Raw genomic sequence first — 52,929 nt, 5'->3', positions numbered from 1 at the left:
AATCACAAAGCAGATTCCCTTGCCGCCCCACGCCTTCCAGACATCTTCCAACAGGCAAAGCTGTCATCAGCAATACCTTCAGAATGTGCCAGGCCTGCTCCGTCAGTTCCAGCTCACACGGAGTCAGGCTCGAGCCATTGTGGCCACCAGTCCCACTTGCCAGCTCCAGGCAGTGCCACCACTGGGTGTTGGGGTTAACACCCGAGGCCTCGGGAGCTGCGAAGTGGGGCAGACATCACACATATTCCCAGTTTTGGTCACCTGAAATACGTGCACGTAAGCACAGACACATATTTGGGTGCAGTTTATGCCTCTGCCCACACAGGGGAAAGGGCTGTGCACGCCAAACAACACCTGGTGCAAGCCTTTTCAGTATTGGGGATCCCTGGGGAGATTGAGACTGACAGTGGCCCAGTTTACACCTCCAAGGGGTTCCTGGAGTTTGTCCAGCAGTGGGGGGTGGAGAACAAGACAGGCATTCCCCACTCCCCCACAGGTCAAGCTGTGATTGAGCGTGCCCACCATACCCTCAAGCAAGTCCTGGCTAGGCAGAGCAGCTCAACAGCGTGGACGTCACCACAGCAAAAGCTCTGCAAAGCCCTGTTCACAATTAATTTGCTGTATTGTTCATTTGAGAAATGAGTCCTCCAGTGGTACGTCATTTTAACAGCATTAATCAGTTCAAATTGTTGCAGTGTCCACCAATCCTCATTAGGGACCCAGAACTTGGGAAACCAAGGGTCCTTATGAGATCATTACCTGGGAGCGTGGTTACATATGTGTGTTCACCCCCACAGGCCCGTGATGGATACCCCAAAAGTGGTTGAAACCTTTCATCCCCAAAAATCTAGCACCAGCAGAAGGGGATGAGAGGCAAGCAGCTGTCGCCTCAAAGAGAAGATGATGCCGGGAAGAGGAGGAAGAATCTTCCTAAGACATTTGGTTACATTCTGGCACACCCCTGACTTTTAATGTGATTTTTAAATGTTTGTTTTTTCCTTTTAGAAAAGAAAATCTATCTCCCACTCAGTCTCAGCCCTGTCCAAGTGGTGATCCTGTTCACGCTGAGCAATCTGACAGCTGTGTGGGTCATCCCTCAACCACACCAAAACATCTGGGTGACCTTGGCATGGATGCTCCAACAAGAAAATACATGCCTGTCCACTGCAGCAGCGAGAGACCCTCTGTCTACCTGCCTGGTGCGGATTCTGTTGCAAGCTGGAGAGTTTCCAACCAGGTTTGACACACCTATGCCTGACCCAAGTCCCAAACTCCACCATATCCAACCACACAAAACCCATCAGCAGCAAGCTGTAATGGTTAGGAACCCCAGAGAGGAGCGGCTGCCAAAATTGCCCACAACAGATAATCCATACCATTCACATCCCAAAAACCTCCCTGTGGGTTTGTTTTTAATCTGTGGGGATCGGGCGTGGGCAGGAATCCCTTCTCAGCTTTTAGGAGGGCCATGCACCATCGGGCCGTTGTCCCTGTTGACATCCAACCAAACCATGACTGGCGAATGGACTCGAAAACACAATTCGGTCAGCAAAATTCAAAAGAGAAGCATTGACAATTTGGACCCAAATTGCGATTTGGAAATTTTTCATTGGGCCAAGTCAAAGAAAATCGCTGCATCCCTGTTCCTTCCATGGGTCACGGCAGCCAAAGCTCTAGGTCAATTGGACCACCTAGAGTGCTGGGTGGTCAACAGGCAAATTTGACATCCATGGCCATCAGCTCCCTCCTAGAGGACGAGGAGATTACCAGGCAGGCTACACTCCAAAATTGTGTGGACACAGACTTTCTCCTGCTGCTGCATGGACACAAGTGCCAGGAGTTTGAAGGACTTTGCTGCTTGAACTTGCCATCGGAAGCACCCAACATCCACGCAGCTCTCCGAGAAGTGAAAAGCCTGATCGGACAAGTCCAGCAGGAATCTGAGGACTGGTTGAGTGGACTGTTCAAGGACTTGGGACTCTTGGTGTGGTGGGCTTCAATAGTCAAAACAGTTCTGGTTTTTCTTGTTCTTTTTCTAATCATGTTAGCATTCGGAATTCTATGTCCCATACTTTTAAAAGCCATCAACAGTTGAATCTCCACTACCTCAGAAGTCAGCCACACAGAACTTGTGGACCTAAAGCAAACTAACAGGCCCACAACTCATAAGTGGTGGATGAATCCACATGCTGGATCAGGACAGGCCAATGCTTTTCCTTTAATTTTTTTTTTAACAGAAAAGGGGGAGGTGCTGTATTGCTCTAAATAGTTTATTTAATTGTTGCTTTGCACTGGGTTTTGTATTTTGCACTGAATAGTATGTTTGTATTCCCCTCTCTTATCACATGGTCTTCCCCCCTCCCTAAGCCCAGGTTTCTCCCTGGTCTACTCCTCCCCTTGCCCCTTCCTCACTTGTATCCCATTGGCTGTGATCCTTTTCCTCTGCCCCCCATTTCCCCACGTTTAAAATCCCTCTCTCTCTCCCTAGGGACGCTGCCTTGATCCCCAGGTGGCTCCTATCAAGGAATAAAGTGGGACTCTGGTCCCGAGAGGAAAGAGTGCCTCCTGTCTCTTACTTTTGTCCTTGTGAGATTGAGAGGGGCTGGGGGCCCAGAGGAAGCCGGATCAGACCACAGAGGCCCCAGGATCAATCTTACAATCAATAAATGGTCCTTTTTTGACAAGTCCCATTGAAATATGAGACCATATAGTTGTACTTTTTCCCCCAACACTTCAAGGAAAAGTGGTTGCATCATCACAAAGCAGTGTGCTTGTCTCCATTGAAGAGCCTCAGCAATTTTCTCAAGGGCTTCTTGAGCCTCAGATCTGAGGGTTCTGGGGGGTTTGACGTTACAGTCTCCTCTCAACAGGTTGAGAAATGATGAAAGGTTGACATTCATGATGCCCAAAATCGGCCTGATCCAGTTATCTCTCCCAAAATTTGCTGCAGATGCTGTAAACAGTTGACTTGAGACCTGAGCTGTATCTTCTGTGGTCTTATCACTTTTCTGTGATTTTCCATCCCAAGTATTTCCACAGTGACATTTCCTGAATTTTTGAAGTGGAGACTTCCAATCCTGCATTCTGAACTTCTGCAATCATGCTGTCACAAATCTCTTGCAACTCTTGATGTGTCGGAGCTGCAGAGACCAGACCATCCATATAATGAATGATTATTGCCTCTGGATGTTTTTTCTGTGCTGGAAACAAGGCTCATGGCTTCTGTATAAATGCCTTCTGGAGTTCCAGCTGGTGGGATTTGCAAAATTACCTCTTGTGCTGCCTCTGTGATGTCTGCAATCGCGTCTTGAGGCAGCTCTGCTGACTGAAATCAGGTTTGTCATGGGGTTCATGTCCTGCTAATTGGGCCAGTGTGAGTGCTGCATGTGGCCCTCCTGCATAATCATTTCTCAGTTGAGGGAGAGCTCTCTGCCATCTTGTGTCCCACAGCAGGAGCTGTGAATCTGTAAAAATTGCCGAGGCAATGTACCTACAGCCAAAAGGCACCGAGTCATAATTGTTGAATGTTTGAAGTATGGGGATCCCAAACCATTGTTTTTCACCATTATCATCAAATCTTCCACAACCTTAGCTGTGGGTCCTGGCAGTCTGCACAGTGCGGCTGCTGCTTGGATTTGGGGGGCCCTGGGTGGACTCAGAGGCTGCGTGGTCTGGTGGCAAGGGGGGCTGTGGGCAGACACGGAGGATGTGCAGTTTGGAGGGGATGTGCAGTTTGGAGGGGACCAGTTTGGAGGGGACCAGGGCTGTGGGCAGACTCAGGGGATGTGCAGTTTGGAGGGGATGTGCAGTTTGGAGGGGACCAGTTTGGAGGGGACCAGGGCTGTGGGCAGACTCAGGGGATGTGCAGTTTGGAGGGGAGCGGGGCTGTGGGCAGACTCGGGGGATGTGCAGTTTGGAGGGGATGTGCAGTTTGGAGGGGATGTGCAGTTTGGAGGGGGTGTGCAGTTTGGAGGGGATGTGCAGTTTGGAGGGGATGTGCAGTTTGGAGGGGATGTGCAGTTTGGAGGGGACCAGTTTGGAGGGGACCAGGGCTGTGGGCAGACTCAGGGGATGTGCAGTTTGGAGGGGAGCGGGGCTGTGGGCAGACACGGAGGATGTGCAGTTTGGAGGGGATGTGCAGTTTGGAGGGGATGTGCAGTTTGGAGGGGATGTGCAGTTTGGAGGGGACCAGTTTGGAGGGGATGTGCAGTTTGGAGGGGATGTGCAGTTTGGAGGGGACCAGGGCTGTGGGCAGACACGGAGGATGTGCAGTTTGGAGGGGATGTGCAGTTTGGAGGGGACCAGTTTGGAGGGGACCAGGGCTGTGGGCAGACACGGGGGATGTGCAGTTTGGAGGGGATGTGCAGTTTGGAGGGGACCAGGGCTGTGGGCAGACACGGAGGATGTGCAGTTTGGAGAGGATGTGCAGTTTGGAGGGGATGTGCAGTTTGGAGGGGACCAGTTTGGAGGGGACCAGGGCTGTGGGCAGACTCGGGGGATGTGCAGTTTGGAGGGGATGTGCAGTTTGGAGGGGACCAGTTTGGAGGGGACCAGTTTGGAGGGGATGTGCAGTTTGGAGGGGATGTGCAGTTTGGACGGGACCAGTTTGGAGGGGATGTGCAGTTTGGAGGGGACCAGGGCTGTGGGCAGACACGGAGGATGTGCAGTTTGGAGGGGATGTGCAGTTTGGAGGGGATGTGCAGTTTGGAGGGGACCAGTTTGGAGGGGATGTGCAGTTTGGAGGGGATGTGCAGTTTGGAGGGGATGTGCAGTTTGGAGGGGATGTGCAGTTTGGAGGGGACCAGTTTGGAGGGGATGTGCAGTTTGGAGGGGAGCGGGGCGAGCGGGTGAACCAGGTTGGATCCACTCCATCTGAGTCCCTCCCACTGTACCGAGGGCTGGGTCCCAGAAGCGAGAGGGGATGGAACAAAGCTGACATCAGCCTCACCCGAGACTGCCCCTGCCCACCGAAGGGGCTGGAAAGACACTTCCGACGTCATTTTCAGGCCATTGGCAGGGGGCAGGAGCTGTGGAGGGACCGCCAAGTGGCAGAGGAGTTGCCACCGAAGCTCCAGAGTGTGAAAAAATGCATTGACTTGTTTGTTCATCAAGAGTGTGAAATTAAAATAGAAATAAAAGTGTAAAAGTTAAGGCATAAAACTTACAATTTTAGGCTAATAACTGCAAGCAAATATTGTAAAAATGTATAATAATTATATATGTAAGAAAGGTCTTGCAAAACTAGCTAAAACTGATAACTGCAGTGGAAGAGACCCATTACCCCGCTTATAAAATCAGCTGTTGCCAGCCTAATACAACACAGAGGAGATAAAAATACAAAGCTCTCAATAAAAATATAAAAAGTGACTAAAGAGAAAGAAGAGTGTCAGCCCTTGGCAGAGCACAGACTCCCCAGCTGCACACAGTGCTGTTTGCTTGTTATCGCTTGCTGTAATTAATAAAATTATTAATTAATCTTAAAAGACTAAATCAAATTATTCACCTCAATTTATAACACAGAGGCAGGCTTTGCTGCTTGGAACGTCCCCAAGATGAGGAAAGGGGTGGGGAGGACCTCGGCTGCTTTCCAGTCCCTACCACTGCCTGGGACCCCCTCGCTCCTGCAGACCCCCCAATCCCATCTCAGAAACATGAGCAGTTGTAAAGAATTGGAAAAATGCCATGTCCTCCTGTGAGAAATGGCTACTCAATTGTCATAATCTTGGAAAGGTTTATTAAACCGGACCAAAAACACAACTGAAGACTGAATAGAGCAAATGTTATGATTTTCCCCACCACGTGCTCGCCCACACAACAGAGGTTTCGCCTTTTAACCCTTTAACCCCTTCCAAGGTTCTCTCCATCGACCCCTTCCTTGCTGTCCAGTGGTGGAAATCACTTCCTCAAATCCTGACTGGAGGTCAGATGTCGCCTTAGTGACCAAGCCGACCCTCCCAGATGTCCCAACCCCGGCTGTCCCTTGATAACAACGCGAGGGGGTAAAACAGAACTATAAATCTGTAAAACTTTTCTAAACCTATATACATGATATTTGTCTGTTAACTGTGAGAGTCAGTCATTGCATTTCTCATCTATCACACCCCTCCTCTGCTTGGGTTTTGGAAGTGCCCCGAGATCCCTCTCGGGCTCTGCCTGGGCTGCACCACCCCGACCGCCCACCTCCCCCGGCCCCGGGGATGACCCCGCGCCTGCACTCACAGCGATAAGACCTTCCTCCTGTGATTTGGGGGGCAGGTTCTCCCGAGAAGCTGTGGGGGGTTGTGGAGGCTCAGAAGTGGGGCTGCAGGTCCCTGCTCTCCTGCCTGCAAGGAAAGGCCCTGCAGCCGCGGGGATGCTCGCAGAACAGCTTTTACAGGGCGCTTTTGCCATTTTGCTGCGTGAATTACTTCATAAACAACTCTGCAGACCGAGAGCAGGCTCGCAGCCTTCTGATCTTTGCGGGCCTCGGCATGGTGAGTTCTGTATTAACATCTTCCCACACATCTAGGTCAGATAAATCATTAACGGAGATATTTGGGAACACCTCCCTCACCCAGGATGACAAAACTTCCAGTTCCTGTCTAGGGACCCGAATTGATGCTGCCTCATCAATATCTCTAGATTATTAGCCACATCCGACTCAGTTTTCGGTAGGGAACTCCCCATTCTGATTCCTTGACAGTTTTCCTGACCCTGATGGCTCTGCTGCTCTCGGGTGTAGCCCCTGCTCCGACCAGCAGGTCACGGGAATCGGCCCCTTCCAGCGGCTCCTCCGAGTGTCCAACCCGCCAAGATGTTTACCTCCGGAGGAATTTTTCCGGCTTTTGTCAAGGACTCCTGGCACAGTTTCTTCTTGTTGAGCCCAAACTTTTACACGGAGGCACCAGTCTGTTGAAACCTCCCTCATGGGTCCCCCTGATGGGGAGACCCCTAAAAATTTCTGTGCCAGGAATGAGAGACGGACGGGACTCTTGGTTTTTAATTCTGCAGGTCATTGTTTATTTTTCTCTTACCAGAAATTCTGCACTCTGTCTACATCTCAGACTTAGCGTACAAAGAGAAGGCACCAAAAGTCACAAAGATTCAAGGTCTTTTAAAGCTATTCCATCCAATTAATTCTTAGAACATACTTTATTTCTACCTTTCTACGAATAACTAATTATTTTTCTGTCCACACAATACCTACATTGTGGTTCTTTCTAATAAATCACCCTGTGCTCCCAACACTGCAGAAAATGGAGTAGATGAAGATCAAGAAGATCAGACAATGCCCAAAATACTCCATCTTGTCTCCTATTGCGAAAAATGCCCATCGCTTGTTTTAAAATTTTGAATTTTAATAGTCATAAAATGGCTATAAAAATAGACGAATAAGAATTTAGACAATCAGAGTTAGGGCAATAAAGGACAAGAAACAAAGAAATACAGACAAGTCCGGGTGCCTTCCTAGGACAATTAAGCTAACAAGGATTAACAATTAAGTTAAGGACTAGCAATTAAACTAACAAAGGATCAACCCTTAAAAGCAGCAGCCTGTTGCATATTCATATATCTCATACATGATGCATAAATCCTCAAACAAAGGGTGTTCTCTGGTTATTGTCACCTTCTTCCCCTTAATCCTGGTGGCTGTTTAAAGAAGGAGAGGAGGTGGAAAGATGCTTGTCTTTTCTGATAAGGAGGCAGTAACATTTTAGGTGACTTGTTGCTGTTACCTCTGTGTGAAGAATTTCTTGATTATCTCAACCCTTTCTTGAGCTAGTTAAAAGATTATCTTAAACCGCATAGTTTCTATTTTAACATTATGTTATAACCTAAAACTATATTTTAACACGCTACTTAAAAGGGATTAATACAGTACTACAAAATAACTTTCCAACATGACACATATAGCATTCAGTTTAATATTTGTGCAAAACCAATCATTTAATCTGCATCTTTCACACCTCTCCACCTCCATACTAAAAACCCCAAAATTTAAGTTTTTCAGCCTGTGATAAGCTATACTACTATCTATTTTGCACACTCGTAGATTCCAATTAATCTCAAAATCTTGGAAGCTTTCTCCATGGACGAAGGCGAAAAGCAGTGCTCTCCTGGGGATCAGGACATCTCAGGACAGGCAGGAAAATATTCCCTCCATTCCGACAGAGAAGAGTGCCTCTGGCATATGGGAAGGAGATTCTTGGATAATTTAGGACAAACCCCCTGTAAAAGATAAAAAGTCTATAATGAACTTCTACGTGGTGCATTCCTAGAAAACTGACACACTATTGAGCCCAAGAGAGGAAAAAGAATTCTAAATATGAAAATGAAATTAAGTTTTCCTGTGTAATAATCCTGGGAAAATCCCCTATTATGGGATTCCCGAAATATGTACATTTTGGGAAAACATGAATAACCAAGGAGAGGAGTACTGAAAAGCACCAGACAGCTTATTCTGGACATGTGGGAAAAAGCTTATCCAAAACTCCCTCCCCCGTGGAAAGGAAGTTGTACTCTAGGAATTATACAACCAAGATTCTTTCTGCTGCCAAAACAAGACAGAGATAATTTAGGAATACCAGTCTACAATGCCTTAAACAGAGACAAAAGAGAATTAATCAGAGAAACTGGGGGACATCAAAAGTGGGGTAACGAGGAGTGGCCTCCTGAAGGAATAAAACAAACACAGGGTCCGGCCACCTGGGCACGGGGTGGGAGTTGAGGATATCACACCCCAATAGATATGTGAAACCGAATCAAAGGACTCCAAGCGTTTGTAGAAATCATAATTAATGAAACAGCCAGGGCCATGGAATTAACAGTCAGCCAGCAAAGGCAAACCAGAGCTGCAGTGCACCAAAATCAGTCGGCGCTGGAGTATTTATTGGCAGAAGAAGGAGGAGTTTGTGGAAAGTTGAACATATCTGATTGGTCTGCAAATTGATGATAATGGGGATGCAGTTCTGGATATAGCCAAAAACGTCCAGAAAACAGCCCATGTACCAGTCCAAAAGTGGGAATCTATAATGAATAAATGATGATGGAAAGACTTTTTTAGGATATCCTGGTGGGAAAAGTTGGGGTTTATAATGCTGTGTGGAATAACAAGTTAATTTTTCTTCCATGTTAAATTTCGTGTCTTATCTGATTAATTAAATATGCAATTCATAACAATGCCCACCAATCCCAAGTCAGGAACCTCAAGAGGAATGCAGAAAATTATGATCTTAAAGAAGATAAAGGATGATAAAGATCTAAAGAAGGCACTCAGGATCTACAAAAGGCATCAGTGTGCCAAGAGCACACAGGTTCAATAGCTGTAGCTCAAACCAAATAGAGTAAAAAAGAAAAAAAAATAGGAGGAAATTGTTATAAATTACAAGGTAATATTGGCTTTCGCATTCATGTATTTAGCTATTGTGTATTATTATCAATCACAAGTATTTTTGATGTGGTACAATTTATACTTTTAAACTGCTTTTGGTATAGTATAATCAGTCAGTTTATGCATGCACCGTATAGTTTATATAAAATAGTGGTGTGATACAACTATTGTATCAAAGACTTTAACAAAATGCTAAAATAGAGACCATGTAATGTTAAAATGCTTTAAGCAGCTAACTCGGAGAATGGAGCAAAACAAAAATGTTGCTTCTCACATCTGCGGACTGGCCTCTCTAAGTGATGACAGAAATCAATGACAGAACAATGACAGAATGAACAATGACAGAAATTAGAGTGCCAGATGGGAATTTATTGACTCCTCGTTATCAGGGAGTGTGAAACAACAGGATGGAACCACAAGAAGAAATAAAATATATTGACCTAATCTACAGAATGCCATGTAGACAAGTCAGGGGTTGAAAGCAAACAAAAGAGTTCCTTGAACATCAAGAAATTTAAAAACTGTTTGAATAATATATACTCATAATTATCTATTTATCATAATATAGTATAACTATGCTCATAGTATGAGTATAATATACTCATAATAATATAGTATAAACTCATGAATATTCATGTCCTCCCAGCAATGTAATACGATATAGAGAACATTGTTTTAAGCTACCCATGTGTTCTTTGGCCAAGCACCAAACATATGCCAGTGCTGGAGATTTGTCCTTTGTTTGTTCTTTATTAAACTTAATACTTCCAAAGGGTAAACTGCTTTTTTCACATGAACTTCTAAAATCTCTCTGGGAAGAAGAGAAAAGCAGGCAATAAATGGATTTTCCAAGGCTTGCCAGGTCCCCATGTGCTCAGACACAGCCCAAGGCACTGCCCAAAATGCGGATGCGCTCCTGGAGTGAAATGCTGCTTCTCAAAGTGGGGGAGCACCAGGAGCCCTGGGCCATCCTCCAAGGGGAGCAAACACGAGGCGCGGGGACGTGTGGTGGTTGAACAGCAAGATCTCCAACCAGACTGAAATCTAGGTAGAAATTCCTGAAGAGAGGGAAAGATGAGGATGGCAGAGCAGAAGCGATAGGGGACAAGGGCATTGGAGGTTAGGATTTTTTTTTCCTTCCTCTCAGGGAATTTTCACCCATCTGTTGCCCAAGAGATGATAATGACTGGTACTTAAGAGCCACAAAAGGGGCCAAGGTGGGGAGAAGGGGTCCAGCTGGGTGCAGCTCTTAGCTGGGGGCTTTTCTCTTGGGAAGGGCAGAGTGAGATTTTTGGTTGGGGGGTGAGGGGCTGGGAGGGGCTTCTCGCTCTCAGGATTGGAGGGGAGACAGCAAAAATTCATTGCCATTGCAGAGCTCAATCTTTCACTTCTGCCACGAGTGAGGCTTTGCTTGTAAGAGCAGCTGGTGAACTGGAACCTTACTGAACACCCAATCTCATTGGAAAAGACCCTCACCATCTACTCGGGTGTCTCAGGGGAAACCTGGGACCCCGAGCCCCTCTGACGGAGCATCTCCGGGTTGTCTGCAGGAACCCAGCTGCTGTGACCCTGCTGTTTTCTGCCGCCGCCTTGAGCTTTTTCCCTACACTAACCCAGCACGCCGTGCCTGCCGGGACATCCTCCCCTTCGCGGCTCCTGATGCATGGCTTCTGCTACATTTTGCTGGCTATTCCAGGGGTGCCTGCCTGTGCTGTTTCAGCTGCTGCTCCCAGGTTCCTGCTCCAGTCCATTTCACCCTCGGAGTGGCACCGGGACTGGCAGGTCCCCGGGAGTTTGCAGAGCGAGCCTCTTGCCTCTCTCTCAGAGTCGCCATGGCCAGGGAGAGGCAGCTGGCCTCCCACCACAGCGCCCCCTGCAGCTGTGGGGGAATCATTGCACTGCCCGCCCGGCCAGGAGCCAGCAGCGCCCCCGCTGGCTGCGGCCAGAACTGCACCAAAGGGGAAAGTGCCCGAGAGACGGGAGAAGGCTGGGACTGGGTCTGTGGTTCTGCCTGGGACTGGGTTTGGGTTCTGACTGGCACTGGGTTTGGGTTCCAACTGGGACTGGGTTTGGGTTCCGACTGGGACTGGGTTTGGGTTCTGCCTGGGACTGGGTTTGGGTTCTGATTGGGACTGGGTTTGGGTTCTGCCTGGGACTGGGGTTGGGTTCTGATTGGGACTGGGTTTGGGTTCCAACTGGGACTGGGTCTGGGTTCTGATTGGGACTGGGTTTGGGTTCCGAATGGGATTGGGTCTTGGTTCTGGCTGGCACTGGGTCTGTGGTTTTGACTGGGACTGGGTCTGGGTTCTGACTGGGACTGGGTTTGGGTTCTGACTGGGACTGAGTCTGGGTTCTGATTGGGACTGGGTTTGGGTTCCGAATGGGATTGGGTCTTGGTTCTGGCTGGCACTGGGTCTGTGGTTTTGACTGGGACTGGGTCTGGGTTCTGACTGGGACTGGGTTTGGGTTCCGACTGGGATTGGGTCTTGGTTCTGGCTGGCACTGGGTCTGTGGTTTTGACTGGGACTGGGTCTGGGTTCTGACTGGGACTGGGTTTGGGTTCTGACTGGGACTGGGTTTGGGTTCTGACTGGGACTGGGTCTGGGTTCTGACTGGCACTGGGTTTCGGTTCTGACTGGATTGGGTCTTGGTTCTGGCTGGCACTGGGTCTGTGGTTCTGCCTGGGACTGGGTTTGGGTTCTGACTGGGACTGGGTTTGGGTTCTGACTGGGACTGGGTCTGGGTTCTGGCTGGCACGGGGTCTGGGTTCTGGCTGGCACTGGGTCTGTGTTTCTGCCTGGAACTGGGTTTGGGTTCTGCCTGGGACTGGGTTTGGGTTCTGCCTGGGACTGGGTTTGGGTTCCAACTGGGACTGGGTCTGTGGTTCTGCCTGGGACTGGGTCTGTGGTTCTTGGTCTGTGGTTCTGGCTGGCACTGGATCTGTGGTTCTGGCTGGGACTGGGTTTGGGTTCTGACTGGGACTGTCTCCGGGTTCTGGCTGGAACTGGGTCTCTGGTTCTGGATGGGACTGGGTCTTGGTTCTGGCTGGCACTGGGTCTGGGTTCTGGCTGGGACTGAGTCTGGGATCTGACTAGGACTGGTTCTGGGTTCTGGCTGGCACTGGGTCTGTGCTTCAGGCTGGGATTGGGTCTGTGGTTCTTGGTCCGTGGTTCTGGCTGGCACTGGGTCTGGGTTCTGGCTGGCACTGAGTCTGTGGTTCTGGCTGGCACTGGGTCCGTGGTTCTGGCTGGCACTGGGTCCGTGGTTCTTGGTCCGTGGTTCTGGCTGGCACTGGGTCTGGGTTCTGGCTGGCACTGGGTCCGTGGTTCTTGGTCCGGGGTTCTGGCTGGCACTGGGTCTGTGCTTCAGGCTGGGATTGGGTCTGTGGTTCTTGGTCCGTGGTTCTGGCTGGCACTGGGTCTGGGTTCTGGCTGGCACTGGGTCTGGGTTCTGGCTGGCACTGAGTCTGTGGTTCTGGCTGGCACTGGGTCCGTGGTTCTGTTTGTTGTTGCTGCCACCGTTGTAATTTTTTGCCTTCTTTTACATACATATCTTAGTAAAGAACTGTTATTCCTTTCCCGTATCTTTGCCTGAAAGCCCAATAATTTTGCAGTTCTAATACTTTGGGAGGAAGGTGGTCACATTTTGGATTCCACGGCAGGTTGCCGCTTTCCTTGGCAGACATCTGTCTTTCAAAGCAAGACAAAGGGAGGTGGATTTCCCTGCAGGAGACCTCTCTGGTTTGCCATACAATGGGAGGGGCTGTAGCTGCAGGGCTACACTGGTCCCATCTGCTGTGGGGATGCACCTTCCCCACCACAGCCCAGCTGCTCCTTGACTATTTCCTGGTGCCAACTGCAACTTCCCCATTGCAATATTTCCAGAGTGCCTTCAAAGCTGCTCATTGTCCACAGTAATTTCCAGGTTTTGATTCTTCTCGGGATGTGTCCCCTAACACACACTGGAGGGGGATCCAAACAGAGCTACCAACGATCTGCTCTGAGGCCACTCCCTCACTCCCCTCCTCTCCACTCTGTTTTCTTAACTAGTTCTGCTCTCATGTCTCCAAAAGGAATCAGTAAATCAGGGTGTGTGATAATTCTCTTTCCCAGACATAGGGCTCCTGGCTCTAACTTCTCTGAGGTCCAAGGAGTGCTAAAAGCTGCTGGGAGATGAGCTCAGCCTCTCCTTCACTTTCAGATGGGAAGGAGAGGCCAGGGGAATGGCCAGACCATGGACTGAAAAGGAGATGGGATTTCACAGAGAAGGAGCTCCCAGGGAACAAAGGAGCCACTTTTGTGCTCCAGCTGCCCATGGGGACACTTGGCAGGCTCCACTGTCCTTCCTGAGAGGAAGGACCAGCATCCCTGGGACACTGATCGTCCTGCCCTAAGGGGACAGGTGTCCCCTTGTCTTTGCACTTGAAATTCCCCTCTCATTCTCTCCTGTGAAGAAAGAACAATGGCACTGGGTCACTAATGATTCCTCCTTGAGGGGGAGACCAGCTCTCTGACACGAGGATACCCAAAAGCTCTGGTTTCGTGTCCCTGACAGAGGTCTCTGCTCTCACAGGCACATCCAGGCCCTGCTCAGGGAAGCTCCTCTCCCTGCAGATCATCACCAGGGAAACAAGGCTGAGCTCACATGTGCCCCAGCATGGGACCAGCACTGGGGGAGCAGGAGAAGGGCGGTGGGGAAAGGGAGAGGGACGGGGACAGCACTTCAAGGAGGGACCCTTGGCAAGTATCAGGCAATGAGAGAACTCCCAGCACAAAAAGGTCTGCTTGGCAATGGCCCTGCTCACCTTGGTTCTCCTCCGGCTGTGCTCTGCGGCACTGACACTCACACTGTCTGGACTCCTGTAATTCTTTGAGATATTCCTGCAAGGCTTCCACAAGCTCCTGAGAGGATTCATCTGTACTAGATTCCAGGGCTTTTGTGGTCTTCTCCTCATTTCTCTTTCCTGTAGAAAAGGATTGGTGTCAGTGGGAAGCTGACATTGCTCGCTTGATGGGGAGACCTGAGGACCCCATCCTGCCTAAGGACAAACAAATCCTCTGTTTTATAGTCTCTTTTTGAGGGTTTCTTCTTGAGTCTTCTTCTGGTTGGTTTTTGGTTTCCTCTACTCCAGACTGTTCTCCAGGCTGGAAAAAGCCCACAGCTGGGACATCTCTGCACCCTGGGATCCTGGGCATCTGGATAGGGATGGGCAAAGGACTGACTGGAGGCTTTGGAAATGGGAATTTATGGACAGGTGGGATTGCTCCATCTGACAGCACCGGGCCCTCCTGCATGACAGACCTCTGGATCTCCTTCCTGCTTGCCAGGGTTTAGTTTCCAGCTAGTGTGGGCAAGGACTGGCACTCACCTGCAGAAAGGTTTTTTGCCTTTTGTCCCTGTAGCTAAGCCCAGGGTGAGATTCCTCCTTTAGTGTTCAAAGAAAGGAAAGGAAATCCCAGAAGGGATGTGCTATGTCTTTGAAATCATTACCAATAGCGAGGAACATCCCCTGCTAGAGCAGGATGTGTCCCTGGCCAAAGGAGGTCACCCCTCTGACCAGACTGATCCCAGCCCAAAGGCCAGGCCTCCTGCTGTGCTCTGGAAGGGGTTCTGCAGGGAATGTGCCCAGGAGAGAGACCTCCACTGGCCTCACTTCTCTGAGGGATAACACATCCCATCCCATCCCATCCCATCCCATCCCATCCCATCCCATCCCATCCCATCCCATCCCATCCCAAGTGTTCCCACGTGTGGCCACAGACAAGAGCAATGGGACCCAGCACACTTACTTGATTCGTCAGTTATAATTTTAAAGATTTTCTCAACCAGTGTCCTAGCAACTGCACTTGCTGCACATCAGGTACACATGAAAATAAAATCAAACAGAAAAGCAGGACATTTAACAAGAGTCTTTGTTCAAACAATGCCAGGACTGCCCTGAGCAGGTTCAGGGGCAGAAAAAATCCCACTCCTGGCCCAGGAGCCAAGAGGTCCTGTGCACCAGGAGCCCCACAGCAGTGCTGGGGGTTCCTGACCCTCGGGGCCCACTGAGGCTCTCCTGGGCCAGGAAGCTGCCTCAGCTGCCACAGCACTCGGGCACCACACAGGTGCCTCAGTCCCACCAGAGCCACCCACGAGAGGGTGAGACTCTGCTGCCTCACACTCTGGGAGGGGAGAGGGATGTCCCAGGTCCCTTCTCTGTCCCTTGGCACATTCACAGCCTGACCCTCAAAGCCCTGCTCAGCAACACCCCCTGCTAGAGCAGGATGTGTCCCTGGCCAAAGGAGGTCACCCCTCTGGCCAGACTGATCCCAGCCCAAAGGCCAGGCCTCCTGCTGTGCTCTGGAAGGGGTTCTGCAGGGAATGTGCCCAGGAGAGAGACCTCCACTGGCCTCACTTCTCTGAGGGATAATACATCCCATCCCATCCCATCCCATCCCATCCCATCCCATCCCATCCCATCCCATCCCATCCCATCCCATCCCATCCCATCCCATCCCAAGGGTTCCCAAGTATGGCCACAGACAATAGCAATGGGATCCAGCACACTTACTCAATACGTTCATTAAAAAGTTTCCTATGCGTTTGGATTTCGTTTCTTTGACTTTCTTAGCCCGACTGCCACCAGCTGCAGTTGATGTAGATCAGATACACATGCAAATAAAATAAAATTAAAAGACTGAGGACATTTAACAAGGATCTTTATCCAAGCAATGCCAAGACTGCCCTGAGCAGGTTCTGGGGCAGAACACATCCCACTCCTGGCCCAGGAGCCAAGAGGTCCTGTGCACCAGGAGCCCACAGCAGTGCTGGGGGTTCCTGACCCTCGGGGCCCACTGAGGCTCACTTCTCTGAGGGATAACACATCCCATCCCATCCCATCCCATCCCATCCCATCCCATCCCATCCCATCCCATCGGTTCCCAAGTGTCGCCACAGTCAAAATCAACGGGATCCAGCATACTTACTTATTTTGTCTAATATCTTTTCTATGACTTTATCAACCACACCATTAACAGACAGACATGCTGGACATCAGGTAACGTGCAAATAAAATAAAAAAGGAAAAAAGAATATTTAACAAGGATTATTCCACAAGGAACTCCAGGACTGCCCTGAGCAGGTTCGGGGGTACAGCACATCCCACATCTGGCCCAGGAGTGGGGAGGTCCTGTGCACCAGGAGCCCCACAGCAGTGCTGGGGGTTCCTGACCCTCGGGGCCCACTGAGGCTCACTTCTCTCAGGGATAACACATTCCATCCCATCCCATCCCATCCCATCCCATCCCATCCCATCCCATCCCATCCCAAGGGTTCCCAGGTGTGGCCACAGACAAGAGCAATGGGATCCAGCACACTTACCTGATGTGTCCAACATAATTTCTACAGCTTTCAGTATCTCTGCTCTGTTCTTAGCCAGACTGCCATCAGCCACATTTCCTGTGCATCAGGTACACATGAAAATAAAATCAAACAGAAAAACAGGACATTTAACAAGGATCTTTCCCCAAAAAACTCCAATACTGCCCTGAGCATGTTCTGGGGCAGAACACATCCCACACCAGGCCCAGGAGCCAAGAGGTCCTGTGCACCAGGAGCCCCACAGCAGTGCTGGGGGTTCCTGACCCTCGGGGCCCACTGAGGCTCACTTCTCTCAGGGATAACACATTCCATCCCATCCCATCCCATCCCATCCCATCCCATCCCATCCCATCCCATCCCATCTCTATGATGATGTCCTGGGGTGATTTTATGATGCTCGTTTCCCCTCTTGTGTGCTCTGTTTATGCTGGATATTATATTCTGTGCCTTCAAACGGTCTCTGAGACCGAAGGCGGGGCGAAGAAGAAGCAGAGTTTTGTTTTCAGCCTGCACTCACTCCTGCACAATCTGCTGGAACACAGAACTGCTCTGTGTTTTCTGGGCACGGACGGGGCTGAACACTGCACTCCTTTGCTTTTGAGTTAGTTTAGCCAACTGAGGCAGTCCAAGTTTTCCCTGGACCGGTTTTCTTTCCCTTTTCTTGGATCCATTTGAACCTGCTCCGGACCGGGAGCTGGGGAAACACCAAGAGCTCACACTTTGCAGCCCAGCGCAGCCTGCTCTGGGCAGCAGCACCTTTCCCAGGGCTGGAGGGACCGATAACAGAGCGGCCACTCCCAGGAGAGACCTTCTGAATTTGTCATCTCTTCCGAGCGCCAAATGAGTTTTGTCATCTGCTATTGTTCATTTTGTGTGCTGGGTGCTTTGCTTGTTTAAATAAACAGGTTTTTCCCACTTCTCTCTGAGGCAATTCTTCCCAAACTGATTGTGGGGAAGGGCTGTGTGGGTTGGCTTTCTGGGGGGGGCCTTTTTGGAGGTTTTCTCCCAAATTTGCCCTAAACCAGGACAAATAATTGGCACCCAACATGCAGCTTGAGAGAGTGGAAAAAACCCTGTTCTAATTGTATATTGGTTCCAATTACTCTGTGTTGCTGTAGAGCAGTTAGTAGCCATATTCTTTGAATTGATAATGTCTCTTGGGGTGGAGGCCTGCAGGTTTCTGGTCCCTGGGGTTTTTTGAGATCTTAATCCCTCTATGGTCCCTAGGTTTCTTTTCTTGTCCAGGAATATCTCTGGTGTTGTCCGTAATACGTAGGTTTTGCAGTAGAAGGGCACTGACCAGAATATCCATCGGGCTGGGCTTGGGTGTCATGGCTTGCAGGGGGTTTATAAAGGTGCTGAGTTCTGTTCCAGGAATGTATGGTTCATGGTCATGGTTGTGCAGCCAGTTTGTTAGAGGGGAAGCAGGGGATGAGGCTTTTCAGCCTTTGCTTTCCTTCTACTCCTCTGAATCTCTTATCTCCCTATTAGAGAATGTTCAGTTTTCCCTGACTGTTAAAGAGACCATCTTCCTGGTGTTTAATCTGGAAAGCTTTCTCTCTACAGTCTGCAGTCCCTCTAGAATGAGGGCTGAGATTTCTAGAGGGGCTGAAGAGACCCCTGACCCAGGAGTAGCCCCAGGTGTGAGAAATCCTGAGTGGTGTGGGAAATGGGAGGATATGGGCCAAATCCTGAATAAATTTTCTGACCCTATAGCCTGGGAATTCCCATGTGAACAAATTCAGAATCCAGATGAGGTGGCAAAGTAAAGAGAAGTGTGATGAAAAGTCTAAGGAGAAAAAGATCACTGCAGTGAGCTGGGCCGTGGCATGTGCTTATGACACCCTGCTAGATACTGCAGGGCAGCAGACAGAGGAAGGGGGGCAGGGAGATAAATCAGCAGCGATCCCAGTCACTCAGGCTGCAGCCAACAGCCCCGGCTCGAGGCCAGCAGCTAAACCAGACTGTGAGCCTAAGCCAGCAGCTAAACCAGACCGTGAGCCTAAGCCAGCAGCTAAACCAGACCGTGAGCCTAAACCAGCAGCTAAACCGGACTGTGAGCCTAAGACAGCAGCTGAACCAGACACTGAGCCTAAGCTAGCAGCTAAACCAGACACTGAGCCTAAGCCAGCAGCTAAACCAGACACTGAGCCTAAGCCAGCAGCTAAACCAGACTCAGCAGCCAAGCCTCAACCAATGGCTGCTGCTACAGCACGAGAATTGGAAAGTGCACACACAAGACCAATGGACCAGTGGATTATGATGATGATGATGATGATGACGATGATGCAGGAGAAGGAGCCTCAACATTTCCTGACATAAAACCAGGAGTCAAAGCAACAGGCACAAGATCAGAAGCCAGTACTGTCTCCTTTTCCCTAATGGACCTTTGTGGCCTAAGAAAGGATTACAGTTGACGACCTGATGAGTCTGTAATTAGTTGGTTGGTCCGTCTTTGGGATGCTGCAGGTGAGGCTACAATTCTGGATGGCACTGAAACGAGACATTTGGGATCCTTCACATGATCCTCTCATGGACCAAGGAATGATGAGGGGGCTAACCCTCGCGGCCTCTGGGCTGTGGACAGTGTGGCACAAAGACACCTGTGTGCAGATGATCTCTATATGCAGCAGACCAGGTGGAAGACTGTAGAACAAGGGATCCAACGTCTGAGAGAAATGGCAGTGGCAGAGATTGTCTTCTCAGATGAAATAACAACTAGGAATCCAGACTTGGTACCATGTACATCTGTGATGTGGTGAAAACTTGTACGGCTTGGGCCGCATGAACACGCTTCTGCTTTAGCAATAATGAAGCGGGAGGAGAGGGATGAGACCGTGCTCAACATGGCAAGGAAACTCCGAGCATATGCAGATGCTGTACATGGCCCAACCCATGCCAGAATTGCAGCAGTGCAACCACGTCTGCAGAAAATAGAAGATCAGATAGAGGAGAATCATAAGAGACTCAGGGAGGAGATTAAAGAGGACCTTCTCCAAATCTCATCAGTACAGATCCGAGGTCCTGGTATCCAACACAGACGTTCCTCAGATGGGGGGAGAAGGTACACCCCACGAGCTGAGCTGTGGTTCTTCCTGCGCGACTGCAGAGAAAACATGAGGAGATGGGAGAGAAAATCTACTGCTGCTCTGGCACAACGGGTGCATGAATTGAAGGAAGGCAAGACTCAGAGAGGACGTTCCACCAAAAGGAGAGCAGCTCCAGTTGCCCGTAGCCAAACTGCCAGGCATGATGATGATGATGACATGTCCGATCCCCTTGAAGGAACCTCTAAGACATGTGCCCAAGGCAAGAAGGATAACCAGGCTTAGAGGGGCCCTGCCTCTAGCCAGGTAGAGGGGAGGGAAAACTGTGTTTTTGGCCTGTGTGGATTCGCTGGCCTGGCACACCGGAACCACAAAGATAAAAGGCTTTGGTCGATACTGGTGCACAATGCACGTTAATTCCATGGAGACACGTAGGGGCAGGATCTGTCTCTATCGCCGGTGTGACAGGGGGATCACAGGACTTTACCTTGCTGGAAGCTGATGTAAGTCTGACAGGAAATGAGTGGAAGAAACACCCTATTGTGACTGGCCCAGAGGCCCCATGTATTTTGGGCATAGATTGCCTTCAAAGGGGGTATTTTAAAGACCCAAAGGGACTCAGGTGGGCATTTGGGATAGCAGCTGTAGCGACAGAGGGCATCCAGCAATTGAACACCTTGCCTGGACTGTCTGAGAATCCAACTACAGTAGGACTTTTGAAGGGAGAAGAGCAACAGATACGAAGTGCCACCTCAACAGTGCATCACCGACAGTACAGAACAACTGGAGATGCTGTGGTTCCCATCCATAGGATGATCTGAGAGCTGGAGAGCCAAGGGGTGGTCAGCAAAACCCACTCACCCTTCAACAGCCCCATCTGGCCTGTGCGCAAATCTGACAAAGAATGGAGATTGACTGTGGACTATCGTGGCTTAAATGAAGTGACTCCACCGCTGAGCGCTGCTGTGCTGGACATGCTGGAACTCCAGTACGAGCTGGAGTCCAAGGCAGCAAAGTGGTATGCCACCATTGATATTGCTAATGCGTTTTTCTCCATTCCTCTGGCAGCAGAATGCAGGCCTCAGTTTGCCTTCACATGGAGGGGCGTGCAGTACACCTGGAACCGACTGCCCCAGGGGTAGAAGGGTTCCCAAGGGTGGCAACAAACAAAGGGATCCAGCACACTTACCTGATTTGTCCAGTATCATTTCTATGCATTGCAGCACCTTTGCTCTGGCTTTCTGAGCCGTACTGTCACCAGATTTAGGCACTTGACATCAGATACACATGAAAAAAAAAAAACAAAAAAAACCAAAACAGGACATTTAACAAGGATCTTTCCCCAAGGAACTCCAGGACTGCCCTGAGCAGGTTCGGGGGCAAAGCACATCCCACTCCTGGCCCAGGAGCCAAGAGATCCTGTGCACCAGGAGCCCCACAGCAGTGCTGGGGGTTCCTGACCCTCGGGCCCACTGAGGCTCTCCTGGGCCAGGAAGCTGCCTCAGCTGCCACAGCACTCGGGCACCACACAGGTGCCTCAGTCCCACCAGAGCCACCCACGAGAGGGTGAGACTCTGCTGCCTCACACTCTGGGAGTGGAGAGGGATGTCCCAGGTCCCTTCTCTGTCCCTTGGCACATTCACAGCCTGACCCTCAAAGCCCTGCTCAGCAACACCCCCTGCTAGAGCAGGATGTGTCCTTGGCCAAAGGAGGTCACCCCTCTGGCCAGACTGATCCCAGCCCAAAGGCCAGGCCTCCTGCTGTGCTCTGGAAGGGGTTCTGCAGGGAATGTGCCCAGGAGAGAGACCTCCACTGGCCTCACTTCTCTGAGGGATAACACATCCCATCCCATCCCATCCCATCCCATCCCAAGGGTTCCCAAGTGTGGCCACAGACAAAATCAACAGGATCCAGGTCACTTACTGAATGCCTTGAATATAGCTTTTAGGATTTCCTCAACCAAACAGCCAACAGCTGCAGACACTGGACATCACGTGCACGTGCAAATAAAATGAAAACAAAAACAACAACAAAAAAAAAAAAAAAAAAAAAAAACCCAAAAAAAAACAAAACAAAAAAAACCACAAAAACCCAGGACATTTAACAATGATCTTTATCCAAGCAATGGCAGGACTGCCCTGAGCAGGTTCTGGGGCAGAACACATCCCACTCCTGGCCCAGGTGCCAAGAGGTCCTCTGCACCAGGAGCCCCACAGCAGTGCTGGGGGTTCCTGACCCTCGGGGCCCACTGAGGCTCACTTCTCTCAGGGATAACACATCCCATCCCATCCCATCCCATCCCATCCCATCCCATCCCATCCCATCCCGTCCCGTCCCGTCCCGTCCCGTCCCGTCCCGTCCTGTCCTGTCCCGTCCCGTCCTGTCCTGTCCCGTCCCGTCCCGTCCCGTCCCGTCCCGTCCTGTCCTGTCCCGTCCCATCCTGTCCCGTCCCAAGGGTTCCCAAGGAGGGCCACAGACAAGAGCAATGGGATCCACATCACTTACTGAATTTACAGAGTATCTTTACTACATATTTTATAATCACACCGCCCTTAACAGCAGATACTGGTCATCAGGTGGTCATGCAAAAGAAGTCAAAAAGAAAAACAGGACATTTAACAAGGATCTTTCCCCAAGGAACTGCAGGACAGATCTGAGGTGGTTCTGGGGCAGAACACATCCCCCAGCATGCCCAGGAGCCAAGAGGTCCTGTGGGTCCCAGAGCCCTACCAGGAGCTGCTGTGCTCTGGAAGGGTTCTGCAGGCAATGTGCTCAGTGGAGAGAGCTCCACTGGCCTCACTTCTCTCAGGGATAAGACATCCCACCCCATCCCATCCCACCCCACCCCACCCCATCCCATCCCATCCCACCCCACCCCATCCCATCCCATCCCATCCCATCCCATCCCATCCCATCCCATCCCACCCCATCCCATCCCATCCCATCCCATCCCATCCCATCCCATCCCATCCCATCCCATCCCATCCCATCCCATCCCATCCCATCCCATCCCATCCCATCCAAGGGTTCCCAAGTGTGGCCACAGACAAGAGCAATGGGATCCAGCACACTTACTTAAATCTTCTAATATAAAATCTAGGACTTTTTCAACCACCTTCCCAGCAACCTCAGATACTGGACATCAGGAACACATGCAAATAAAATAAAAAAGAAAAACAGGACATTTAACAACGACCTTTCCCCAAGGCACTACAGGTGCCTCCAGGCTCTGTCTCTTCCTCTCACAGGGGGGCTGCCTGGGACATCTCAGTGTTTCTCCACCCTTCAGTTCTGTAGTGGTGGCTGTCCTGGTTCCGTTTCCCTCATCCTCCTTCTCCTTTTGGGGCTTCAGCCTACCTCAGCCATGGCCACATGGCTTCCCCTCCCCTACCCAGCCGGTGGCCGGGCAGGGGAGATCTGCACTCTCCGATGACCAGAAGCAAAGAGAAAGTTCCCTTGGCCTCCTCTGATTTTAACCCCATGTGTTCTCAGAGGCGTGTCCGTGCCTTCAGTGGTCACCCCAAGTGCCAATATCTAAACCTGACCACTGATTGGTTTGACCCCCAGCTTCCTGAGAAAATTCACTTCCCTGTCAAACCACGACAATCCACCCATCGCCTCTGTGAACGCACATTTCCAAAATTATTATCAAAATGACATTCACACACTTCTACATAAAACAATAACCTACACTAAACCTCCACAGCTGGATTTTCACCACCAATCTACCTTACAACCTAATACATGATTTTCTCTTATTCCTCTTTGATCCCACCTCACAGTTTTCATCTTATCATCATCTTATCATCTTATCACTTGCCTAGAATTCAATTTCCTGGTCAGGGAACCAGAAATGTCATGGTTTGACCCTGGCACAAGGCCAGTGTCCTCATGAAAATACCCTTTCCCCAACTGAAGGCTGTGAGATGCAATCAGGAACAGAGCAGAGCAGTCCCAAGCTTAAAAACAAAGGGAAAAACTTTATTGATAAAAGACACACACAGAGAATTCAGAATGAAAACCTTTCAAAACCCTCCTCCTCACTCACATCCCTGTCGAACCACAACACACATCCCATCCCATCCCATCCCATCCCATCCCATCCCATCCCATCCCATCCCATCCCATCCCATCCCATCCCATCCCATCCCATCCCATCCCAAGGGCTCCCAAATGTGGCCACTGACAAGAGCAAGGGGATGCATGACTCCACACTTACTTGTGGACGACATTTGGCTTTCTTGGTTATGCTGAGATGAGCTCTTTTTTTCCAGTGGCAATTAGGTTCACCTGAAAAGGAAAAGAAAAATGAAAAATAGGAAGATTGACTACGATATTTCACTTTGTGGATTTAAAAAATGCATTTAAGAGCTTTTTTGGGACACATATATCCCTTATATTACTCAAACCCCTGATCTGCTCAGGGTTTTTCAATTTTCTGATTTTCCCTTCCATCTGTGCCCAAACAGAATACAGCTCTTTCCATGATGTTCAGTCCTTGTTTCTTGTCTCTTGTATCCCTTTCTCTGGGTTCACTCTGGGTTCACACTGGTTTCACTTGCAATGCAAGGGAAAAGAGGGGCAAAACCTCTGCGGTGAGCACAGCACTAGAGAAGATAACGCAGTTGATAAGATGTTCTGTTGTACTCCCAGCTGGTCCCTAACCCATCTTGTCTGCCCCTGAGCTCTGAGAATTCTCACAGACACACACATCATCTTCCTTGGCCAAAATTAAGACCTTCTGCATTTGCAGATTGCAGAACCTGGTGTTCAACCCCAACCACAATTTTCCACAAAGGAAAGGGACCATTTCCCATTCCTTCAGACTCAAATCCTGGAGGTTTTCCTGACCAGCTATGAAGAAATCTATGGTGAAAGGACAAGTGGCCTTGGCTGCCCGATGCCCACCAAACTTCTCTCACTCCCCCTCCTCAATTGGACAGGAGGAAAAAATACAACTGAAGAGCTCACAGAGAGCCTGGGACATCCCTCTCCAGGTGCCACCACGGGTAGACCGACTGGACTTGGGGACTTGGACTTGGGGACAATTGCTTTGCTTTGCTTTCTCAGCATTTCCCAATAGAGCAGCAAGCCGAGGAACCAAGACAGAACTGAAACCACCTCACTGCCCCTCTCCCCTCCTCCTGGTTGTGAACACACCTGGTGCAGGTGGCTGGGCCGGCTGCAAGCTGAGCTCCAGGTGGGAGCCCGAGACAAGAGCTCGTGAACAGCCAACAAAGCACAACAAAGGGCACCAAGAGCGGTGGCACAGCTGGGGAAGGGACACCGAGAGACCCGGCAGGAGCTGAGGGCTCGGGAGGAAGAGCCAGACTTGAGCCTTGGGCATGCAGACTGTGAGGGGATGAAACTGAGGGGCTCCCTCGCTGGGGGAGCAGCTCAGGCTGTTCCTGTGTCACTGCACTGGGAAGAAATGGCTTTATGGAGTCACACAGCTGAGACTCTGCTCTGGGAAAGCTGGGCTGGAGCCAGGGAGGACCCAGGGGCTGAGCCTGGGAGTGGGGGAGTCCAGCAGGGCCCATTGGGGCACCGGAGCCGCTGCTGTGGAGGGGCTCCGGTCCCAGCACTGAACATCTCTGGTGGCTGCAGCGTGATGGACAGAGAGCCTCGGGAAGGGTCAGATGGGGAAGTTTCCTAAATATCCTCTTCTGCACAGCCGGCTGCAGAAAGCAGAGCCCTGCTGACCCTTCCAGCAAAGCCGCCTGTCCCTTCAGAGCACATCCATCAGAGCAGCAGTGACGAGGGGAAGGCAGGAACAGCGACTGCTCAGGAGCGAGGAGAGGTCTGCTCAGGGCACAGCTCGCTACCCTGCTCTGCTCTCCCTCTCCTTCCTGCACTGCACTTCCCTGTGCTGTCTGCTCTCTGTGACTTTCTGTTTGCTTTGCCCTGGGCCACGTTCCAGAGAGAGAGGAGGAGCTGGACTGAATTAAGAACCCCTTACCAAAAGCTGCTGCATGTCCAGAAAGCTTTCCTGGTGTTCAAGGGGAGGACAGACCCAGGTGAGGAAAAGAGCTCCACTGAGGATAGAAATAGAGAAATGCCAGCAGGGACCCAGGAGAAGTCACAGCCCCAGGGCCCACGGCTGTCCCACGGGGCTAGCTGAAGGTCAGACAGGAAACGCCAGGGCTGCTTTCCCAGCACTGAACCCTGCTCTGTTTCCTCCCACTCCCTTTTCCTATTTTGCTCTGCTCTGAAAGGAGGGAAAGCAAATAAATGGCATAAAATGCCCAGAGTTTGAGAGGTTTTCTCCTGAAAGCAGGGCAACAGCGTGATGGCTTCTCAAACAGTGCCAATGAAGAGATGATGTGCATGAGGAGCTGTCCTGAACGTGCCTCTGCCTTTGGTAACTGATGGACACAGACATTTACCTCAGATCACTCATGGAAAGGTGGATGTGCTTCCAGGGATGCCTCACCCCACTGCTCACAGTCAGAGACAAATCGTTCTCTCTGGCTCTTTTTCATGTTTAGAAGGAGCCCTGATAACTGGGTTAGATAGGAAAATTATTTTATGCAGGGCCAGATCGGCAATCCTGAGCCAAAGCTGAAGCTTTGAGGTGGAAAAAGAAAACGAATGAGGAAGGGCAGGAGAGGGGAGAAGAAGAAAATGAAGGGGGGTGGGGGGGAGAGAGGAGAAAGAAAAAGTATGGCCAGAAAGAAAAAAAAAGGAAGAAAAAAAGAAGAAACTCTCTCTTCTGCATTGTCAGTGATGGCTTTGTAGCCCAGAGACCAACAGAGTCTGGTCTGGCAACACAGGCCCAATAAATCAGACACTTTGAATTCTGCATTAAGTCTAATACAACATTAACTCCAGCATTTAAGTTAAATCTAGGAGGATTGTACAAGTGGTGGTGAAATCTCATTATGCTTTGTCTGGGTGCTAAGGTGAGCTATTATTTTTCTATTTTATATTATTAAGTTCTACTCACTCCATGAAATAATTATTCACTATATATTCAGACTAAAACTTTTTCTGATCAGCCATGATCAAAGAAACAAACAATTGGCCATAATGCATTCATGGCATCCAGGCTGTGCCTAATCAATATGCTACTTGCTTTTTACTTTTCTCCCAGTTAATGTGTAGCAAGTGTCATAGCAACAACTATTGACATCATACAAAAAAACATTAACTAAGTAAGGCCTGAATTGACAGGTTTGTCTCTGCACTGTAGGAATGAATTCGGAACTGGATTAGTGTCTGCAGACTGTGGGCGGGAAGGGACAATGGACTTTGAACGGGAACTCTATGAAATATTAACTCTGTGGTGTCCCTCCATCCCTTCTTGGCTGGTCCCCCACCCTCTGCAGCACAGCTGGGCGCTGCTGAGGCAGAGACCCCGAAAGCCCTGGGGGCTCTGAGGGCAGCGGGGCTCCCTCAAACCTCAGCAAAGCCCAGGGAAGGCGCCCGGAGGGCCTGGGGAGCAGCGTGCTTTCCCCACTCGGTCCCCCCTGGCAGAACCGGACTCTCGGGGGCCTCAGCAGTGCCCAGCCCAGGTGAGAGCCCGGGAAGTCTTGTGAGGAGGGGGTGCCACCGCTGCGTGCTGCCAACAGCGATTCCACCGGCCTCGCCCAGAGGGGCGACTGCGGATCCTGCAGCTTGCTCTGCTGCGGACGCTTCTGCTTGGGCAGGGCCACGCTCTTGCTGCTGGTTCTGTTGCTGCAGACACCGATATTCCTAAGGAAATGCCGCTGGCACCTGGAGGACAGCTGGGGCAGTGCCAGCTGGGGCAGTGCCGCCTCAGTGACCCAGCGGGGCGGTGGCTCCTGGCTGCCACAGCCCCGCTGTGCCCGGGCAGGTGTGCTGTGACTGTGCCGGGCACGGGGCTCAAACCCTGCCCTGCCTGCGCTCCTGCCTCACTGCCCCGGCTGCTCTTGCCTTGCTCTGCTGCTGGCTCATGTGCTGCGCCTGCCCTGAGCTGCCTTTTCACCCCAGAGCTCGCCCAGCCCAGCCCAGAGCCCCAGGAGATGAGTGATTTACTCCTGGCTCTTGGAGAGACCCTTCCTGCCCTCGGAAGGGGCTGCCCTGCACAGCCCATCAGATTTCCTGAGAGGCATTTACGGGAAATCCCTGTAAATCCCAGAAAGGAGGTGCTGGGGGGCAGGGAGGAGCCCGTGGGGGTGGGAACCTGCTGCAGCTGCCACCACCTGGTTCAGCACCCCAAGCTCCTCACAGTCTTCTCCTCTGGAGCCCCAGCTCCGTGCTCAGCTGCTGGCCTCATTCCCTGCCCCTTGGTGCCCAGGACCCCGCTATTTCCTGGCTGTGACAGCCCAGCCTGGCACCGATGAGCACATCCCTGCCCAGCTCTTCCTGGTGGGGCTGGACCAGGTCCCCGTGAGCGTCCCCCTGTTCACCCACCAGGCAGCTCTGCTGAGCCATCGTCCCCAGATCCCCCACACTGCTGGAGCCCTTTGCTTTGCCTGGCCGTGAATGCCAGGCCAGTTGCCATTCCCCGTGGGAACCTGCTCACTGGCCTGGAGAACCCTCCAGGTTGCCCCCAGAGCTCTTCTGCCAACTCCCCCAGATGGTCAGGGAGTTTCTGGACTGCGTCCCCCCGTTTCTGACCCCGCCACTGCTCGCTCACACAAATCCGCTTAACCTCTGCCCATCCTGCTGAGGATCTCCGGGTCTCCCAGCTGCTCTTCACACCTCCCATCCTCATCCCGACACTCCTCTGGCAGAGCCTCTCCCCTTCCACTGCATCCCACCAGCACTCACAGCCTTCCAAGCCATCTAGGGATGGGGTTGGCTCCGCAGAAAAAATTATGTCGGCAGCTTCTGAGATCAAAACAAGCAATTCTGGGTTCTGAAGGGATCAGAAACTCCCATTCAGGAGCATCTGGGCTAAGAAACTGCAACTTTGGGAGCTCTGGGACTCAGGGATTTAGGGAGCTCTGGGGTCCCAAACACTGATTTAGGGAGATTTTGGGCTCTGAACAAGCCCAAACTTTAGGCAGCATTGGGGTTGAGAAACACAATTTAGGGAGCATTTGACTCAAAACCACTGATTTGGGGAATTTTCGGCCTCAGAAGGCCCCCTCTAGGCAGCTTTTCAGCTCAACATTCCAATTTAGGGAGCTCCTGGGCTCAGAAGCACATGTTTAAGGAATTGCAGTACTCAGAAAGGGATCTCAGGAAGCTTTGCGGGTCAGGAAAAGCAACTTGGGGAGCTTCAGGGCTCAGAATCACCAATTTAATGAGCTGTGGGGCTCAGAAAAATCAGTGTCCAGAAACTTGGGGCTCAACAGCAGCAATTTAGGATACTTTGGGACTCAGCAATACCATTTCAAGGTGCTTCTGCCCTCAGAATCAGGCATCTGGGGAACTTCACGGCTGAGAACACAGAAGTTTCATGAGCACTGGGATGCAGAAGCACCCACACGGGGAGTTTTTGGGGATTGAAACAGCATTTGGGTTCAGAAATACTGATTAAGGGAACACTGGGGCTCTTAAATACCAATTTAGGGACACAAGCTTACAAAGCCCTGGTTTGGGGAGTTCAAGGCTGAGAAAAAATCCTGTCAGGAGCTCTGGGAATCAGGGAGTGTGATTTGGGGATATTTTCAGATCAGCAAGAACTAAATAGAGAGCTTTTTGTCTCCAAAAACCCAATTAAACCGATTTTGCGCTCTGCAGTCCCCACTTGGGACGCTTTGGAGCTCCATAAGCGGCGATTTCGGGAGCTTTTGGGCTGAGAAACACCGATTTCGGGAGCAGAAGGAGCGAGCCCTGGGGAAACTCGGGAGAGGAAACTCGGCGCTTACCTGGCACAGGGATGGGGGGAAGCAGCTCCGGGCTGGGCTGGGAGCACCGGGGCTGCTCATCCCGGCTTTATCTCCCCCTGCCCGGCCCCGTTCCCACCCCTCGGGCTTCTCCCTCCGCCCCGCACCTCCTTTCCCATCTTTACACCGATTTCCCCTAAGTCACGCTCAGCCTGGAACTGAAAGTGAAAGCGCTCCGGTCACGGCTCGGCTCCCGGGGCTGGGTGGGGAACGGGAGCAGCCGGCGGCTCCTCGCTGCTCCTGGAGCCTCCCGGGACACCGGGACCGCACCGGGACCGCACCGGGACAGCACCGGCACCGCACCGGGACAGCACCGGGACAGCACCGGGACAGCAGCGGGACAGCACCGGGACAGCACCGGGACAGCACCGGGACAGAACCGGGACAGAACCGGGACAGCACCGGGACAGCACCGGGACAGAACCGGGACAGCACCGGGACAGCACCGGGACAGCAGCGGGACAGCACCGGGACAGCAGCGGGACAGAACCGGGACAGCACCGGGACAGCACCGGGACAGCAGCGGGACAGCACCGGGACAGCAGCGGGACAGCACCGGGACAGCACCGGGACAGCACCGGGACCGCACCGGGACAGCACCGGGACAGCACCGGGACCGCACCGGGACCGCATCGGCACCGCACCGGGACAGCACCGGGACCGCATCGGGACAGCACCGGGACCGCACCGGGACCGCACCGGGACAGCACCGGGAGAGCACCGGGACAGCACCGGGACCGCACCGAGACAGCACCGGGACAGCACCGGGACAGCACCGGGACCGCACCGGGACAGCACCGGCACCGCACCGGGACAGCACCGGGACCGCATCGGGACCGCACCGGCACTGCACCGGGACCGCGCCGGGACAGCACCGGGACAGCACCGGGACAGCACCGGCACCGCACCGGGACAGCACCGGGACAGCACCGGGACAGCAGCGGGACAGCACCGGGACAGCAGCGGGACAGCACCGGGACAGCACCGGGACAGCACCGGGACCGCACCGGCACTGCACCGGGACCGCGCCGGGACAGCACCGGGACAGCACCGGGACAGCACCGGCACCGCACCGGGACAGCACCGGGACAGCACCGGGACAGCAGCGGGACAGCACCGGGACAGCAGCGGGACAGCACCGGGACAGCACCGGGACCGCACCGGGACCGCACCGGGACCGCACCGGGACAGCACCGGGACCGCACCGGGACCGCATCGGCACCGCACCGGGACAGCACCGGGACCGCATCGGGACAGCACCGGGACCGCACCGGGACCGCACCGGGACAGCACCGGGAGAGCACCGGGACAGCACCGGGACCGCACCGAGACAGCAGCGGGACCGCACCGGGACAGCACCGGGACAGCACCGGGACCGCGCCGGGACAGCACCGGGACAGCACCGGGACAGCACCGGGACAGCACCGGGGCAGCACCGGCACAGCACCGGGACCGCACCGGGACAGCACCGGGACAGCACCGGGACAGCACCGGGACCGCACCGGGACAGCACCGGGACCGCGCCGGGACAGCACCGGGACCGCACCGGGACAGCACCGGCACCGCACCGGGACCACACTGGGACAGCACCGGGACAGCACCGGGACAGCACCGGGACTGCACCGGGACAGCACCGGGACCGCACCGGGACAGCACCGGGACCGCACCGGGACCGCACCGGGACAGCACCGGGACAGCACCGGGACAGCACCGGGACCGCACCGGCACCGCACCGGGAGCCCCACGGGTGATGGAAAGCGCAGGGCTTGGGTTCGGGGCCCCTGGGACACTGATTTTTGGGGACTGCGCGGCTGTGAAAAGTTCTTATTATATGGCTCTACGCAGGTATTTTCTATATGTCTTATGTTATATTTTTAAAAGTGCTATATGAACGTTTTGATACGGTAAATGTAGTTTTGTGGTTACAACGGAGCTTTTGTGGAATAGGAACTATTTAGAAATAGTTTCTATTTTTTTAAATAGAAACTATGCGTGTGGGAAGAAAGGAATGAGGTACTTGCATCCAGATAGCGGCAGCAGGACACCTAAATCTGCCAGAGAAAAAGAATTTATGACTCCTTTATCAGAAGAAACAAAATTCTTCCTGCCTCGCTCAGCCCTGAAGACAACACGGGATTAAGAAGAAGACGTTGACACTGATCAGAGTTGTTTTGACAGAATTTATGCATCATGTATGAGATATAGGAATATGCAACAGACTATTGCTTTTAAGGGTTAATTCTTTGTTCCCAAGGCATGCTTTTCGTGCCTTAGTGCCCGAGAGCATCCAGAATCCATAATTCTTAGTTTTATTGTCCTCTATGGTCCTAACTCTGATTGTCTAAATTCTTATTGCTTTAATTTTTATTACTGTTTTTATCCTACTAAACTTTTAAAAAACTTAAAACAAGTGACTGGCATTTTCCACAATGGCTTAGAAACCCCTATTTCAGCAGCTTCGGGGCTGTGACAGCGATTTCAGGAGCTTTGGAGCCAAGAAATAGCAATTTTGGGGGCTCTGGGGCTCCAGAACTCTGTATGTTGGGAGGTTTTTGGCTCATAAAATAAAATAAAATAAAATAAAATAAAATAAAATAAAATAAAATAAAATAAAATAAATAAATAAAATGAAATAAAATAGGGATATCCAAGTCTCAAAGAAAGCAATTTAGGGATATTTTGAGCTCAGAAGCAGCAATTTAGAGAGATTTTGGGCTCAGAAAGAGCCATTTAAGGATATTTTAGTGTCTGAAGCACCAATGTAAGGAGCTGAGAAACACTAATTTAGGGAGGATTTAGGCTCAGAAATATAAAATTAAGGAATTTTTGATCTCCCAAATCAAAAAACTGTTAAAAATGCCAATCACTTGTGTTAAAATTTTAGAAGTTTAATAATAATTAAAATAGTAATAAAAATTAGGATAATAAGAGACAACAAAAACCTTGCACTCTGCCACAAAGCACACCTTGCTAACAAAGGATTGCCCCTTAAAAGCAATAGCCTGTTGCATATTCATATATCTCATACATTATTCAAACATTCCTTTGCAAACCAGGGTGTTTCTGTTCCATTTTAACTTCCCACCCTCATCCTGTAAATCAATTTTCTTGGCTCCTCAACATCTGAGCGTTCCCATAAGGAGGCAATAATTCTTTTCTTGGTATCTTGGTGTCTTGTTGCTGTTATCTGTATGTGAAGAATTTCTTGATTATCTTATCCATCCCTTGAGCTAGTTACAAAAAGTATCTCACATCACATAGTTTCTATTTTAATATTATGCTATAGCCTAAAAACTGTATTTACCACACTGCTTAAAAGAGATTAATACAGCACTACTCAAAAGAGATTAATAAAGCACTTTCTACCATAACAGATACAGTGTTCATTTTAACATTTGTGAAGAGACAATCCTGTAAGATTAATTTTTCACACCAAAGCAGGGGCAGGGGGTGAGGCAGCAGCGACTCGGCTCCCAGCAGGGCAGAGAGTGAAATGGAGGATTTGGGGGCTCACTTACATCAGCAATATGAATTAAGCATTTAAATTTTAGCTTGTGGAATTGTGTGTTGAATTTTAAACTTTTACTTAAAAAAACAAAGGTACAAAGGGCATAGGAAAATGTAAATTTCTGAAGCGTCTTGAGATAAAGAACAATACCGGGTGAAGAGTAAGGAATGCAAGAAACCTAGATAAGGAACTCCTCTGAATCCAAGCTGATCAAAATCAACAGATGTACTCAGATAAGCACCAAGGGACCAAAGCGCACGCACAAAGGAGAAAAGTTCAAAACTTCAATTATGGGCAAAATCAGGACCTTCAGACACAGAGATGTTAGGCTTGAGATGCTTGGTTTAGCCAATATATCAAGCAGTAATTAATTTTATTAATTAATATGGTAACATACGAGCAAAGACAGCGCTGGGTACAGTGGTGGGGGTTTCCCCCTCCAACTGCACACCGGTTGTTGGGCTTGTTGGCATTTATCAATCATATTCATGCATATTCATGAGCTTTTCCCAGTTTCTACATGACCTTTCGACAGTTTCCATTTCTACCTTTAACATCACAATTCTAGACTCCAGGATCGTAAATCTATGATGGTGATGTTTGGTTCCTTTCCAATTTCTATACCCTGTGGTGTACATCCCAGGTTGTGTGTCCAGATGGTGGGGTCCAGCTTCTATTTTCTGGGATCATTAATCCATGGTGGTGATGTCCAGCTTCCCCTTTCAAAGTCACTAATCAGCAATCTCGATGTCCATCTTCCTTCTCCAGGAGCTTGAAATGGGGTCACTTCCCATTCTGTTAAAATTCTTTGTACGTTCTAAAGCTACAGTTTAAAATCCTTAGTACTAAGCAACATTCTAAGGTTATCATTCAAAAAGTCCTTATTACAAAACACCTTAAGAATTATAATTTTTATTTGCAAACAAAAGATTGGTTCAAAAGCCTTCTTCCATGCTTTCCTCAGTTGTTTATCAGAACTTACCTTTATAGCTGTCCCATGGCCGTGTTCCACGCATTTCATAACCACAACTGCACAGGTTGCCTTTATTTACCTGACACGAAACACAACTTTGTATTTCACAGAGACCACTGAAAGACCCCCGTGCCACCACCACCGTGAACAACGAAGCCCCAGAAGGGCGTGGACCTATTTAGCATGCGAAGTGAGGATGAAGTGAGGGTTGAACATGCATGGAAAGGTTGGGCAATGTATTGCGTATGGAACACCTCGGTGAATAAAGATGTGGCTCAGACCAGAGCTCGGGGCACAAGTTTTCACGAGAGCTATCTCGCTTGTGCTGGGCGCTGAGAATACATACCCACTTCATACCTACACAAGGTTGTGGAGTCTGTTTATTCTGCACATCGCTTCAAGAGAGGCAGGCTCAGGATGCTGGACAACCAAGGAAATGGTGACCAGTCCCTCTTTTAGCGAGTAGGAGTTGATAAGGTCCCAACTCGGTGCTGCTCCAGCGAGCAGAGGTTCCCCCCACAGCAGAAGCAGCAGCTCTAGGCTGGGTTATGGTGGTGGCAGTGAATTCCTTTCCCCCAGCAGCAGCCCCGACCGTCCTCCTCCGAAGCCCAGAGACAGAGGGAGCAGCTGCCCTCATCCCTGGCCTTTAGCTCATCCCCGCTCTCGGGGCATCTCCCCCTCGCAGAGAAACTCCCAGACAAGAGAAGTGTGACCAGATCCCCTCCTCTCCCGAGCTTGGTCGCTCCTTTTGTTCCTTCAGAGCAGTGGAGTTCCAGCGACAGCTCGGACGCCAGCACGGGGTCATCCCACACCGCCGAGTGTGCACCAGGCTCAGCGGGGTCTTTCCCCCCCTGATTCCACCAAGCCTCTTCCTTGGCCGTGGTTCTGCTGGATAGTAGGATGTAACATTCACATTCTGTAGACACAGAGACATAATTCTGTCTCTCAAGATTTCGTAGAAAAGCACAAAGAGAAGAAGAGAAAACAACCTTTATCGCTACTCCTTTGTTTTCCCCATGTCGAATGTGGTCAAGAGATTGTTTACCTGAAGTAATTACTTAATTAGATTCTAGTGAAAGTTGTTTAAGTTCAAAAACCAATCAGAACCAGCTGTGTCTGGGACTCTAAACAGAGAGTCACGAGTTTATTAATTAGATAAGTAAGTAAGAAGTAAGTATATAGAATAGTACAGTATCTCCTTAAATGGTATATTAATGTAATATAATATAGTTTTAATAAAGTTATCCTTCAGCCTTCTGATCAAGAAACAGACGTCATCATTTCTTCCCAGATCTGGGGTTCACCACTTTTTACTCCAGCAGGCAGGGACAGTGAGAATCTCGTTCATCCATTCAGTCACTGTTCAGGACCCTGCAGAAATGTCCTCAATTCCCCTCCAAGGGGACCTCAGCACAGCAGTGGCCTCACAGCTCTTCTCCCTCTGCTCAAGAATCCCCCACGGGGACATTCTGCTCTCTCCTCCATGGGCACCAAGCAGCAAAACTCCCGAGGAAAATCTTCCCCCGTGGATCCTGCGGCTCCTTGGCTGAGGTCCAGAGCAAACAACCAAGGCAGTGGCCTGAAGTGTTTTCCCAGCTGGCACACACTTATCTGCCGGATGCACATTGTCCCTGCGGAAAGAGAGGTGCAGAACCCTTCACTAATGGCCTGGAATGTTCAACAGCAATCACAGCCATGGACAGCTCTCGGGAACCACTGCACCGTGGATTTTCCTTCCTGGAAGGCCAAGACTGGGAATGTCCTGCTGGTGCCTCAGGGCCTGGCTGAACAGGGCTTGTCAGAGATGCTGCCAGGGCACCGACAGCCCTGCTCCTCACAGGGCACCTCTGTCACCCCGTCAGCTCCCGGGGCATTGCCCAAGCCTCAGCCCTGCCTGCAAGGTGATCAACAGGCGATCGGCGCTGCCCAGCGCTCCCAGTGTCTCCAGTGGCTGCACATCCCAATCACCTGCTGCCCTTGACTCCAAGTCCTCCCACATTCCTCTTTTCCCTGAGTCTGGGGTCCCGACGGCCCTGGAAGAGGGGTCGGTGCCCACCGCTGTTTCCTCAAAGTGCCAGAGCGGGAACAGGGGCAATTCTGCTGGGGCCCAATGGATTTTGGCATGGACTCAGCTCTGGGCTGGCCAAAGGGAAAGCTCTGGGAGGGAAGGGGCAGCAGGAGATGGGTATGTTAAAAATTGTGTGAGGTTCTGACTCAGGGAAGAAATTATGATGATTGGCTCTAGATTAGAAGGTTGAAGGGTAGCTTTATTAAAGCGAAACAATATTACTTTCCTATGCTATTTAAAGAGATACTATTCTATTCTACATACTTACTTACTTAACTAGCTAATTAATAAACTCGTGACTCTGCTGGGAGTCCGAGACACAGTTGAATTTGATTGATCATTGAACTGAAAGAAATTTTATTCAATTTAATCACGCAATCACTTCAGGCAAACAATCTCCATGCCACATTCAACTTTGGAAAACAAACAAGCAGAGATAAAGATTGTTTTCTCTTCTTCTCTCTGTGCTTCTCCTGAAAGAAAGAATTATGTCTCTCTGTCCAGAGAATGTGAATGTCACAGATGGGGGAGCTGGCTCTGGAGGCTCTAGGGGGATGGATTGTGTTGGACTGGGGGCTGTCCCCACCAGGGTCCATCTGCTCTCAGCCACCCCATGCACAGACCACCCTGCACCAGGCAGTCCCAGAAAGGCCAAGACTGGGAATGTCCTGCTGGTGCCTCAGGGCCTGGCTGAACAGGGCTTGTCAGAGATGCTGCCAGGGCACCGACAGCCCTGCTCCTCACAGGGCACCTCTGTCACCCCGTCAGCTCCGAGGGGCTGCCTGGGGACAGGTGCCCACTCCCCCATGGCCCCTGGCACGGGCCCATCCTGCTCAGGGCCAGCGCTGGCCTTGGCTCAGGGCCAGGGCCATGGCCCAGGTGCTCTGGGAGGGCTCAGGGGCTGCAGGTGTGACAGGATGAGGGGCAGGGCAGGGCACGTTCCCCTCTGGACACTGCTCTGGGGATGGAGCTGGGACGGGTCTGGCACCTGCAGGGAAAGGGATCTGGGGCTGTGCGGATGTGGGAATTGTCACCGCTGAGCCATGGCCCAGGCCTCAGCCTTGGCTGCAGGTGATCAGCATGGCCCAGGGCTCCCAGTGTCCCCAGGACGGGAGATGCCGATGCCCCAGCTGATGACATGTCCCTGGTTCCCCTTGTTCCCCACATGTTGGGTTTGGGGCCGGGCTCCGCTCTGGGCTGTCCCACAGGGAAAGCTCTGGGAGGGAAGGGGCAGCAGGAGATGGGGGATCTGGCTCTGGGGGCTGTGGGAGGATGGATTGTGTTGCACTGGGGGCTGTCCCCACAGGGTCCCCAGGTGCCTTTGGCTCCCTGCCTGCCCCCCTGCCCCCCCAGGTGCCTGGGCCCCTCCAGGGGCAGCTGCCCCGGGCAGGAAGCTGGAGGGATGCCGGGCAAGGGGGCTGGACCCGTGCCACAGCTGGGCTGGGGTGGACTCTGGGCCAGGGCTGGGCTTGTGGCCAGGGCTGGGGGCTGTGCCAAGCCGGGCTTTGGCCTGGGGGCTGGCAGGGAGGGTGCAGGGAGGAGTCCCGGCAGGGATAAAGGTGCTCCTCACCTGCTGCAGCCTCACCCAGCGCTGCCCGGAGCCAGAGGAAGATGAAGGTGGCTCTGCTCAGCGTGGCCCTGCTCTTCTCCATCCTGCTGTGCCCCCCGGCTCAGGCCCAGGTGAGGCACCCGCCAAACGCTGTCCCCACACCCTGCCCTTTCTGGCCTCCCACCCCACCCTTTCGCTCCCTCCTCTGTGGCCCATTCAGGGTCCCCAGCCGCCCTCCCACTGACCATTCCCAAGGCCTTTCCTTCCATGGCCCCCTCCATCCTTTGCCTTTCTTCCTGGCCTCGGCAGAGGGGTCCCCCTGGACAATTCCCTGACTCACCCCCACTGCCACAGCATCTCCCAGTCCCGTGGGTTTTGTCCCCTCCCGTCCTCGTCCTTCTGTCCCCACCAAGCCCCTGCCCTGCACTCCCATGGCCCTGCACCGCAATTCCTTTCTCCTGCCCTGGGCCTTACACCCTGCTCCTCCCACACCCCAGCCCTGTCCCCTGGGCCCTCAGCTGAGCCCAGATCAGTGACTTTGGGTCTCCCCCACCTCAAAAAGATCTCCTGGGAGTCCCTGAATTCCCATCCCTCTGCCCCCACCCTGCTCCCTGCACCCGTGTCCCCCCACAGCCCGACAAGGTCCAGTCCAGTCCCTGCCTTTGTTCTCCTTCCCAGGCACCCCCGGAAGAAACCCAAGATGATCTCGTGAAGGTGAGTGGGGTGCTGGCATTGGAGGGCATCCCCTCAGGGGGCTGGGGGACAGTTCAGTTCCCCCTTCCCTTGCTGGCACCTGGGACATCCCCGTGACCAGTGAGGTCTCCTGGTCTCTCTGCAGGTGGATTTAGACGATGGGGACGTGGATGTGGACGTGCCTCTGGTGGGTACCACGAGTTCTGCCGGGCTCAGACCCTCCCCTTGCATGGCCACCAGAGCCCAGGCCATCCCAGTTTGTCCCAGCCCATCCCAGTGCCCCCAGTGTGTCTCTAATGCTGCCCTTGTCCCCAGGACGAACTGGATGAAAGGGTGAAGGAACTTCTGCGGCAGAAGCGCGCCGTGGCTGCCTCTCTGAGGGTCTAGGTGAGCTGTGCCTGCAGGGACAGGGCTGGGGACAAAGCCCATCCATGGCCCAGCAGGAAACACCAGTGGTCACCTTCTGGGCTTTGTCTTTCAGGGTCAGAAGGAGCGGTGTCCTTTTCCTCTCCAGGGGCATGAGGAGATGATCATCCCTGGAGGAACCCCCTGAACCCTCTGAGCCCTGGGCCATTTCCCCTGAATAATCAAGCATCAATAATCAATAAACCCTTTCAGCATAGCTTTGCTCTGTGTCTGTGTGTGTCCATGCCTCTGGATTCCTCCCTGTCCAGTGGTCCAGGGAAGTCAGGCCAGGCCTGGGCTCTGCTTCCTTGGCACAGCCCGTGCTCTCCCCCAGACAAATTGTGTGTTGGGAGTTGTGCAGGCTCCAGGGGGAGTGGGTTGAGTAGGTTGGTGGGCGTGCAGGTGCTGAGAAAGCCTGCAGCTCGCCATGAGTGTTGTAGGAATGGCCTGGTTGAAGAAAAAATATAAATTCAAAAAGAGGTTTCTTTTAAAATATTTTTTTTCCAAAAGTCTCTATTCACTCCAAAGTATGTAATGGTTCAAAAAAATCTTAATATGTCAAAAGCATGTTGAAATTATTTATTGGTCTTGCAATCTGGTTCCCTGGTGGGATTGGGTCTGTCTGCAGGGCTCTGCAGGGCTGTGGGGTCTCCTCGCTGAGGGGCCCTACACGGTCACCTGTAGTGCCTGGCCACGGTGGGGTAGAGCCACCACGGCGTCCTGGAAAAGGGCAAGTGCTTCTCCCTGGCTCTGGGCTCACTCTTGGCCGCCGGATCCATCGGCTCCAGCAGGACTTGGGTGAATTTCGGGCCGGGCCGGGTGGATCAGTTGTCCCCGGCCGTCCTGGGAGCTCACCAGGGGCTCGGTCGCGTTCCCTGACTCCAGCTCCAGCACTGAAGGAGCCGCTGGTGCCGGCAGCACCCCGGGGAAGCCTCACAGCAGAGCTGGCACAGGGCATTGCCCGGGCAGAGGGGCAGGGAAAATGTCTTGGCCACGAGCCGCAGAATGGCCAGAAACCCCCTGGCGCAGGAGTTCCCCTCCCCAGCAGGTTTGAGGCAGATTCGGGTCGCATCCCTGCTGTCCTGGCAGGGAAATTCTGGGCACAGAGCACAGAGGGTTCTTCTCCATGGGGCTCCCAGGTAACACCGAGATGCTGTGGGGGAGCTGAGCCCTGCCTGAGGGCAGCCCTAGCCCAGCAGGAGCTCGGCTGACACCGAGCTGCAGGCCATGGCTATCTCAGCGGCAATGCCGTGCCAGGAGTGGGGAACAGCTTCCCCTCAAATAGGGAGAGCTGAACCTTAGAGCCACTTGCTCTCCTGCTGGAACGGTGTCGGCGTCAGGGGGTGGACAAAACAGTCGAGGGAGGCCTTTGGTGTGAGATTCTGAAGAAAGTTCATTCATCAAAGGGATCTGGGACCGAAGAGCCCCACCCTAGTATGCTCAGGATTTTATCCAGCACCTGAACCGGTTGTAGTAGATAGGGACAGGCGAACGGAAGATTTCGGGATGTGATGGAAAGCAAAAACCCTTCCCCCTCACCCTGCAACACGTTCTCTATTACACCCAGAACATGTAACCACACTTAACCCAGCAGTTTTTCACTCCTTACTAACCCTAGAGACCCTACCTTCTCCCCCTGACGTAGCAAAGTCCCCCGAGGCTATTTAACGCCATGAGATAAGATAATAATCACCATTTGACCATCCACCACATTGGCGTCAGTGTGTGTTGGTGGCCCAAGTGGCCTGTGCGAGACCAGGCTGCCGTGCTGTTCCTTGCAACCAGGTCACCTTGCCTGCCCCTGAAGGCAACATATCTGGTGTTGAAACCCGGGAGGATTCACTCTGGTAGCGGGTGTCGCCTGGACGAGAGACAACGGCTGGAGCGATGAGACCGAATTACCGCTGGGGGAGTCGTCCCCAGACCCGTGGTTTGTCTTCGACGCCATCGCAAAGGTCGTGAGTGTGATTCATAAGCAGTGGGGTATTAAGTGCAGACTCAAGGACTTTTATCTTGCTATCACGAGGCTCCTTGAGCTTGGGGCAATTGAACGTTCCGTGGATATATTACATCCGGAGGTATGGGAGAAATGCACAGCCATGCTGGCTGAGGACATGAAATCCTCAGGCAGTGGCAGAAGCCTTAAGGTGTGGGGCAGAGTAGAGAAAGCCCTTCGTGGAGTATTAGAAGAACAGGAGACATGGAGCACAGCGCGTACGTGTTTATTGTTTACAACCAAGCTAGGGGTAGGAGCAGCAACACAAACCGCCCCTGAGGGCGATCGGCCCGAGAGCGGGGATCCAGGGGGGCCTGACGTGTCACCCCCCTCCCCAAGCCAAATCCCAAACCTCCCCATGGAACCTTCCCAAAAATCTGTGGGTTCCCCATCCGTCCCGCCACCGCTGGTCAGCAATTCGACGCCGGAGGTGCAGCAGCACGTGGAATCCTTTTGGCAGGGACTGGCGAAGGAGGCCACAAACGCAGAAACCGGGGCTCAGGAAGAGATCCGAGCCGTGCCATACCCGTACCCTGCTGGAAATGGCACTGGCAGCCAAGGAGATGGGTGGGGTGTGGGCAGCCTCAGCACGAAAAGCCTGGAGGCGCGGGGTTTTACGAATGCGAGTATGCGGGAGAAAGAGAAGGAGAATGGCAGAGGGCTCGGAGCCAATTGGCATCCGTGCCGGACGCTACTACCATTTAAGGGAGAAACCCTCCCCTGCAGGAGGCAGGGCGAGCCCGGGGGGCAGAAGCGGTGCCACCCCCGATGGGAGGAACGGGGCCAGAGCCGCACAAAAAAGCACCAAAGCCCGAAAGTGCGCTGGCACTTGACTTCTGGCTCTGAGTCCAGCAGCACCAGCTCCACCAGCTTGGAAGAGCTGACAGAAACTGACTGGGACTCAGAAACGGAGATAGCAGAACCAACGCAATCTGAAACAAAAATGAATAAAGCTTTAAGCCACACCGAAAGGCAATTACAATACGAACCAGCCCAGCTTACCGACTGGGGAAAAATAAAAATAGCTTGTGCTGAATGGGCCCCCACGGTCACTGTTCAAGCTTTCCCGGTGAGGGTCACTGGGCCAGAGGAGAATCAACAAAGAATATATACTCCGTTAAACCCCAAAGACATACAGACAATCGTCAAAGCAATTTCAGAGAAAGAGATTAACTCGGCCATGGTCTCCACACTCATCAACCGTCTCTTTGGTAATGACGAGTTGCTCCCCTTTGATATTACACAAATAGGTCGCATGATGTTTGGCAGTACAGGAATTATTGTGCTTAGACAGGAATGGAAAGATAGCTGTACAAGGCTACTAGAGCAGGCATCTGGGGCAAGGCAACCACTGCACGGCTCGAGCTTATCCAGGCTGATGGGAAAACATGATGATATGATCACGCCTCTGCAACAAGCCACATAGATGCAGGCTGAGGAGGTCAAGGCGACCACTTGGGCTGCTAGGGAGGCTATTCGTGCCGCCTCTCTAGTCATGGCCAAGCCGTCGCCGTGGTCCACCGTGAGGCAGGCGGAGAGTAAAAGCTTCACGCAGTTTGTGGATCGCCTGCAGGCAGCGATAGACTCCTCTACCCTGCCTGTGGAAGCAAAGGGCCCCATGGTAGATGACTGCTTGTGCCAGCAGTGCAACTCTGTCACCAAGGATATCTTACGTTCCCTGCCAGTCAGAGCCAGCCTGGCTGACATGATCAGGCATGTAGTAAGGGAAGAGCACTTAACACCCATTCAGGCAGCCATCCACACCCTGACCAGCGCAATGGCATGCTTCAAGTGTGGTGAGGCAGGTCACATCGCGGTGAGCTGTCCCCAGCCGGTACGGCAGCCCGCCACGGCATCCCACCCCAAGCACGCTCGAGAGGAGCCTGTTGGGGCTGTGGGAAGAAGGGACACCTCGCCATGGACTGCAGGTCCTGACCCCAGGGAAATGGGAAAGGGAGGGGGCGCGCGGGCTGCACTCAGCCTCCTCCCACAGTGAATGCAAGGCGGCCCATCTATGGCAAACCCCAGTGGGGCGGGGGGCCCTTCTACCCCAAAACCTTGCCCTCAAAGGTCACCAACACCCCGACCGGTCACGTAGATGCCTTCCAGATAGGCCACTTAGCCGATTCAGACCCGAAACAAATCTTTTGCATGCTAAAAGCTACCTTTCTATCCTTGAACAAATCCAACCCGAACCAAACCAATTCCTGCTGGCTTTACTACGATGTAAAATCCCCTTTCTATGAAGGGATTGCTCTAAACACCCCCTTCAGCTACTCCAGAACTGATGCCCCCAACCAGTGCAGATAGGACACTCCCCGCAGAGGAATCACCCTGAGTCAAATCACAGGACAAGGCAAATGTTTTGGCAATGCAACCTTAGCAAAGCGGAAAGGCAACCTCTGCACCGAAGTTGTCAAGCCCAACAGAAAGATCAATAAGTGGGTGGTCCCATCCATGTCTGGGATGTGGGTTTGTCAGCAATCTGGGGTGAGTCCTTGTGTGTTCCTTGCCAAATTTAATGACTCTATTGACTTCTGTGTCCAAGTTCTGATTGTTCCTAGGGTCCTGTACCACTCAGATGAAGAGGTATACCACCTTTTTGAAGAACCCGGCAGGCTCCACAAAAGAGAAATAATCACAGGTATAACTATCGCAATGCTGCTCGGCCTGGGAGCAGCTGACACAGCCACGGGTGTCTCAGCCCTCGCGACCCGACACCAAGGACTTTCTCAGCTGCAAATGACCGTCGATGAAGACTTGCAGAGGATCGAAAAATCCATCTCCTATCTAGAGAAATCAGTCTCTTCGCTTTCAGAAGTAGTTTTACAGAATAGGCGAGGACTGGACCTCTTGTTCATGCAACAAGGAGGACTGTGTGCAGCCTTGAAAGAGGAATGCTGCTTTTATGCAGACCATACGGGAGTCATTAAAGACTCCATGGCAGAACTCCAAGATAGAATGGCTCAGAGAAAGAAAGACAGGGAAACCCAGCAGAGCTGGTTCGAATCCTGTTTCAATCAATCACCTTGGCTCACCACTTTAATTTCCGCCCTGGTAGGTCCACTGGCAATACTGCTTCTAGCTGTTACCTTAGGACCATGCCTGCTGAACAAGCTGCTCTCGTTTGTTCAGGCCTGTCTAGAACAGGCGAACATTCTGTTTGTAGGCCAGCAACAAATGCTGTAAACCAAAAACGGAAAACACAGTCGCAAAAACCTTCTAAACTCGCCTTGAGAGAATTACTCAGGTTTACCAAACCCCTTTTTCCTTACCAAGTTACAAGTTTGTACCTCACTGCAGTGCCTATATCTATGACTATCTCATTTTATGGATGAAAAGGAGGGGGGAGATGTAGTAGATAGGGACAGGCGAATGGAAGATCTGGAGATGTGACGGAAAGAAAGATCCCTTCCCCCTCTCCTCCTACAGCACTTTATCTATTGCCCCAAAGAATGTAACCACATCTAACCCAGTAGTTTTCCACTCCTGAATGACACTAGAGACCCTACCAACACCCCCCGACGTAGCAAAGTCCCCTGAGACTATTTAAACCCATGAGACAAGATAATAAAGGCCTTTCGACCGTCCACCACATTGGTGTTGGCGTGTATTGTTGGCCAAGTAGCCCGGGCAAAGCCGGGCTGCCGTGCTGTTCCTTGCAACCAGGTCGCCTTGCCTTCCCCTGAAGGCAACATGAGGCTTGGTTATGTTTTGAACAAAGTACTACTCAAGTAGGTTTGGTTGACTTAGAGAAAGAGAAAGACATAAGAAAAACCATTGCAGAGCAAAATTATTGGGAGATAACCTGAGGTGAGGATCTATTATAGACCATAGCACAGACTGCCGAAGGGGAAGATTGCTGCCACTCCTGTGAGGACGGATCCCCCGGCTCTGCCTGCACGTGAAGCGGACAAAGCTGCACTTCCTCCTCCTCGGCGTCCCTCTGGGAAGCAGCAGTGGAGTGTGCACAGCCTGTCGGGCCCCCAACCCCAAGAGCTGATCTCTTTAAAAAAAGGCATTTTAAAGGAGAACCACCTCCTGCCCATTTATTACAATGGTGAAACTGTTCTATGGGTTTAAGGCAGAGATACACTGTCGAACATAGATGATAGGTATTGACACGATATTGTAAATAGATTGTATGTAACTTTTGATATAAAATGTGAATCCTACCCGAGGCAGCAGGCAGAACACCATAGCCTGCTTGTTAGACGGAGTTTGACAGGTCAAAGAAAGAATGTTATAGATAAGAAAAAACCAACAACCTTGAGAAGCCAATCCTGTGCATTTAAGACTCCTTCTTTGGCTGCATGGACTAGGAAACAAAGACTTTTACACTCTTGGGGTCATCCCAGCACAACAGGCCCCGAGAGGCAGCATCAGGGGGCACACGTGGGCTGTGCCACCAGCGCCTTTCCCTGGAGAAGGAAAAATCCAGCCCTTCCCTGCTGAGACAGCGGTTGAGAGCAGAGGGAAAACTCATCCTTCCTGAAAGGCTGCACAACCATAGGAAGACATTCTGCCAAAATGAGACAGAGCTCTGAGGGAAGCAGGCACGTTCCCATGGCGACCAGTCCAACTGCACCAGGAGCCTCCACGTGTGTCCACATTGTTCTCCCCGGGCTGTTGGCACGTGGCCAGTGGTTGTCCAATGACATCCCCCTGACTGGCATTGTTCTCCAGGAAGCCTGGAGCTCTCCTTGGCCAAAGTTCCCCAACGCGAACCCTGCAGAAATGTCCTCAATTCCCCTCCAAGGGGACCTCAGCACAGCAGTGACCTCACAGCTCTTCTCCCTCTGCTCAAGAATCCCCCACGGGGACATTCTGCTCTCTCCTCCATGGGCACCAAGCAGCAAAACTCCCGAGGAAAATCTTCCCCCGTGGATCCTGCGGCTCCTTGGCTGAGGTCCAGAGCAAACAACCAAGGCAGTGGCCTGAAGTGTTTTCCCAGCTGGCCCACACTTCTCTGCCGGATGCACATTGTCCCTGCGGAAAGAGAGGTGCAGAACCCTTCACTAATGGCCTGGAATGTCCAACAGCAATCTCAGCCATGGACAGCTCTCGGGAACCACTGCACCGTGGATTTTCCTTCCTGGAAGGCCAAGACTGGGAATGTCCTGCTGGTGCCTCAGGGCCTGGCTGAACAGGGCTTGTCAGAGATGCTGCCAGGGCACCGACAGCCCTGCTCCTCACAGGGCACCTCTGTCACCCCGTCAGCTCCGAGGGGCTGCCTGGGGACAGGTGCCCACTCCCCCATGGCCCCTGGCACGGGCCCATCCTGCCCAGGGCCAGCGCTGGCCTTGGCTCAGGGCCAGGGCCATGGCCCAGGTGCTCTGGGAGGGCTCAGGGGCTGCAGGTGTGACAGGATGAGGGGCAGGGCAGGGCACGTTCCCCTCTGGACACTGCTCTGGGGATGGAGCTGGGACGGGTCTGGCACCTGCAGGGAAAGGGATCTGGGGCTGTGCGGATGTGGGAATTGTCACCGCTGAGCCATGGCCCAGGCCTCAGCCTTGGCTGCAGGTGATCAGCATGGCCCAGGGCTCCCAGTGTCCCCGGGACGGGAGATGCCGATGCCCCAGCTGATGACATGTCCCTGGTTCCCCTTGTTCCCCACATGTTGGGTTTGGGGCCGGGCTCCGCTCTGGGCTGTCCCACAGGGAAAGCTCTGGGAGGGAAGGGGCAGCAGGAGATGGGGGATCTGGCTCTGGGGGCTGTGGGAGGATGGATTGTGTTGCACTGGGGGCTGTCCCCACAGGGTCCCCAGGTGCCTTTGGCTCCCTGCCTGCCCCCCTGCCCCCCCAGGTGCCTGGGCCCCTCCAGGGGCAGCTGCCCCGGGCAGGAAGCTGGAGGGATGCCGGGCAAGGGGGCTGGACCCGTGCCACAGCTGGGCTGGGGTGGACTCTGGGCCAGGGCTGGGCTTGTGGCCAGGGCTGGGGGCTGTGCCAAGCCGGGCTTTGGCCTGGGGGCTGGCAGGGAGGGTGCAGGGAGGAGTCCCGGCAGGGATAAAGGTGCTCCTCACCTGCTGCAGCCTCACCCAGCGCTGCCCGGAGCCAGAGGAAGATGAAGGTGGCTGTGCTCAGCGTGGCCCTGCTCTTCTCCATCCTGCTGTGCCCCCCGGCTCAGGCCCAGGTGAGGCACCCGCCAAACGCTGTCCCCACACCCTGCCCTTTCTGGCCTCCCACCCCACCCTTTCGCTCCCTCCTCTGTGGCCCATTCAGGGTCCCCAGCCGCCCTCCCACTGACCATTCCCAAGGCCTTTCCTTCCATGGCCCCCCTCCATCCTTTGCCTTTCTTCCCGGCCTCGGCAGAGGGGTCCCCCTGGACAATTCCCTGACTCACCCCCACTGCCACAGCATCTCCCAGTCCCGTGGGTTTTGTCCCCTCCCATCCTCGTCCTTCTGTCCCCACCAAGCCCCTGCCCTGCACTCCCATGGCCCTGCACCGCAATTCCTTTCTCCTGCCCTGGGCCTTACACCCTGCTCCTCCCACACCCCAGCCCTGTCCCCTGGGCCCTCAGCTGAGCCCACATCAGTGACTTTGGGTCTCCCCCACCTCAAAAAGATCTCCTGGGAGTCCCTGAATTCCCATCCCTCTGCCCCCACCCTGCTCCCTGCACTCGTGTCTCCCCACAGCCCGACAAGGTCCAGTCCAGTCCCTGCCTTTGTTCTCCTTCCCAGGCACCCCTGGAAGAAAGCCAAGATGATCTCGTGAAGGTGAGTGGGGTGCTGGCATTGGAGGGCATCCCCTCAGGGGGCTGGGGGGCAGTTCAGCTCCCCCCATCCCATGCTGGCACCTGGGACATCCCCGTGACCAGCGAGGTCTCCTGGTCTCTCTGCAGGTGGATTTAGGCGATGGGGACGTGGATGTGGACGTGCCTCTGGTGGGTACCACGAGTTCTGCCGGGCTCAGACCCTCCCCTTGCATGGCCACCAGAGCCCAGGCCATCCCAGTTTGTCCCAGCCCATCCCAGTGCCCCCAGTGTGTCTCTAACGCTGCCCTTGTCCCCAGGAAAATCTGGATGAAAGGGTGAAGGAACTTCTGCGGCTGAAGCGCGCCGTGGCTGCCTCTCTGAGGGTCTAGGTGAGCTGTGCCTGCAGGGACAGGGCTGGGGACAAAGCCCATCCATGGCCCAGCAGGAAACACCAGTGGTCACCTTCTGGGCTTTGTCTTTCAGGGTCAGAAGGAGCGGTGTCCTTTTCCTCTCCAGGGGCATGAGGAGATGATCATCCCTGGAGGAACCCCCTGAACCCTCTGAGCCCTGGGCCATTTCCCTTGAATAATCAAGCATCAATAATCAATAAACCCTTTCAGCATAGCTTTGCTCTCTGTCTGTGTGTGTCCATGCCTCTGGATTTCCCCCTGTCCAGTGGTCCAGGGAAGTCAGGCCAGGTCTGGGCTCTGCTGCCTTGGCACAGCCCGTGCTCTCCGCCAGACAAATTGTGTGTTGGGAGTTGTGCAGGCTCCAGGGGGAGTGGGTTGAGTAGGTTGGTGGGCTTGCAGGTGCTGAGAATGACTGCGGCTCGCCATGAGTGTTGTAGGAATGGCCTGGGTTGAAAAGGAAAAAAATAAATTCAAAAGAAGGTTTCCTTTAAACTTTTTTACCCCAAAATTCTTTATTCAATCCAAAGAATTTAACGGTTCAAAAAAATCTTAATATGTCAAAAGCATGTTGAAATTATTTATTGGTCTTGCAATCTGGTTCCCTGGTGGGATTGGGTCTGTCTGCACGACTCTGCAGGGCTGTGGGGTCTCCTCGCTGAGGGGCCCTACACGGTCACCTGTAGTGCCTGGCCACGGTGGGGTAGAGCCACCACGGCGTCCTGGAAAAGGGCGAGTGCTTCTCCCTGGCTCTGGGCTCACTCTTGGCCGCCGGATCCATCAGCTCCAGCAGGACTTGGCTGAATTTCGGGCCGGGCCGGGTGGATCAGTTGTCCCCGGCCGTCCTGGGAGCTCACCAGGGGCTCGGTCGCGTTCCCTGACTCCAGCTCCAGCACTGAAGGAGCCGCTGGTGCTGGCAGCACCCCGGGGAAGCCTCACAGCAGAGCTGGCACAGGGCATTGCCCGGGCAGAGGGGCAGGGAAAATGTCTTGGCCACGAGCCGCAGAATGGCCAGAAACCCCCTGGCGCAGGAGTTCCCCTCCCCAGCAGGTTTGAGGCAGATTCGGGTCGCATCCCTGCTGTCCTGGCAGGGAAATTCTGAGCACAGGGCACAGAGGGGTCTTCTCCACAGGGCTCCCAGGGAACCCCGAGATGCTGTGGGGGAGCTGAGCCCTGCCTGAGGGCAGCCCCAGCCCAGCAGGTGCCCGGCTGACACCGAGCTGCAGGCCATGGCTATCTCAGCGGCAATGCCGTGCCAGGAGTGGGGAACAGCTTCCCTCAAATAGGGAGAGCTGAACCTTAGAGCCACTTGCTCTCCTGCTGGAACGGTGTCGGTGTCAGGGGGCGGACAAAACAGTCGAGGGAGGCCTTTGGTGTGAGATTCTGAAGAAAGTTCATTCATCAAAGGGATCTGGGACTGAAGAGCACCACCTTAGTATGCTCAGGATTTTATCCAGCACCTGAACCGGGTGTAGTAGATAGGGACAGGAGAACGGAAGATTTCGGGATGTGATGGAAAGCAAAAACCCTTCTCCCTCACCCTGCAACACGTTATCTATTACACCCAGAACATGTAACCACACTTAACTCAGCAGTTTTCCACTCCTTACTAACCCTAGAGACCCTACCTTCTCCCCCTGACGTAGCAAAGGCCCCCGAGGATATTTAACGCCATGTGATAAGATAATAAACGCCATTTGACCATCCACCACATTGGTGTCAGTGCGTGTTGGTGGCCCAAGTGGCCTGTGCGAGACCAGGCTGCCGTGCTGTTCCTTGCAACCAGGTCGCCTTGCCTGCCCCTGAAGGCAACATATCTGGTGTTGAAACCCGGGAGGATTCACTCTGCTAGCGGGTGTCGCCTGGACGAGAGACAACGGCTGGAGCGGTGAGACCGAATTACCGCTGGGGGAGATGTCCCCAGACCCGTGGTTTGTCTTCGACGCCATCGCAAAAGTTGTGAGTGTGATTCATAAGCAGTGGGGTATTAAGTGCAGACTCAAGGACTTTTATCTTGCTATCACGAGGCTCCTTGAGCTTGGGGCAATTGAACGTTCCGTGGATATATTACATCCGGAGGTATGGGAGAAATGCACAGCCATGCTGGCTGAGGACACGAAATCCTCAGGCAGTGGCAGAAGCCTTAAGGCATGGGGCAGAGTAGAGAAAGCCCTGCGTGGAGCATTAAAAGAACAGGAGACATGGAGCACAGCGCGCACGTGTTTATTGGTTACACCCAAGCTATGGGTAGGAGCGGCAATGCAAACTGCTCCTGAGGGCGATCTGCCCGGGAGCGGGGATCCAGGGGGGCCTGACGTGTCACCCCCCTCCCCAAGCCAAATCCCAAACCTCCCCATGGAACCTTCCCAAAAATCTGTGGGTTCCCCATCCGTCCCGCCACCGCCGGTCAGCAATTCGGCGCCGGAGGTGCAGCAGCACGTGGAATCCTTTTGGCAGGGACTGGCGAAGGAGGCCACAAACGCAGAAACCGGGGCTCAGGAAGAGATCCGAGCCGTGCCATCCCCGTACCCTGCTGCAAATAGTGCCAGCAGCCAAGGAGATGGGTGGGGTGTGGGCAGCCTCGGCACGAAAAGCCTGGAGGCGCGGGGTTTTACGAATGCGAGTATGCGGGAGAAAGAGAAGGAGAATGGCAGAGGGCACGGAGGCAATTGGCATCCGTGCCAGACGCTGCTACCATTTAAGGGAGAGACCTCCCCCTGTAGGAGGCAGGGCTAGCCCGGGGGGCAGACGTGGTGCCACCCCTCAGCGGAGGAGCGGGGCTGGAGCCGCACAAAAAAGGCACCGAGCCCCAGAAGTGCACTGGCATTCCACTACCGACTCCGAGTCCAGCAGCAGCTCTAGCAGCTCGGAAGAGCTGATGGAAGCCGGCTGGGACTCTGAAACGGAGGGAACAGAGCCAATGCAATCTAAAACAAAATCGACTAAAGCTTTAAGCCGCACCGAAAAGCAATCACAATACAAACCAGCCCAGTTTACTGACTGGGGAGAAATAAAAATAGCCTGTGCTGAATGGTCCCCAGCAGCTGCCATCCAAGCCTTCCCAGTGAAGATCACCAGTCCGGAAGGGAACCAGCAGAGGGAATATACCCCGGTAAACCTAAATGATGTACAGTCAATTGGCAAAGCCATTGCAGAGAAAGGAATCAATTCGGCCATGGTCTCCACCCTCGTTGATGGTCTCTTTGGTAATGACGACTTGCTTCCCTTTGATATTGAACGAATAGGTCGCATGATACTTGATGGTGCACGAATGATTGTGTTTAGGCAGCAATGGGAGGATAATTGTACAAGGCTATTAGCCCAAGCATCTGGAGCAGGACAACCGCTGCACGGCTCAAGCTTATCCAGGCTGATGGGAAAACATGATGATATGATCACGCCTCTGCAACAAGCCACATAGATGCAGGCTGAGGAGGTCAAGGCGACCACTTGGGCTGCTAGGGAGGCTATTCATGCCGCCTCTCTAGTCGTGGCCAAGCCGTCGCCGTGGTCCACCGTGAGGCAGGCGGAGAGTAAAAGCTTCACGCAGTTTGTGGATCGCCTGCAGGCAGCGATAGACTCCTCTACCCTGCCTGTGGAAGCAAAGGGCCCCGTGGTAGCTGACTGCTTGTGGCAGCAGTGCAACTCTGTCACCAAGGATATCTTGCGCTCCCTGCCAGTCAGAGCCAGCCTGGCTGACATGATCAGACATGTAGTGAGGGAAGAACACCTGACACCCATTCAGGCAGCCATCCACACCCTGACCAGCGCAATGGCATGCTTCAAGTGTGGTGAGGCAGGTCACATCGCAGTGAGCTGTCCCCAGCCGGCACGGCAGCCCGCCGCGGCACCCCCACCCCAAGCACGCTGGAGAGGAGCCTGTTGGGGCTGTGGGAAGAAGGGACACCTCGCCAAGGACTGCAGGTCCTGACCCCAGGGAAATGGGAAAGGGAGGGGGCGCGCGGGCTGCACTCAGCCTCCTCCCACCGCGAATGCAAGGCGGCCCATCTATGGCAAACCCCAGTGGGGCTGGGGGCCCTTATACCCCAAAACCTTGCCCGCAAAGGTCACCAACACCCTGACCGGCCACGCAGATGCCTTCCAGATAGGCTGCTTAGCCGATTCAGACCCGAACCCAAACTTTTGCATGCTAAAAGCTACCTTTCTATCCTTGAACAAATCCAACCCAAACCTAACTGATTCCTGCTGGCTTTACTACGATGTAAAACCCCCTTTCTATGAAGGCATTGCCCTAAATACCCCCTTCAGCTACTCCACAGCCAACGCTCCCCACCAGTGCAGATAGGACACTCCCCACAGAGGAATCACCCTGAGTCAAATCACAGGCCAGGGCAAATGTTTTGGCAATGCAACCTTAGCAAAGCGGAAAGGTAACCTCTGCACCGAAGTTGTCAAGCCCAACAGAAAGATCAATAAGTGGGTGGTCCCATCCATGTCTGGGATGTGGGTTTGTCAGCAATCTGGGGTGAGTCCTTGTGTGTTCCTTGCCAAATTCAATGACTCTATCGACTTCTGTGTCCAAGTTCTGATTGTTCCTAGGGTCCTGTACCACTCAGATGAAGAGGTATACCACCTTTTTGAAGAACCCGGCAGGCTCCACAAAAGAGAAATAATCACAGGTATAACTATCGCAATGCTGCTCGGCCTGGGAGCAGCTGACACAGCCACGGGTGTCTCAGCCCTCGCGACCCGACACCAAGGACTTTCTCAGCTGCAAATGACCCTAGATGAAGACCTGCAGAGGATCGAGAAATCCATCTCCTTTCTAGAGAAATCAGTCTCCTCGCTTTCAGAAGTGGTCTTGCAGAACAGGCGAGGACTGGACCTCTTGTTCATGCAACAAGGAGGACTGTGTGCAGCCTTGAAAGAGGAATGCTGCTTTTATGCAGACCATACGGGAGTCGTTAAAGACTCCATGGCAGAACTCCAAGATAGACTGGCTCAGAGAAAGAAAGACAGGGAAACCCAACAGAGCTGGTTCGAATCCTGTTTCAATCAATCGCCTTGGCTCACCACTTTAATTTCCGCTCTGGTAG

At 52.7% G+C, this 52,929-nt stretch overlaps 1 protein-coding gene and 2 long non-coding RNA genes across 11 annotated transcripts; 2 read left to right on the top strand and 1 right to left on the bottom strand.

Moving 5' to 3' along the window:
- Positions 1-6,971: 6,971 nt before the first annotated feature.
- LOC146764660 (uncharacterized) lies at positions 6,972-31,054 on the bottom strand. 8 transcript variants are annotated; one of them, XM_085564249.1, is made up of 12 exons: positions 29,562-29,674; positions 23,999-24,069; positions 22,855-22,914; positions 22,285-22,344; positions 21,703-21,762; positions 20,969-21,049; positions 16,733-16,810; positions 16,339-16,398; positions 15,924-15,998; positions 15,160-15,219; positions 14,175-14,333; positions 6,972-8,208 (listed from the first exon to the last, which is right to left on the bottom strand). In XM_085564249.1, exons 2-12 carry the CDS (start codon positions 24,009-24,011, stop codon positions 8,195-8,197), a joined length of 720 nt encoding a protein of 239 aa, XP_085420375.1. In that variant the 5' UTR covers positions 24,012-24,069; positions 29,562-29,674; the 3' UTR covers positions 6,972-8,194. The 8 variants fall into 8 exon arrangements, 6 of the variants coding, with proteins under 6 accessions (XP_085420375.1, XP_085420377.1, XP_085420380.1 ...); XM_085564251.1 differs by lacking the exon at positions 29,562-29,674 and adding an exon at positions 25,739-25,945; XM_085564254.1 differs by lacking the exon at positions 29,562-29,674 and adding an exon at positions 23,600-23,738 and having other exon boundaries at positions 23,999-24,050.
- A 2,978-nt stretch (positions 31,055-34,032) lies between these two features.
- Positions 34,033-38,992, top strand: LOC146764659 (uncharacterized). Its single transcript, XR_014950678.1, has 6 exons — positions 34,033-34,250; positions 37,708-37,808; positions 38,356-38,391; positions 38,516-38,557; positions 38,686-38,757; positions 38,852-38,992. It is a non-coding gene; the product is annotated as an uncharacterized LOC146764659 (long non-coding RNA).
- Positions 38,993-46,065: 7,073 nt separating this feature from the next.
- Positions 46,066-48,089, top strand: LOC146764658 (uncharacterized). Of its 2 annotated transcripts, none has more exons than XR_014950677.1 (5): positions 46,066-46,903; positions 47,452-47,487; positions 47,613-47,654; positions 47,783-47,854; positions 47,949-48,089. It is a non-coding gene; the product is annotated as an uncharacterized LOC146764658 (long non-coding RNA). The 2 variants fall into 2 exon arrangements; XR_014950676.1 differs by having other exon boundaries at positions 46,068-46,903; positions 47,407-47,487.
- The last annotated feature ends 4,840 nt before the right edge of the window (positions 48,090-52,929 follow it).

The sequence above is a fragment of the Lonchura striata genome, chromosome 32 (assembly GCF_050655825.1).
Source record: "Lonchura striata isolate lonStrDom1 chromosome 32, ASM5065582v1, whole genome shotgun sequence".
In the NCBI taxonomy this organism is placed as follows: Eukaryota; Metazoa; Chordata; class Aves; order Passeriformes; family Estrildidae; genus Lonchura; species Lonchura striata.
This window is presented reverse-complemented; position numbering and strand designations above follow the sequence as displayed.

Bases quoted from the DNA above. Each gene is read 5' to 3' on its own strand.
- LOC146764660 (XM_085564249.1), bottom strand. The intron at 21,050-21,702 runs GTAAGTGACCTG...TCTGATGTCAAG, and splicing joins AGCTATATTCAAGGCATTCA to TGCCTAAATCTGGTGACAGT. The intron at 15,999-16,338 runs GTAAGTATGCTG...CATCAACTGCAG, and splicing joins AAAGATATTAGACAAAATAA to CTGGTGGCAGTCGGGCTAAG.